The following is a 72,089-nucleotide window of genomic DNA, read 5'->3' as shown; positions in this document are numbered from 1 at the left end:
ATTGCTTTTCCACTTGTCAAGTGGTAAGCAAGCTGAGAGGCACATGTTATTTAATTGCGTAGCAATATTCTTGAGTTGTTCGAGAGTTTCTGAGCCACCTGAGATATCATCGACGTAACTGCCTTTGAGAATTGTATCGACTGCGTGTGGGTAATTAGGGCCTTCATCAGCTACTAATTGCTTCAGTACTCGACAAGCAAGATATGGAGCTGACCGTGTACCATACGTGACGGTAGTTAGTTGATAGGCTCGAATATTGAAGTCTTGGTCTACCCAGAGAATACGCTGAAGGTCCCAATCATCTTTCTCCACTTTAATTTGACGGAACATCTTGACTATGTCCGTAATGAAAATGTATTTGTGTTGTCTGATGTAGAGCAAGACGTCGAAAATGTCAGACTGGGTTTTGGGACCTGTATGCATAATGTCATTAAGTGAGACTTGAGATGACGTTTTGCTGGATCCATTGAAGACTACTCTGAGCTTTGTTGAGGTGCTCTGCTCCCGTAATACTCCATGATGCGGAAGATAATACGTATGAGGAGGCTCTGGAGCGTTCAACGGTACAGCAACCATATGTCCGAGGTCTTCATACTCTTGAAGAAACTTGATGTATCGTTCTTTAAGAGTTGCATCTGAGGAGAGTCGTTTGAGAAGACGTTGAAGGCATCGTTGCGCAGTTAACTTGGAATTACCCAGTCGTGATACGTCTGAATTTAGAGGTAGTCGCACAACGTAGCGACCAGAATTGTCTCGATAATGCGTAGCCGTGAAGTGTTCTTCGCATTCTGACTCTGCTAGATTTAGTTGTGGCTCTGATATAGTAGGGACTTCCTCTTGTACCCAAAATTTGGTGAGTGTATCTTGTAGATCCTCGTTACTCGTCAAATGAAAAGATCGCAGAGGCTTTGTTTTAGGCTCAGTAGATGTTTGACCCAGAACTGCCCATCCAAAAATAGTATGCATAGCCATGGGTTCCGAGGTACCTCTCATGACTAACCGAGATGATCTGAGTATGCTTCTGAGATTGTCTGCACCAATAAGGATGTCAACTGGACCTGGTGTTAGGAAGTCTGGATCAGCTAGTTCTAATTTGTTGATGTGATACCAGTCTTGGTTAGTAACCACTACCGATGGGATGTGAGTGGTAATTCGGGGTAATATATGAGCGTTCAGTTGTATCTGAGAGTTCGAATGTGTGGACTGTAGATTGAGTACAGCTAGGCCTTGAGTTGTGCCGGGTGAGGTGCTACCAACTCCCAGTACTGAAATTGCTGCTGGCCTTCTGAGAAGTCCAGACTTATTGACTAGCGTTGAAGAAACTAGTGTCAGTTCAGAGCCTGGGTCTAGGAGAACACGAGCTTGATGTTGAGTGTTGTCTGGTGATATGACAACTACTTTGCAAGTAGCTAGTAGCACTGCTGTTCGTGATTGAACTGTTGACACTGGACGAGAAGTCCTTTTTCTATTTGTTTGAGAAGTCGGTTGTTGAATTGTCTGAGATGTCTGTTCCTGATAAATTGTTTGAGAAGTCTCAGAGACAGTAGATGGAAAGGTGAATTCAGTCGGAGTGGACGCGTTACACTGTCTCTTGAGATGTCGACGAATGCTCCGAGAAGTCCTACCTAACCTTCATTGTGGTTGAGCTGAGCTGGTAGTAGCTGGAGTAGAATCTTGTGGAGATTCTGATATGACTTGCAGCCTTTGGGGATCTCACATTTGCGCAGATTATGCCTACCAAGGCAATTGTAGCACAGTCGCTCTCTGCGGACTATGTCCATCTTGTCATTGTAGCTGAGTTGGCTGAATGCTGGAAAGAAGGCTATGTAGTGAGATTTAGAGCAAGCACTACAATAATTGTTCAAGTTTGGCTTGAAGGTCTGAGAAGACGTGGATGAGTGAGAAGACTGTTGTGGAGCAGACTGAGCTAGATGAACGTAGGCTGGAGGAGTTCGCTGAGATGCCTGAGAGTAACTTCTTCTGACTGGCGTTGATGAGGCGGTCTTGACGGGAGGTGTTTTCTTCGGAGATAGCTGACTCTCCATGCTTTTCAGAGCTCTGGCAGAACCAGTCAGAACGGTCTTGAGTTGATCGTAACTTGGGGACTCAGTGCTGGAGCCCAAATGAATCTCCCAAGCCTCCCGAGTGCGGACATCAAGCAATTGTACGATGTCGTGCACGATGAGATCATCCCAGGTGCTAGTGGGGCAGCCAAGTGCTTTCAGAGCATTTAAACACTCTGAAACTGTGGTTAAGATGTGGTTCAACTCCTTGGCTGATCTCTGTTCCATTTTCCGCAGGGCCCGTAATTTGTTGAGATGAGCAGTCTTGAGAAGCCTCTTATTCTCGTACCGTGCTGTGAGCGTGTCCCATGCTGATGCGAACGAGTCTGCTGATATCTTAAGGTTGGCTATTAAACTAGCCGCGTCTCCTTCCAGACTGGCGCAGAGATAATGCATTTTCTCAACTGCAGAGATGGACGGATTCTCTCCGACAAGTGAGACGAAAAGATCTTGAAAATGCCGCCATTCAGAGAAGCTCCCAGAGAATTTTGGAATGAAGATGCCTGGTAGAGATGGTCGGTGATGAGAAGCTCCTTGAATGCTTAGGTCAGCAAGAGAGTTGCCAGCTGGCGGTTCCGTTGCCTCCAATTCAGCAATGCGAGTCGAGAGAGCAGCCTCGGAGAGTACATATGCCTTCATTGCTTTCTCATACCACTTGTTCTTGAAGTAGTCATGATCTGGAGAGACGTCGGATTTCGATGAGACTAGCTTCTCATGGTCTGCTTCGAGTTTCTCCCAGTTAGTCTTGAGCATTTTGAGTTTTGCCCTGGCAGCATGAATGTTAATCGCTGAGATGACGTTGGACTCGACTTCAGTTGCGAGCTCTGTGATGTAGATGAACCGACCCTCCTGGAGCTTCAATCTACCCGATGAGTTGGCCATGATGAGATGACGATGAAGGTTTCAATCAATCTAAACCTCCCGCAGCACTCCGTGCTCCGCAATGCGTTGAGCTTAGACTGATCGATCACTTGTGGATACGTTGGCCTCTTGACGATGTAGTTGAATTCAACTTCAATATAAAGAAATTCGGCTCGAAGGACCAAAAAATGTTCAACGAGTAGTCTGCCGGTAGAACTTTATACTGAAGCGAATTCTCACGTTGATATTCGGTGGCCTTAAAAAAGGCCGTTGGGGTCTTGAGAAAGACCGTTTGAGAAAGAGACGTTGGAGCTGGAGACGACGATGTAAGTTGACTATTGGTTCTTATAAGAACCGTTTGGTTTGCTAGAGAAATCTCGCTGAAGACCCTGAGGTCTCGTGAAGTTAACAAGTTCGTGTGAGACTAGCCCGGAGACGAGCTAGTCAGAACTTAAAGAGATAGTTCTGAAAAGAACTTTTGGTGTAGAGATGCAGCTGGAGAAATATTCAAGCCTTGCTCGCTTGAATATTTATTCTAAATCGCTGATAGCCTTGCTCGCTATCTGGAGAGTATTCTTCACAGTAGGACTGATCAGAATGGAATGACGGCCGCAGTTTTGAAATATCTTTATTAATGAATCCAAACAAATGGTTTACATATGTTTTATAATTTGTAACTTTATAAATTGTTCCTGTTCCTGTGGAACTCTACCAATTGTTTCTGTATTCTCTTTATATTTTCCTATTTTAGTTATTAAGATATGTAGTGTATTCGTGGTAAAAATTTGCAAAAAACCACTAGATCATTTTGAGACTTAAGCCTAACTTACAAACTAACTTAAACTAATTCGGTTAATATTTACAAAATATACAATATTTACATGTTTTGTTCGCTTATGCTAATTGTCCTTTAAAAGTGCACTATTTGGTAATTTATGCTTAATAGTAAAAGGTACATCAGTTACTTTATTATATAATAGATTTTTTAATAAGCTGAGATGGTTTGTTCGCTGATCATAGAATAATTTTGTTTGTTTATAAATATCGTTGTATATATCATCAATTTGCAGTTGCGAATGTAATTTTGTGTTAGAAGTTCGTGGTGCAGCATTGCTTATCATTCTGAGCGTTTTGTTTTCTATAGTTTTGATTCTATTTATATTTGTTTGGCATGTACTGCTCCAGACGGGCGCAGCATATAATAGAATCGGTTTTATCATGCTTTTATATAGAATTAATTTATTTTTGACACTAAGTTTACTATTTCTGCATAGGAGAGGGAGAAGGATACCTTTTATTTTATTAGCATTTTCACATGCATATTTAATATGCTGTGCAAATGTTAGTTTTTTGTCTAACATTGCCCCTAGGTACTTAACATAATTTTTTGGCTTAATCGTTACATTGTTTATCTTAATATTTAAGTTTACATCTTTAAGTTTTTTTCTTTTAAGATTATCCGCTTTTTTACTAAATATAATCAGTTCTGTTTTGCTGGCATTTATTTTTATTTTCCACTTATTGAAATAGTCAACTATTCTATCTAATTGTTTTTGTACTATATCAGTCGCGAGTCTTTTACTCCATGAGGCCGTGAGAAGAGCCGTATCATCAGCAAATAACCCTAATTGAACTCTTAGATCTTTAGGAATATTGTTGATATAGTATAAAAATAGTGTTGGTCCAAGTATGGATCCTTGTGGGACTCCAGCAACTATAAGATGTTTCTTTGACGTTATACCATTTATTACCACTTTAAAGTATCTATTTGTAAGGTAGTTGTATATAAGTTTTATAATGTATCTGGGGAAATCTAAATCGGACATAACCAAGATTAAGCCCAGGTGCCAGACGGTATCAAAAGCTTTTTCAATGTCCAAAAGTGTCATTGCAGTTGATTTGTTGATATTGAAGTTATTTGTGATATATGCTGTGATTCTAACCAGTTGATGTACTGTGCTCCTTCTTTCTCTAAAGCCAAATTGTTCATCAATTAGTAGATTTTTTGTTTTTTCAAAAGTTTTAATTCTATTTAAAATTATAATTTCAAAGATTTTACTTATGGTAGGAAGTAGACTTATCGGTCGATAACTTTGAGGGAAAAGCTTATCCTTACCTGGTTTCTGGAATGCCAGCACGTGAGCTGTCTTCCAAGAAGCAGGAAAGTAAGATTTTTTGAGGCAGCTATTGTAAATATAAGTTAATTGTACTATTGCTTTTTTAGGTAGGTTTTTAAGGGCTATGTTCTGTATGCCGTCTGGTCCTGGAGCTTTTCTCGGTTTTGTTTTTTGGATGGCTTTTGCAATTTCACGTGGGGATGTTAGTGTTATTTCGTTTACGTCCGTTGGAGTTTGAAACAATATTTCGTAGGCGTTAGATGCCTTTTCTTCGGTCTCTTCGTCGCCCATGTCCTCTGTAATGTGATGGACTGTTTCGAAATGGTCAGCAAGCGTGTTTGCTTTTTCGATATTAGAAAATACTAGTCCTTGTTTACTATGTAGTGTGGGTATACTGGTATTCGATTTTTTAGTGAAAGATTTCGCTGTTTGCCAAAGAGTATTATTTTTAACCGTTAATTTTTCTAACTTCTTGTCCCAGGTTTTATTATTATGTTCTTTAATTGCTTTTTTAATGTCTCTGGAGTAGTTGCTCATCAGCGTTTTAAATGATGCACGGCCTGTTCTTTGGTATGCTCGTCGGAAATTGTTTCTTTGTTTAATTAATTTCAGTATGTCATCAGGGAGTGGTTTGTATTTAGTGTCTGATTGTATTGTTGGTATTGCATAATTTATTGCTTTTTTGATCATGTTTGTGATATTGGAGGCTGCTTGGTCAATGTCAATTGTAGTTTTTAATTCTGAATTTATCGATAGTTCTGTGTTGATTAATTGTCTGAATTTAGTCCAGTCGGCTTTTTTGTAGTCAAGTCTCGGTATCCTGTCATTTGTTATTTTTTGCCTTTTTTCAAATTCTATTGTGATCGGTAGGTGATCAGAGTCAAGTTCGTTGAGTGCATTCACTGTGTTACTGTACTGAATATTTTTAAGAATAGCAAAGTCAACTGTACTTGGTAAGCCTCCATTTGTTGGGTACAGGGTGAAATTATCAGGAGCTATTATGGATAAGTTATTTTGATTTGCAAATTCATATACTACTTTCCCATTAAAATTATTGCTTTTGCAGTTCCATGTGGTGTGTTTAGCGTTAAAATCTCCGACGAGTATAACTGATCTGTTACTATTTATTAACTGCGCTAATTCTAGTTTGTCAATTTTATTTAATTTATTATTAATTGTTGGTCTAATGTATACAGTATATATGTTTATATTATTTATTTTAATGCCTAGTGTTTCTATGGAATTAAGTTTTACTTCATTGATTTCTTGGTAATTTATTGTGTTTTTGACAACAATTACCAAGCCACCTCCTACTGTCGTACCTAGTCTGTCCTGTCTTATAATTGTGTATCCCGGGACTGCGCTGAGTTTATTTTTTGATAATTTTGTTTCATTAACCAGCATAACATCCACATTATGTTTGACAATAAAATTTTTTAATTCTGACCATTTTTCAACAAGCCCATTCGCGTTCCAGTGTCCTAGCTTAAGATTATACTTATTATTATTCGCCATTTTGACCGAAACCAATTTAAGTTGTAAAATCTATTATTGCATCTAATTGAGCTTTCTTGTCATTAATGTGTTTCCGCAAGTTAGCATTTAATATTTTAATTTGGTTTAATAAGTTATTAAAATCACATATTTCATTAATTGATTTGATTTCTGTTACTAATGATGTTATAAGATTAATTTCATTATTATTACTATTCTTATTATTACTACTATTATGATTCAAGTTTTGACTACTAGTATTATTGTTATTATTATTATTTCTAAGGGTTCTATACTTATTTTTTGTTTGATTTTGTGGAGTTGCTTTACTGTAGTTGGATGATGGTGGTGTAGCTGTTAACATTCCTTGGGTTGTCGATGGCAGATCTGGATATTGGTCAGAAGTCCTTGCAGGAGGAGCCTGATATTGGTGTTTGGTTGTTGTTGAGTCTCTTCGCCTCAGGAGTTTGTCTAGATAATTCACGTAGCTTTCACAGCCTCTAAAGTTGGCAGGATGCAGTTCTTTGCAATTTACACACTGCGGTGGAGCGTCTTGTTCCTTGTTGCAGTCTTTGGTCGGATGGTCACCAGCACATTTAACACACCTTCATTTCCTATGGCAGTTCGATGAGCCATGCCCAAATTCTTGACAGTTGTAACACTGTGTGCCTTGTCTTGTACTGACGAAACGTTCTATTCTGACGATATAGGCTTCTATGTGTCTGATTTTATAGACTGCGTTTACATCAGTATTAGCAGCAACTGATAGGTAATAGAACGGGTACATAGTTTGAATGCCTTTTTTTGTCTTCATTTCAGATATTTTAATTGGTTCTACTCCTTGTAGTTTCAATTCCTCTATGATGTGTTCTGCGGCTATCCTAGGCAGTCCTTTGATTACGAATTTCTTTTCTTTGATTTCTGGCTGTGTATATGTGTGGTAAGGAATATTTTTTTTCTGCAGGTGCGCTTCTATGTTTTTGTGGTCAATAGTTGTGTATGGATAGATTGTAAATGTAGCTCTTGAATGCTTAACCATCGTGTTTGGTAAAATTGATCTTATTTCTTGTGTTAGTTTTATCATATTGTTGTGGTCTAGATCATTTGCTTTGATGACTATTGGTGCTGGTTTGCGTCTTGAATTAATTGTTTCACACTCTTCTTCCATATCACTATTTTCAGTGTCACTATTTGTTTTTGAATTTCTTTTTTTCTTTGGGTCCGTTAAAGGATCTTTCAAATTTCTTTTCCTTTTTGTTAACATAATAAACCCGTCCGGGTCTGGATCCCTAGTAGGGCCACTATCACTCATTTCTAGCTTGACTGCTAGAAATTTACTAAAATTCACTCAAATGTTAATAGCACAGAATGTAGATGTTTTCTCTTCACTGTCACTGTCAATTAAATCTGTCACTGTCAATTCAATGATTCGACTCAGTCTCAACTGTTCTATCTGTCTATGAATCTTATCTACCTTTTTCGAATGATGGCCGCTCTCAGATCACCTTCTTTTATACCCGAGAGTCCGGCTTCTAGAATGTTCTCGACGGAGTGGGAGACATCGGTATCTGCGCTCCAATGAGATGCCTGGCTTTCAAGGAGAAGGGGAAAAGTTAAGCGCTGGCCAATGAGATGTCTTAGCTGAGTGTGGAGGGGGTCGAGTTAACTCCTATTGGTCGTTCGCGTACTGAGAGCGAGCAGTCTCTCTCATGGTCCGTGCGAAGTTAATGAGCCATGGAATCTCTCCATGGTCCGCGTAACGTCGATGACTTAATTTCGAACAAACACTTTCAAAGCTTGCGATTTCGATGGTAATTTATTACCCACTATTTGGACGTCAACACCACCAATTGAAAAAATGTTTTGACGTTAACGAGAAAGCTCCATTTCTTCTGATCACTTCGAAATCAAATGAATAAAATTTATAGATTAAATTAAATAACGAGAAAACATTAGCATTAGCAAACATTTGTATATGATTTTGATAGAGTTGAGATAATAAATATAGTTTATGGGCATTTTTGAATTAATTTTGATGTAAAAAAAAAAGTTAAAATAAAATCTGATAGATAGCAGCATAATCAGTTTCTAAAATGTTCTTATCCTAAAATTCTAATTCGAAACTAGAGCTTATCAATATTTTTACCAATTGAAATCAAAATCTTTTAACAACTTATCAAAAATACTTTATGTATCTCAAAATTTAGAAAACAATTAAAACATACGGCAGGTCAAGAATGAAGAATATTAGTGTAATTACTGTTATAGACTGACGATCACTTTGCAAATTTTCTGAAAAAAATCATCGAGATTAAAAATTATAACCCATTTTTCATTTTTGAATTATTAAATGGCGACAAAAGTTGAAAAGACCATAAAATTGATTAGAATTTTGATTTTGACCTCAAATAACTTTTGAACCAGTGAAAATAGCGAAAAATCATAAGAGACCTTTTTTGTAGAGCGTTAAATTTGCTATAAGAATTATCATTGGTCGACACGATCTGTTCATTATTTCATGAAGAAAAAAAAATTTCAAATTATTAACAGAACTTTTCCCTTGTTATTTTCATTTAAAAGTTTGGCTATGGGGGGGGGCAGATCAATATTAAAATTAAGAGCTAAAATTTTGCATGCATTTTGTTTTGTAGATTTAAAACCAATTTAGGAGTATCGTGAAAAAAAATTTGAACATCACCTAAATCAGGACCACCCTAATATAGATCTATATTAGGGTATTTCGAGAAATAAAAAAAAATCAGGAGACACGATAGTGTCTCGCGCCAAGTACACGTTTAAATCAAACACATGTATCTGTGTGAAGTGTCATGGCGCGAGCCTACCGTGTCTCTGTATCGTAGACAGAACGGTATTTAGCTCCAATTTTTAAAAACTTTTTTAAAAAAAAAAATTTCTAAGAAATTCCCTTTTCAGTCGAAAGATGATTGATTGTTGGTCTTGAAATTATGAAACTTTACCCAATTTGTTGTAGTAACTAATTTAAATAATTAAATTAGACCAGCATATACTACAGCACCCCCATTTTTAATAATTTCACAAATTTTTTCTTAAGTCTATATTTTCTTTTTGAGCTTAAGTCTATATTTTTTTCTATAGTTTCATATGATATGAAATTTACCCTGATAGCCACCTTAACCGCAAGTTAACCTAAAGCTACGGTCGTATTCTGAAGCCAACTTAAAGGAAAATGTTGGAGAACAAACCGTCACGGTTAAGTTAACAGTAATTTTTCTGTAACTTGAAAATTCAATTTGACTACAAGTGTTCTTGTCAGATAATAATGCTAAGTTTATTGAAAGTTTAACGTTTATTTAAAATTAACGGTAAGTTTTTCTGTCAAATTACATTCAGATAACAGCAGTTGATATTTGCATCAACTTGCACGCAAGTATTATCCAGCCAAGGCTTGCCAGAAAGTTGTTTGATGTTGATGAAATTACCCTGATTAAAAACTCCGATTGAAACTGATTGAAAACGTTCTATCAGATTTAATCTGAAATTTCCGATTGAGTTTTGATCAGTTTCAATCGGATTCAATCGGAATCTTCCTAATGATTCTGATTGAAAGATGATCAGAAATTTCTGATTGACTTTCAATCAGTTTCAATCGGATTTAATCAGATATTTCCGGAAGGTTTCGATTGTAAATTAATCAAAAATTACCGATTCCCGGGAAAAAATAATTTTATATATTATTAAATGGTAAGAAATTAAAAAATCAAATATATTAAAATCTACGTTGAATCTATATTAACAATGAGATTTCATGTCATGAAGTAATATAGGATATACTATAATACCACGGGAAATGGCTCTTGTCACTCTGTCAAAGAACAGAGGAGTGCTCGTGTCAGAATTGCTTCCAAGTCTGGAATATAATACATCTGAACTACGCTTCTTAGCAGGGAAACTTCACAAGTGGTAGGCGCTATCTAGTGGCGAGCACCGAACTACTTCCACTGCTATTGCCTAGGACTGGTGAATTTCCTCTCTTCTACATATATCTTTTCTCCTGAGAAATTTTTCTCTTGGTTCGAGCAACTTTTTTTTCTGTTTGTTGGAGCATACGAAAATCCTTGCGTTAAACACCCCCATGAAAAAAATTTATTTAAAAAATATAAGCTAAAAAACAAAAAATATATTTTAGGATTTATAAAAAATCAATCAGAAAACTATTTTGTTAAGAGCTTGACATTGAAATGAAATTAACTAGACAAAAAGCGAAATTTTGAAATACTTTATTTATAATAATTTTTGAGAAATGAAATTACCTACAAAAAAGTTTCTATGAGATTTTCTGATAAAACTGATAGTTTCGCCGGAAAAGTAAAAAAATCTCAAAATTTTCTATAAATTTGACTTTGAGCTCAAATAACTTTTGAACAGTTAGGTTTATCAAAAAATGATGAGACTTTTGTTGTAGAGCATTCAATATCCTACAAAAATATATATCGTGCTTAATAATTCGTTTATTGGCTTGTAAGTTAGAAAATTCTAAAAAATAAAAAGTTTTTTTCCCGTGTTATTTAGATAGAAAATAGAAAAATTGATAACTTGATTAACTTTTTATAAAATTGATTAAATTGGAAAGACATGAAATTCTGTACTCGGATATTTTAAAAATTGCTGAATTAATGATAAATGAAATTCATCTCTGCCCAAATTTTAATAATTATTAATACTATCTGAATTGTTATTTTCCGATTGAATCCGATTGAAACTGATTGAAAATTGTCTGTCGAATTTAATCAGAAAATATTCAATAAATGAATTATTATTTTCTAATAAAGTCTATTTTTCACTTGTTTTATATAATTTTGTTAATAGTGAAAAAAAAACGGCTCATCGTACGAAAAAGATGCATATCACCTATCTTTTAGAATATTTCGTCCTCTACGCAATTGTTTATTATACTTCCTTGCTAAAAAAATCCGAGAGATAGCTGTATGTATAAGGCCCTATACTTAACCATATAGCACTTCTCATAGAACTCATTCATTCTCATAAAATCTCTATGGGAATGTATGAGAATCTATGAGATTTTCTAAACAGGATGATATTGCTAAAGTGCACTGTTTATAAGATACAATCAGTAGAACATTCTGCAGTGAAAAGGATTCATACTATATTAAGCTTACAATTTTTATTCTGTCTAATGTTAAACTACTCGTATCTCATAGATATTACGCACAACCCTATTAAAAATAAACGAGGGCCACCTCGTTTGTCATCTACCGTTAGCATTGATTCTAGCGACGCTAGCGAGACGCTAGCCAGTGCCTCGTTTCATTTTTACTAAGGACTTAAGCTATATGTCTAGCTCATCAGGAAGATAGTTTAAAATCAATTAGAACATTCTACACGGAGAAATAAAAACTTGATCAATCGGGATAAAATCTAGAAATAATTATTATTTTCCGATTGAATCTGATTGAATTTTTTTCAATCAGTTTTAATCGGATTCAATCAGATTCAATCGGAAAATAATCGAAAATTATAATTATTATTTTCTGATTGAAACTGATTGAATTTTTCTCAATTAGTTTTAATCGGTTTCAATCGGAAAGTAATTCTTAAAAAATTATTATTTTCCGATTGAATCTGATTGAAACTGATTGAGATATTTCAATCGGATTTAATCAAATTCAATCGGAAAATAATCGAAAATTAAAATTATTATTTTCCTATTGAATCTGATTGAAACTGATTGAATTTTTCTTAATCAGTTTCAATCAGATTTGATCAGAAAATAAAAAATGTTTTTTTTCGATTGAATCTGATTGAAATTCAATCGAAGGCCTCAAACGCTCCCGAACATTTCTGATTGAAAATTCGTTTCCGATTGATACTGATAGAATTCTGATTGAGTTTCAGTCAGATTCAATCGGATTCAATCGGAGTTTTTAATCAGGGTAGCTGAAATTCGCTGCCTGAATTAGCCAACAATTTGACAGCAAAAGTTGAAAATAACAATTTGCGGTCAATTTTTCTTCAATTTTAAGGCAACTTTTCACGACAAAAAAAAATGAGTGTGAATGTAGCAGACAGCAGAACAATTTAAAATTTAAATAAATAGAGTATAAATTGAAAAAATAATATTTTCAAAAAATGCACTTGCCGATTTAAAAAGTTTTTAAATGCGTATTTTTTTCAAATTTTATTTTACTAATTACTTATAGTATTTATTAATCAGTTTAAATTTTAATGATGTCTGTTCCATTGACACTCATAAAAAAAGTCAGTGTTATGTCCGAAATTGACATAAATGAGTGTTGTATAGGTATTTGGCCCAAGCCGAAGCTTATAGACCGGGAACCCCAGAGACCTTAATTTAAGGAGAATAGGTTTATTTTTAAATTAATAACACGATGTTAAAATGTTTGATCTTAATTATATTGCCAATTTAATTTACAAAATTTCGAGGTTTGAAGATTGTGTTTTTTTTTTCTTTCTATACAATGTTGGATTTAACCCCTAATCGTAACAACTACAATTCAGATATCTTTTAATATATTCCGAAGATCACGGTTAACGGATTAAAACTAGAGCATAAAAGGTAATCACGATTCTAAATTGCAGTTTCAAATTAAATTGTAACTTAATTAGCGCAAGATGATTTTTAAAATAATCTATTAATATGGCGAAACTATTTAAAACACCTTTGGAAAAACAATTTGAAGTAAATCGGAGACGAGGTATATTATCAATTGATTTGAGTTTATATAATTAAAAATCGTACCTGGATTTTCTTTTTATGTAGTACGCTGGTTTACTTATCTAGTTTTTGCTCACGTTTTTTTTTCTTTTTCTGCTCGACACTTATTCTTTTCTATTGCTGAACTTTACACTAGGCTGGTCAGGACACGAGAGAGCGAGTAAATGTGAAATCTGCCTAGATATAGCGGTTTTTTCGGGTGGACCCAATTCCGTAAGTTTGGGGGAATTTCCACGCCTACGCTCTGCCGTGTCCATCCAACTTTTTCCACCTCCTTCCGAAAACCCATTGTTTCGGGGCCGCACTATCCCTTCCACATTGTTTTTCCCGCTGACGTAGTTGCTTCGGACCCCCTCTACATGGGTCCTCCACAACCCGCCCTTTAGCCTTATTGGATAAATTATTTTTTTTTTTTTATATGGTTATATTATTGTTGAATTATACCATCTTGTAAATCTTATAACTATATTATTTATAAATGATAATTTTATAGACTATATTATTTATAAATGATAATTTTATAAACTACATTATGTTCATAAGCTATATCATTCTGTGGGTTTTATAAACTATATTATTTATAAATGATAATTTTATAAACTACATTATGTTTTCTAAACTATACTATTTTATCGTTTGTAATTTATCTCATTCTATAAACGGCATTTTGTCAAGAATAGTATTAATTATAAATTACACCATTTTAAGAATCGTGTAAATCGTATTGGTCGTGAGCTGCATCATTTTATAAACAATATAAGTTTTACCACTTACAATTTATATCACTCTTATAGAATATATAATTTGTGGATTAATTTCCTCTCCATTAATTAATTGAATAATATTATTACCTATGGTCATTTTATATTTTTATTATTTTTATGTTTTTACTCATTCTGGTTACTTAATAAATTTTGTTTGAATGTTTATTTTTTAGATTTTAAATTTTATTCTATTATCATTTTTGTCTACGTCGCTTTCTCTTTTAAATGGTTTTATTATCTTAATGGAAACCTTGTTGCTTGTTTGTTTAACTATTCACTTGTTCAAACACCATAATTTATTTTTAAATGTTTCTTCAATTTGGAAAACATTCAAAAATTCATTACAGATATGTATTATTTAGTTTAGGTCTTATTTAGAGTGTGCTGGCGATAAGAAAGTGCGTCAGCAGCCACTCTGCCCCTGGGTGAGGATTAAAATTCCTTTTCACCCAATATAATATTGAAATATAGATTAGGTGTTTGAACAAGTTTCCTAATGTCAGCCAAAATGTTAAGTAAAACATAAAATGTAAGATTTAAATAAAATAAAATGAGATGAAATAATATATAAACAAACGAAAATAGTCTGGACGTAACATCAGTAATGTTCATTCGTGAGTCCAAATTTAAGTTCCGTTTTGACCGTACTTTTTTCGAAATATAATCTACGGTCAAAGCAGACGTTGTACCATTGAATGCTGCATAAGCGTACGTCTGGTTTAACCGTAGTTTGAGGAGTTTTGTCCCGTTTTGACGAGTTTACGGTCAAACCAGGCGTTGAATAATAATAATCGTAATAATAATAATAATATTGATCATAATAATATGAATAGAGTTTTGGAAAAGAATAATAATAATTTTTAGTATGTAGGGGCGCGGGTTCGAATCCCTGATAAGCCGCCCCCTTTTTTTATTAAAAATAATAATAATAATAATAATAATAATAATAATAATAATAATAATAATAATAATAACAATAATAATAATAATAATAATAATAATAATAATAATAATAATAATAATAATAATAATAATAATAATAATAATAATAATAATAATAATAATAATAATTTCAAAATTAACTTTATTTTTTTTTAGTTTTATCTTCTGTTGATCATTTATTTTTCTTTTTTTTTATTTGCCACAAGATGATTTATGTAGTCAGCACAATCCGTGTCTAGTATGACGCTTTCATTGACTAGGATACTTGCCCAATCTAAAAAACGAATTAACTTCACTGTTATTTTTACCATAGGACAATTTCTTACCATTTATTAATTTATGAGTATCGATTTTAAAAATAAAATTTTACTTTAGGGTAAATTACAAAATAAAGTCTAATGGGATATGATTGCTGTGTAGAGTTCCAAATATTAATGTAAATCATAGGAATAATTTTTTACTTCAGCAGAGTTAAACTTATCGTTCTTTTAAACCCTGATTTTGTGCTATAAATTTTATAGACATTATTCAAATAAATAACCCATAAATATTTCTATAATTTACGTCTCTTATTTGAATTTTCATAGTACTAATACTTATATGAAAGCAATATTTACATAAATTAGGTATTTAACTTACCATACAGAGCTCGGTATAGTTCTACATTAATACCTGGGGACCCACCAGGAACTCCTTTAGCTAAATATTCCTTGAGTCTATCACCATAAATTTCTAATAATGTTTCTTTGACTAAAATTTTCCAATCATATTTTCCTCTAGAAACTTCACTTTTTCTTTCGATATAAAGATGAGTACTTCTTGGTAGATAAATCTCGTAATTTGGACTTATTTTTTTGTTGATCGCTGCTGATTTAGTGTACCCTCGCGGTTTTGATTCACCCTGGAAACACCCCGGAAACACGTTGGAATCACGGTGGATCCACGGCGGTTACACGGTGGGTTTTTTGTCATTTTATCACTGTGATTCCACGGTGATTACACGGTGTATTCACCGTGATTCCACGGTGGTTACACGGTGTACCCACCGTGATTCCACGTACACCGCGTAATCACCGTGAATACACCGTGGAATCAGGGTGGGTACACCGTGTTACCATCGTGGAAACACCATGTAATCATCGTGGAAACACCATGTAATCACCGTGTATACACGGTGATAAAATGGCACAAACCCACCCTGTAACCACCCTGGATCCACCGTGATTCCACCGTGTTTCCACTCCCAGGGTGATTCCAGGCTGATTCTAGGCTGATTTAAAACCGTCAGGGTAAACATTTGACAGCTTAAATTATATTAATATTATAGAGCAAAAAAAACTGTTATTTACTCTTTTATTAAGTGACTACTAAGCTTGTAAAAAAAATATATAAATCTTACTTGGTGGGTTTGTCGTTCGGGTAACAATTCTCTCTGTTGTATATCATAAGCTTCTTCAGCAATCTTTAAAACTTTTTGTAAAAAATGTAAATTTTCTTCTGTTACTAAATAATTTATAATTAAATTAGTTTGGATGAAATTAAAAATTTTATTAATATTAGAATTATGAATTTATATTTTACCGATAGAAAAATAAGCTTTTGTAAAAATAATAATCTAGATTATCTATATATGATAATATAGATTATTTCCGATTTAAAATATATAAAATAAAATAACATCGTTATTAATCAAGTAAAATAACCTACTCGAATCTGAATGTTTAGAATATCTTGGACAACCAGGCCGACTATTTTCATCTCCTCTTTTATTAGCCGAAAACTTATTAATAACACTTTTGAACTGTTTACTGGTTATTATTTTATTTGAACCAACTTTTTCTTTAATCCAGTCTTTAAAAGAAGTAGTAATATTAATTTAAGCAACTAAAAACTAAATTAAGGACAATAGAATATGCAAATTTTACCAAAAATTGCATTGTACAATTGAACGATTATCACCGGGCGTACATTAGTGTGAGATGCAGCAACTTTATTTTTAGCTGAGTAATTGGAAATATTATCGCTATATACTTCTTCTAATGCTTACTTTACGATAACTTCCCAGTTATAACTGCCATCTTCTTGCTCACTTACTTTTTCTATTTGATTTTTAACATTAATGGGAAAGTAAATTTTTGATCCTGATGCAATTTCCACCTATTAAATAAATTAATAAATTCTCATTTTTGTACTTAACGTTATAGTTATTAATCAAATTAAGAAACTAAAAAACAGGCTAGAGAATGTAAGAGTAATTATTGAAAAAGACCATCATTTTTAGCGCATTAATTATTTCGCATCCAGAAAAGTATATAAATAAATTATTTTTCAAATTTATACCAGCTTAATTTTAGTTTTATAATTATTAGATTATCAAAACAGATTTATTAAATTGTAGAAGTACCATTAATTCACTAGGTTGCTTATAAAATTCAGGTATCTGTAAATAAATGAAAACAAATTAATTTTTCAGTTAAATTATAGACCTAGAACTTTCAAATTAAAAAATAAAATTATTTTACATCAAGTACTTTAGAAGAATGTCGATCATATCTTTGATACGAATCATATGCCAGCCTTATGGACTTTTCCAACATCCGAAGAAAATTTATTTCGATGTCTCCCACTAAAAATATAGTTTATTAATATTACATCCCCAATGATTTCAGAAATTTTAATATAATTATTCATAACTTCTATCAAACTTCATTAAAATATTTTATACTGAAAATTAGTGATTGGCAATTTAATAAATCAAAAATAAAATTGAAGTTAAAAATAGAGAAATTAATTATTCATGTAATTTAGGATAATGGTTATAAAAAAGTTATGATTATTTAGATGATTTGATTTTAAGGAATAATTACAAATATTTTGTAGTTATCTAGCTAAATTATCAATTAGTTATAAATTATCTCATTATAACATTGCCATCTTTGTTTTGCAAAATATAAATTAATCAAATGAACCTTCATTTTTCAAGTATGTAGCTAATGATCCAATGTCAATTGTCCGATCTTCATCCGGTAAATTATTTAATTGATTGACAGACATGTCAATTCCAGCAGATCCTACTGTAGATTCTAAACATATTTCTTCTTCAGTAGATCCTGAGCATGCAAAAGTATTTGAAAACGTAGAAACTGCAGTAGTATTTTCAGTAGTTGCAGATGGGCCCCAAGGTCGAAACATTTTATCATTTATATTTAGGTTCGTTTGCGTATGGCAAGGAGGAAATTTCAATATCGGAGTATTATAAGTGTCTTTTTTCATACTTCCAAGTTCCAATAGTCTCGAAGGTAAAACTTGATCTGCATTATTGGAAACTTGGAGTTGAATATTTGGAGCAATCATAGTTGGATTACAAATATTTGACCAATTATTCAAGTAACTACTATTCCAAATGGTAACTAAGCCTGATTCACTACTTATAGCACCATCTTCAAAATGAGTCTTCACATTAGAGAAATCGTTTGAATAAGATGGATGATTAATTTTGTCATCAAAAAGATCTAATGATTTATCAATCGTTGCTTCTTGCTGATCAACAGCATAGTGGATTTCAAGATTATTTATACCTGAAGTATTTTGCTGATTGAGAAATTCTCGCTCAGATGGTTTAAAGTTTACATCTTCTTTTGTATTTGACGTGGTAATTTCATTTACTTTTTTAAATTTAGAAATTTTATTTTTACTATTTTTAGAAAGTGGTTGATCATCAATAGAAAATATAGCTTTTTGTTCAATTATCTTTTGTTCAATAGCATTATCATTTTTTTTTTAACTCTGTGGTTAATTGTTTTGATACAATCATTTTTTTTTTTTGGTCTAACTTAGTTTCGGAGTATAATTTTTTAGAATCATCACAAACGTTACCTTTATTATCTAACTGTATACTGTACAATTCTTTAATCGTTTCTGTTAAATAAAGTGATTTATTCATTTTTTTTATTTATTGATAAAAATAATGAAGAAAGTAAATGAATTATTATGAGTTCAGGTAGTTAATAATTACAGCGTTTATTATTTAATATTTTAATTCCTTAAGACAGACTTACCTCCAAATTCGACAATTTTCGCAAAGTATAAATTTTTTTTTTGCCATTTGTTCCTTTCCATTTTAATTTAACAGTTTCGTTTTTAATACGTTTTGTTTGTGAAATTTTACTTAGCTCAGTTATTGTTTTTTGACCATCAATAACCTACTAGATCAACACATATTTTTGGTTGTTTTTTTCCCTTTTTTCGGTGGCACAGTGATTATTTAAATCGTTTCTTATTTATTTAATAATATTATAAATACAGTAGAAAAAGATATATATACAATGTTTACCATGTACTTTGTCACTCAAGATGGCTGCTGATGACGCCACGCACTTGCATAGCGTTTCTCTAAGAGTATTTTAGCTTATTCACGGCTCAGCTGATAATAACGACATTAACTTACCTACTGATTCCAAGAGTGAGTGCATTGCTCACTTCACATGTGTACATATTTTCCTTATGTTTTCATACATTTACATTAACATATACATATGCACAATAGAGTACCAGCTGATGAAATTAATTTTTTATTTTTCAAAACATTACAATTATTAAATAATATTATAATATAAAAGATGAATCGAAACTCAAGAAAAAGTTATAACGATTTATCAAAAAAACGTAAACGCGAATATTTAAGAAATATCGTAAACGTGAAGAATGATGATAATGATGATGATATTATTGATAATGGTTTTAATAAACAATTAGATAATAGTATTGTCAATGTAAATAATCAAATTGGTGAAGTTGATAACGATAATCACACGTTTAATGAACAATTAATTGGACAAGATGCCCACGTAAATAATGAAGTCGATAGAGGTTTTGATTATGGTAACCAATTATATGAATAGTTGGATGATCAATCTGTCAATGTAAATAATGACTTGCGGGTCGATCATAATGCTGACCAATTAAATGAACAAAGAGATGATTATGGGGTAAGATATTAACTTCTAGTTTTTATTATAAACAAAATAACAAAATTTTATGAATGTTTTTTTCCTAGACTGAAAGTGAAGAAGAAATTGATCGGGATGAAAATGATGAAGAAATATTCAACAACAATGAAGATACAGATGACAGTGAAAATGAAGCATTACGTAAAAGTGATAGTGATACCGAAGATGATGATAATGATAATCTGAGGAACTTTGATTATGAGCAATTGTTATATCCAGGTGCTCCATTGACTGTGAATCAAAGTATGTGCTTGATATTGTCCTTACTTGTGAAGCACAATGTTACTCAAACCTGCTTGAACGATATTATAACTATGATTAACTTACACTGTATTCGAGATAATAATAGCTTCAAGAATAGCTTATACAAATTCCGAAAATTTTTTTCGCTTACAAAAAAAGAAAAAGTAAAAAAAAAAAACATTTTTACTGTACAAGTTGTCAAAAAAACCTAGTAAATGAAAATGATAATTGTGATAGCTGTGAATCAAGAAAAAAAGCTTACTTTATTGAACTTCCTATAAAATATTAATTAAAAGAACTATATAGCAGACCAGGATTTTATGAATGTCTACAACATTGCATTCAGGCTAATTTTAAAAATAACAGTATAAATATTACTGATGTTCATAAAGGTAGTATGTACCAAAATCTTATTGCTAATGTTTTTTTAGCAAATAGAAATAATATTTCCTTAACTTGGTACACTGATGGCATTCCAATGTTTAAATCATCGAAAGTAAGCATATGGCCAGTATATTTATCGATAAATGTATTACCTTTTGAAGAGCGGTGGAAGCGAGAAAATTTATTGTTCTTAGGATTATGGTTTGGAGATCAAAAACCTAATGCTAACAACTACTTTAATAAATTTTATGATCAGTTAAAAATGTTATTTCGTGGTATAAATATTACTTTACCAGACAACGAAATCATAAAAGTTAGAGCCTTGTTGATAATTGGAACTTGTGATCTTCCAGCAAAATGTCAATTTCTTAACTTTACGCATTATATAGGTGCTTATGGCTGCCGATCATGCTTATGACCTGGTGAAACTTATCGTCTAACAGAAGATGGTAACTCTCATACCCACGTCTATCGAAATACACAGAATACTAAGATGCGAACTTCAGCGAGATGTATTGAATTTGCAGAAACCGCTTTGAATGATGATTCCCCTCATATGGGGGTCAAAGGCCCCTGTGCATCACCTAAGTTGATGCCTGATTTTGTTGTTGGGTCTGCTATAGACCAAATGCACTGTGTATTTAGTGGCGTAGTAAAAAAGTTATTATCTTTATGGTTTGATTCGAGCCATAAGAATGAATTACATTCATTGGCTGATACCGCAGATGTCATTAATGACAGATTAATTAAAATTAAACCATCTAGCTTCGTTCATCGTATGCCTCGTTCAACTGAAGATCTCATACACTGGAAAGCATCTGAGCTTAAAAATTGGTTTTTTTATTATTCTTTACCAGTTATGAACGGCATAATGCAACGAGAGTATTTAGATAACTTTTCAATGTTGATTGCTGGAATAGCACTTTTAAATTCTGATTCAATAACGAACGCAGATGTTAATAGGGCGTCTAACTTTCTGCATATGTTTGTCCGAGAATTCGAAATTTTGTATGGTCTAAAAAATTGTTCCATTAACGGTCATCTTATTATACATCTATCTCAAAGTGTACTTGCTTTTGGACCATTACGGACAAATGATTGTTTTCGGCAAGAAGATTTAAATGGACAATATTTCAATGTAATCAAGGGAACTCGTCATATCGATTCACAGATAGTCAGGTCACATAATCAGCAGTTAAAACTACACAGATTTTTCGAGCAATTACCAGACGGAAGGATTAAATATTTTTGTTTTAAACGGAAACATAATAATAAAATTGGTGAACAACTAGAAGACGGTTGCTATACGATTGGTTCTTACAAAACTTACAACGAGCGCTATGAAATACCTGAAGGAGTTCAGCAAGCTCTAGCTAATTTGTTACCAATGCAAAATATCCAGGAATATTTCCGTTTATTGAAAGATTCTAAACTTTATGTCTCTGAACGATACACCCGTGCAACACAGATGTCATCATTATATACTCTGTACAGAGATCAAACTGGATATCATCTAGGATTAATTATATGTTTTGTAAAAATACATTACTACCAATGTTTATTACCAGATAATTTTTTGAATCATTGTGCACCGGTCCATCGAGCGATTATTCAAACTTTATTTAGTGAAAAAGTATTTAACGTAATAGGTGACAATGATGTAAGGTACGGGATTTCATACATATATAAATGTACAAGAATGGAAAATTTTATATCCGTTTCCATAGATCAATTAATTACTGTTTGTTTTGAAATAAAAATTAATGATCAGCTGTATATTGCGATGCCTGTTAATTCGAATAATACCGAATAAAAAAAGATTTATGATATTTCTAAAATTATATATATTATTAAAATTAGTAATTATCAACTGATGATTTTAAAATTATAATTATTATTAAATTATATATATATATATATATATATATATATATATATATATATATATATATATATATATATATATATATTAGGGTGCTTCGTTTCCGACGGAAGTATTTTTTTTGTTGTTCATCAAGCAAAATATTGTTTTTTATGCTAAAACAAAAATTCCTGCCAAGTTTGAGCTCTTAATTCCAATCCTAAGTACCTTCCATTTGATTTCCAAGATTTCCCATTTAAAATGCACGTAAATTAAATTACTTTTTTTTTTAACTTTCTAATACTCAGCTGCGTTTTATGATATCGACGCGGTTTTGGTCGCAAATTGTAGGGCATTTGGTGTTCTTCAAAAGTGCCCATAGTAACTTAGCTGTAATTCTAGCTGTTTTACTGATGTCAACTGAGGAAGTCATATTTCCTATGAAATTGACCTTTATTGGCTTGCAGAACGTAAACCAATGAATGCACACCAAAAATGTGAATGGGAATTTCATAGGAACTTTTATTCCCTTCAAAAAAAAGCCCAATGAGTCAAGCTGCTAAAGTCCATAGTTTCCGAGTTATAGTCATTTTAATAATCTAAAAAATAAAATAGCAATTGTCGTTTTTTTTTTCATAATATATTTTTTAAATTATTAAAATGACTATAACTCGGAAACTATGGACTTTAGCGACTTGACTCATAGGGCTTTTTTTGAAGAGAATAAAATAATCTATAAAATTCCCTTTTACATTTTTGGTGTGCATTCATTGGTTTACGGTCTGCAAGCCAATAAAGGTTAATTTCATAGGAAATATGACTTCCTCAGCAGACATCAGTGAAACAGCTGGAATTACAGCTATGTTACTATGGGCACTTTTGAAGAACACCAAATGCCCTACAATTTGCGACCAAAACCGCGTTGATATCATAAAACGCAGCTGAGTATTAGGAAGTTAAAAAAAAAAGTACTTTAATTTACGTGCATTTTAAATGGGAAATCTTGGAAATCAAATGGAAAGTACTTAGGATTAGAATTAAGAGCTCAAACTTGGCAGGAATTTTTGTTTTAGCATAAAAAACAATATTTTGCTTGATGAGCAACAAAAAAAATACTTTCGTCGGAAACGAAGAACCCATATATATATATATATATATATATATATATATATATATATATATATACATATATACATATGGGTGATTCTACCAAATAAAGTTATTTTTACGGGGCGACCTTCGACGATTTGATTCAAACTTTGTGGAGTCTTTCCATGTATTTAAAAAAAATTCTCTCAAAATTTGAGCCTTTAATATGCAGCAGTTTCAAAGTTATGATTTTTTGAATTTTTAAAAAATTTTTATTTTCAACTTTTTCATTACTTTTTTTGAAGGAAACAATTTTTAAAAAAAAATGAGCACATAATAATTCTTCGTAGGAAAAATTCTCAGCTTTCCAACGAAAATATTCATTTTTTATTTTAAGTTACAGAAGACCCTTTAAAAGTCGTTTAAAATAGGAAAAACTATTTTTATGACTGTGCGGCGCTTGATACATCTAATTTGATATTTTTTTCTGAAAGCTGAGACCTTTTCCGACAAAATATGTAATTTTCACGTTGTGCATATTTTTTATTTGAACAAAATTAAATGAAATATAAACTCCCAATGATTAAAAAACTTTAATTCTTAGGTTTTTTGAGGATCTTGATACATTTTTAATACAAATATATCCTTGGCTATTAACAATAGGGAAGAAAAGGTGTACTGCTTGTGTTTCTTTCACCGTATTTGACTCTAAGAATCGTACGTCTAAAACATTTATTTTCTATAAAAAGTCAGTATTCCTTGATTAAAAGAAACGATTCGAAACGATTTGTAATGTTAAATGCTCATAAAAAGGGTGATTAAAAAGTATTCAAAGTATTCAAAAGCATTAAAAAGTATTAAAAATTTTTTTTCCAATCGTTTTAAATCGTTTCTTTCAATAAGAGTTGGTTATAAAAGTAAAATCAACGCCGGTAAAATTTTGAATAGCCTGGATGCATAAATCTTGCGGTGTGAGGATATGTTTTCTAGTATGTATATGCAGTAAAGCTTTGACAACAAAAATTATAAAATTATTTTTCATGATACCAGCATCAAAGCTTCAAGTTTAGGAATTAGTGACTTGAACTTTGATTCTTGGGTTTAGTTCAAAAATGATTTCAGGCTATTGATGTTATCTCCCTCAATGACAGTTCTAACTTTGTCAACAAGTTTTATAAAAATTTGTGTAAATAATAAAGAGCATTTATCGTTTTTATTTAATTATAAATTGCAAATCATAAGCTACGCATAGACTTATGGTTGACCACACCATCGATCTTTAATTAACTTAATTCTAACTGGCTGCTGCCACTGAAACTAATTTTTAATGCAGGTAATCATGAAAAAAATAGTGTGTAACACGAGATGAAACACGACTTCAGATTGCAGTTATTGTCAGCTTTTGCCTACGGCTTGGGCAGCTCAGTTCACTCTTGTCTGATATCATTTTGTTTCATCTTTTGCCACACAATGAACCAATATAGTTTAATAAAACGATAAAATCAATGACTTGTATTTAAATGATTATTGATTTTGTTCAAACAAAAAATATGCACATTGTGAAAATTACATATTTTATCGGAAAAGGTCTCAGCTTTCAGAAAAAAATATCAAATTAGATGTATCAAGCGCCGCACAGTCATAAAAATAGTTTTTCCTATTTTAAACGACTTTTAAAGGGTCTTCTGTCTTTTAAAATAAAAAATGAATATTTTCGTTGGAAAGCTGAGAATTTTTCCTACTAAGAATTATTATGTGTTCATTTTTTTTTTGAAAATTGTTTCCTTCAAAAAAAGTAATTAAAAAGTTGAAAACAAAAATTTTTAAAAAATTCAAAAAATCATAACTTTGAAACTGCTGCATATCAAATGCTCAAATTTTCAGAGAATTTTTTTTTTAATATTTGGAAAGACTCCACATGGTTGGAATCAAATCGATGCGGGTCGCCCCGTAAAAATAACTTTATTTGGTGGAATGACCCATATATATATATATATATATATATATATATATATATATATATATATATGAACCTATCATTAATCTTACCTCTTTTAGTAGTAAAAAATTTTTTTGAACGCTTTAATTTGAAATATAAAATACTAATTTCAATAATATAATTATAATTATAACTATTACTTCGAAAATTTCACGAAAATTAATTTTAAAAACTGGCACGAAAATTTTAATTCAAGTTCCATTATTATTATTATTTTTATTATTATTATTATTATTATTATTATTATTATTATTATTATTATTATTATTATTATTATTATTATTATTATTATTATTATTATTATTATTATTATTATTATTATTATTATTATAAAAGAATTACAAAGATAAGATGGTTATAACAATCAATATTATAATAACAACAATTCGGATAACATTGACGGTCAAAACAGATCTAAGAAGGCCTATTTATCCGTACTTTCTATCCAGACCGTCTTTTACGGTCAAAACAGGCGTATTCTAAGGCGGTAAATCGAACTTCCAAGGGTTTGGAAACTTCTACGGTTAAAACGGATCTAACATTTCGACTCGGGTTATTACCATTTCAGAAGGTAAGCAAATTAATACATGAAATTGTCTATAATTTCACGTTTAAAAAATATTTAACAATATTAAGTGAAATTAACAATAAATAAAAATACAATTTGCCTAAAAACTAACAACTTTTTTCGAGTCAACTTTTGAAGTGAACTTGCATTATAATTCAGGCCGTAAATTTACTTCAAATACGATAGCAAGTTGCATACAAATTGTCGTAAAAAATTGAAAAGTCCAAAGTTGACGGAAATTTGACAAAAAATTTGAGGAACTTTTGTAAAGTAAACTTTTACTAGAGCAAACTGTGCTATTACCCTAATAGCATCGTTTACTTGAGCAAAATTAAAAAAATATTGAAGTAGCAGAGTTCAATGGAGAAAATTATAGACTGACTTTTATTAATTTTTTTTTTTTAAAAACAATTAGCCAGCAAAATACTTTAATAGACCAAAATTGACCAGTAAACAATCAACAAACGATTGCAAGTAGAATAAATCAGAGCAATTTATAATAAAGGGCTAAGTAAGTGGAGCTGACTTCAATTGGGTAGAGTTTTATTTTTGGTAGGGTAGCTTATGGCTGAGTCGTATACCTGCCTCAGCCATAAGCGATTTCTGGTAACCATGGCATTCCCTCAGTTGACAGGGTTGACAGAAAGTTGCCTTCAATTGTCTCAGAAAATTGGTGACAGGTTGCGGCAATAGATTAACGTCAACTTTTTAAGAACGTTGGTAACAAATCAATTTTTTTTTTCGAAGCACCCTAATTTACAATCAGCGCTATGTATTCATACCATACCTGGTTACAAGCGTACTTTTTACTTTTCTACTTTTAGTACTCTACCAACATACAACTCTCTTAAATAGATTTCTATGCGAAAATAACAATATTAAATATATTTATGTTGCAAAATAATTCTATGTAAAATTATCTCTATGTAAACTTATTTTACTAAATATAAATATATGCGAAAATAATTCATGTCTGAAATATCTCTATACTATATATCTCTATGAAAACTAAGTCTCTACAATATTTACTATAATATGATAAAATTAGGTGTTAACGTATTTATATTATGACATTTCTCTATAACTATACAGCTCTCCTTAATATTTATTTATTCTGCATATCTCTATGACACAACAATTCTATGATAAAATTTTTCTATTTAAAAATTTTTCTATGTTGATCAAAGTCAGTTTCAACATTTCTCTACCACAAAAAAAAAACCAAGTTTTATGAATGATTTTGTTTCTTACCACCAGCAATCACGTGGCGCTACCATTAAATTACAACAACAATACAGTAATAATGAAAATGATGTTAAAAACAACACTAACAAGACAATGGCGTCATTGAATTTGAACGGTGACTTTGTTAGTATTTCATTATAATTAAATAGAATAGAAATAAAAATATTTATTTAATGCATAAGTATGATATTGAAAATAGTAGGCATGAAAAAAATGCATTAATTTTGAAAAAGCATAGAATATTTATAGAAACAACTTTTAAAAATTTTACATTAAAATAATTGGATGGTTTTTTGGGGAAGAACCCCTTCTGATTTTTATAACTAGCTAACAATGCGTCATAAGGATAATTGATAGGCATATTTTTGTAGGAAATTTAATGCTCTACAAAAAACTTATCTGATTATTTTTTGATCTATTTGTTCAAAAGTTATTTGAGATTGAAGTTGGATTTATATTAAACTTTGAGATCTTTTTACTTTTTCGGCAAAACTATCAAACCTTTTACAAAATTATAGAACCTTTTTTATAGACAATTTTACTCCCTGAAAGTTATTTTAAATAAAGTTTTTTCTAAGTCTGCATTGTTTTCTAGTTATTTTCATTCTAATCTCTCTTCCTTGTAAATAATAACGTGGAATATAATTATATAAAAAAAAAATTATGCATTATATATTTTAGGGAAATTTGTCATAAATTGGGTAATAAAAGTTTACTGTGAATAAGTTTGAGTTTTCACGATCATTAATATTTTCTTTATTATATTCGCTTCTTAGAATAGCTGTAAGCGCTTCCATAAACTCAACGACTTCTTTTGTAATTGTAATGACATCAGCATAAAATATTGAATCACAGCAGTTAAAAAATTAAAGTCAAAAATTTTTTTTTCAAATACTACACTCTATTAATACATATAATATTGCATTGACTTTTTTTTGGCAGTAACTTGGTTATTAGATTTGACGGGTTATCAGACACTGTCATTTTATTCTTATCTCTCACATCTAACAGAGATTTATCTTGGTTTAAATTTTTATCATTTGCATCCGTTAATTCATTCACTGCAGCATTGAACGATACAGCCCAGCTATTCTTATTGTTTGTAGGTTGCTCTAAATTAGTTATATTTGATAGATTTATTAAGCTGACAAATAGGTCGATTCTCAACATTAAAGGGGAATTCATAATTAGTTTGCTAGTTACAAATATATGATTGTTGGGAAGTACTAACTTGCACTGGAAAATTATTGCTATGGTGTCAGATAATGATATAGAGGTTGAGGATTTGACAGTCATTTGATAGTCTATAGATGAATACTGACTTTAATGTAGAAAAAATTTGCTAAAAATTTTCTGTTGACCAAGTATTTGTTTTTTGCAATATTTTTTTTGTTTAATAACTTTATTCCATCCTGTAACTTTAAAACTTTTTTTAATTCATTTTTTAACTTCCTGCTAAGAAAATTGAAACTTCAAAAATTCGGGAAATTATTGGTTTCGGTCCGATTTTCGAAAACCGAATTTCTATCAGATCTTGAGGTTTTAAGGTTTTAGGAAGCTATTTTGACTAATTTCTCGATGATGTCCGAGTGTATGTATGTGTGTATGTATCCTACATATATACAGATCCCAGAAAAAATAGACTGGAAAAATTAGATCCGGAAAAAATAGATTCGGAAAAAATAGACCCAGAAAAAATAGATCCAGAAAAAATAGACCCGGAATAAATAGACTCAGAGAAAATGAATCATCAAAAATAGATAAAAAAAAACGGATCAAGCATGTAATGTTTTTCATTAGGCAACTAATTTTATTCTATTTTGTATGCTTTGCCCCTGTACCCTACTGGGACTTTGCCCTTGGATCCGTTAGAGGTGTCCTTTCTTCACGAAAGAAATTAACAAGTGAATTGATGGCTACGTAACGTTTGACCCGAAGATAAATTACCCGCGATAATATACTCGCAAGCCAAATTATCTATAATTATTACACTATCAGATAATATACTAACAACATTTATTGTTATTAAATACAAATTTTGTTCGGTTGTAATTAAAAAAGTGTACCCACACATAAAAAGGTGTGAAAAATAGCGTCTTTTTTTTACGAATTTTGTGTGTGCTATTATAAAAATATACCCACACATAAAAATATGTCAAAAGTGGCACTAGGTCCCTGAGCCCTACAGAGGCTTCACTCCTGGACCCCCTTATTGAGATAATCTTGTTTTACAAATAAAAAAAAAACAAAGAAATTTTTTTCTTCTTTCCTATTTTTTTTTTTTTAAATTGATTTTTGGGATAAATTGTACGGGATGAATTACCTGGTTTGTGGGTATTTCGGCATCGGGTATTTTTTCGCGAGTGATTTGTCTTCGGATCAAAGATCGTGTTACCGAGTTTCGAATTGATAGACTTTAAAAGACATGATACCATCAAATTGTAAGGCCGAGTATAAAGTTTCTCATGGAATCGGTAGTAAGCTGATAAGTTGATTTGCCGGGTCAATTTTTTCAGTCTATTTTTTCCGGTCTATTTTTCCGGAGTTATTTTTTCTGGGGCTACTTCTTCCGATTACCGTATATGTACGTACGTACGCATGTAAATATATGTAATTTTTGAAAGGATCAACTGATTTTGATCGTCAAGGTGTCAATCGACGCTACTTGTTGATATCTAAAAGCTGTGAAAAATTGAGCTTGATTGGTAAGTTGCGTACAAAGATCTTCTAAAAATAAAATTTTTTCAAAAATGTTTTTTTTTTATAACTCTTAATGTGTCCGGTGAATTGATCCCAAAATCTAATCAACACTAAAACTTTATAAGCCGCGTCAAACGCCACCTTAATCATCAAATCGGTTTATAGGTTCAAGAGAAACCGTGAACGAATCAATCAAAAAAAAAAAAATTTTTTTTTTTGGTTTTTTTGAAATTTCTTAAAAACGACTAGATAAATCAATTTCAAAATCTGAATAGCTCTAGAGCTCAATAGAACACGTCGTTGCCACTTCAACTATTTTAATCGGTAAATACGTTCGAGAGATATGGTTGGAGAAAAAATGATAAAAAACGTTTTTTTTTTTTTTTTTTCGAAAACAACGGCATACAAAAGTATTTTCGAGCTCGAAGAGCAATGATTAGGATAAAGCTCGGAGAGCTATATCCCAATTATTCTTTAATTATGAAAAAATGATCAATCATAAATAATAAGAACGTGTTTCTGTTGTTTATACATTATAAACGTAATATTTTAGAGATACAAGTATATAATTGGTCTTGACAATTAATAACCGTTTCACTGATTACTAAACAATTTTGGAGTTAGTCACTTAAAAAATCAAATTGTTTAACGTATAATTTAATGATACTAAATTTGTCAGAATAAAATATTTTAAGAGTTAATTCATAACGTTCGCTTCTATTTCACACGTCCCACGGCGGAGTGTGGTTGGTGCTCAATAGCCGTTATGGCCCTCCGCTGGTAGAAAACTGAAAATAAAAATAATACCAATCCAAAAGTCCCACTTGGAGATATCCCAAATCTCCCTGGACACTCAGCTATTCTCAGGCTGGGTTAAAAATCCTTGTTGGGCGCCAGTTCGTGTGCCCCACGAACGAAATTTAAATTCAAAATAAAATAAAACAGAAGAATGAAAATTTAAATAAAATTATAAATAGAGGAAAGCAGTTTCAGATTTTAGGAAGAGGAAAGCAAGAAAAAGATAGCACTAATGTAAATAAATAAAACTTAAAGAAATACTGGGTTGATGATCATTTGCTTTCAATTATATTTTAAATTATAAATTGAATACTCCATTGTATCGCATAGCAAAATTAACAATATCAATCATAACAATAATAAATCACTTACTAAATGATACTTGTATGCGTATACAAATTATAAAATAAGAATAATGAATAAACAATAAATATCTTAAGCGCAAAAAAAAAAATAATTCACTCCATGTAAATAATGATATCACTCGCACGTGATATTTGAAAATAATAATAATATAATCGCAAAATAATTTTTAAATAGTTTAAATAAATAGTTCTCGTAAAAATAAACCACTGGTTAATACCGAGCAATATCCGCAAATTATTACAAACAAATAATAATTATTTCAATAATAATAATGAAATTCATCACAGTTGCAAAATTTTTAATGTAAATCTAATGCTTTATTCATTGATTTTTTAATGGATAATGCAAATTTTTTTGAATTATTCATTAAATATAATATTTAATTGAATCATACTCCAATTAACAATTAAGAAATTATAGCATACAAATGCATTTACCATTAAAAATAATTTTGATTCAATTAATATTCAATTATCTATTAAAAATAATTGTAATTCAAATAATATTCAATTATCTATTAAAAATAATTGTGATTCAATTTTGATTGAGTAAATCATTGAAAATCTTAATTCAATGAAAATTGAATTATTTGAAATAATACGTATTAAAAAAATATTTTATCTAACTGTAATTGAATTATTTCTATTACAGATATTTATCGTTTCACCAAAATTTTTAGATGTCGATTTAAAATAAGAAAAATATGGTGCAGATAAAAATCGGCTATAAATTGAATCGAGGAATTTTCGTCATAATAATATGAATTCTTGAGTATATATATTTTTTCCCGATAAAATAATTATCTTAATTTTAAAAATGTCATCGTATTTTGTTCCAAGTTTCGGTACTAACGGTATTGTACCTACAAATTTTAATTTTGTGACGCAAACTAATCCAAATGAATTATTAAAAACGATGGCTAATTTTATGGTCAATTATATTTATTAAAGCTTTTATTTATAATTAGCATAATGAATTTCTTATCATGTTTGTGATCATTAAAATTTTTTGCAATGTAAATTTTATTAAAGAAAAAAATATAAATTACAGATTGTATTAAAGTTTTTTTGATGCATTTGCTTTTGTTAGCACTCGGTTTTCGAAATTCTCATCGGTATATCTATTAAATTTAGGCAAGTTCATCATAGTTGCGTAATTAAATAACCTTTCAACAGAGGCAGAGGATGGTAAGGGTGTATTGTATTTAAAAAACACTTTCTTCACTAGTCGATAGTCATCCATTCATAGTTTTTATTCGCAGATTTTAAATAACTTGTTACTTAAACTTCAAAAGCTGCTTGAGTAACAGAAGTTTCAAATTTTGAAATTATATTTGACGTATGATTTTCATAATTATACTCTTTTTTATTGGAATTTTGTGAACTCATTGGCGATTCGTCAGTTATCTCTTCAGAGACTGCTTTTACAAACCAATCATAAATATTATTTTGAATCGCTTCTGTAAAACATCCCAACCAACGGCCTTTAAAATAAGGACGAGATACTGATGCTATCGCTGCGCCTATACCACGCTGATCAAAATTGAAAAAATTTGCAAATCATGTTTCAACACTTTTAATCGTAGCTCGTAATAACGGCTTACAAACAGTAATACGACTGCTCTGTAGCAGTTCGCAAAGATTGGATTTTAAAGACACCAAGTCTGGGGAAAAAATGTCGTAATGGCAGTTGTCAGCTTGTAATCGATCGATTGCAAGTGCTAGATCTGATGTACAAGTAATATACTCATGGAGGTATACAAAATCCGACTTGGAGAATTTATACTTTAAATAGAGGATGTCTTTCTGTAATAACTTTTCTTTAACAGCCAAGATTTGTTTGATACAATCATAATATGAGTTCCACCGCGTTATTACCGGTTTTTTAAAAGAAATACCTTAATGTGATTTAAAATATTCATTTTTTTTCGGTGATCGTAATAATTTCCACAAAGAAGAACACTTCTTAATGGTATTTGTGTGTTTTTGTTTTAAAATTGGAGATTCATCGATAGCTTTACTGATATCTGATGTTGCTATTAAGTTTAGCGTATGACTTGCGCATCAAAGATGCTGCGGTAAAGTTATTTCGTATTCCAAATCAAATCCTTGATCAACCTCGATATGATTCTCGTTAGAAGAGTTGAAAAAGTTTTCATCATTATCTCAATGATCATCATCATTATCATCACAATTTAATTCAGACGGTTCTAAAAATAATATTGAAATAATAGTAAGTAATAACAGAAACTTTATTAAAATTATATTCGGTAATTAAGTACCAACTAATAAAATAGCAAAGTATTGAATATAATAAAATTTTGAGTTTTGAGCAGAACAGAATTTCAAAAATAGCCTAAATCAACAATAACGGTTATAGTTGGCTTACTTGTTTTAGTCATTTTTAAGAAATCCTGTTTAAAGTCTACATGATGTTGTATTGTAATGAATTTATTTCTAACCATAAAAAATAATAAATTGTAATTGCTTATATATTTGTTATAACACATATTTAGGATTCAATTTTCTGTATAACTATAAAGAAAAGATATTTACCAAAAAGATCTTTATCTTCAACGTTGACACCAAATTCTCTGAAAGCTTTAATAACATTTGATCCGTTATCTGTGACGGTTGCTCTTATGTTGTTAGATGTAAGACCAAATGAACTATGGATTTCAGATAATTTTTTAGCAAAATGGCATCAAATGAATGAGTGCCAGGAAAACGTTTGCAAGTAATCGCAGCAAATTTTTTTTCCAAACTTTTCGGGTCTATCTAAAAATAAAAATTTCAAAATTATATACTTTTTACTTATTTGCTTCAAAACAATTCTTATCAAAGTAACACATGGAAGAGTAGAAGTCAAAAGGTAGCAGACTTAAAATATTAAAGAGCTAAAATTTAACCCAGATAGGAAAGTACGACAGGCCCAGGCTTGGCTCAGGCTTGGTTCAACTATGTTGAACTCTGGACCAAGCTTGTAAGCCAGCCTTGTTCCAGCCTTGGTAGAAGTCGGGAATGATAACTGGGTGCCAAGCCTGGTTGCCAGCCCTGACCCATGCTTGCTTGCCAGACCTGGCCCATGCTTGGTTGCCAGACTTGGCCCATGCATCGAAAAAACACATAAATTCAATTAAAAAAAAAAATTTATTATTATTAAAGTACTAGAGTTTGTGATCATTAACGTTTAAACTATTTAAGTGAAGTAAATAACGTGAAAAAAACTCGGTGAAAATTCTGCTGGGCTCTGGGCGCGAACTGCCGTCCTTCTGATTGCTGGGTTTGAACGCTGGCTACTGGATGAACCTACTAACGTTCAATTGAAACTTTTATATATTCTACTTGTTCATTTTACTACAACCACTCGGTTTTATGAAATATAAAGAGCAATTTAATTTATATTTTCGATTAAGAAAGAAAAAAATAATTTCGTATTATTTATATTATAGTTACATAATTTTTTAAAATAAAATTTATTAAATATAATTGATTATTTATCAAGAACCCAGCTTAATTATCTTACTCTACCACCATAATTCCCAAGTTAGGGTGACTCTCGGCTTGGCCAAGGCTAGGTTATCTAGTGTTGGCCGATGTTAGGGTAACCATCCAACGGCCGAGGCTAGGTTATTCAATCTTGGCCCATGTTAGGGTGACTCTAGGGTTGGCCAAAGCTAGGGTATTCAGTCTTGGCCCAAGCCTGGGTAATCATTGGAATGGCCAATACTAATTAACCAGTTATGGCCCAGGCATGGGACAGTATAGGTTTGCCAAGACGGGCTTCCCAATAATGTCCCAGGCATGGCCCCGTCGTTCAACTCGGGGGCTTCCTGTATGGGTAGAAGTTATTCATAGCTGGGTCCTAGCTAGGGTCTACCGTGGAAACCCAGAGCTCGGTGAACTAGTTCTGGTTCAAGCTTGGGCCAATATTGAAGAGCTAGAGCAGGGTTACCCATGACTGGGTCTCGTTTGGGGCCAACAGCGGAAAGCCAGCGCTAGGTTGCCCACGACTGGGCCTTAGCTAGGGCCGACACTAGGAAGCCAGAGCTGGGCTTACTAGTTCTGGTTTAATCTTGGGCCAAGGATAGAAAGCCAGCCCTAGGTTGCCCACGACTGGACCTAAGCTAGGGCCGACATTGGGAAGCCAGAGCTAGGTTGCCCAGTCCTGGGCCTTAGCTAGGGCCGACACTGGGGAGCCAGAGCTGGGTTACCCAGTCCTGGTCCGTGCTTAGCCCCGTTGTCAGAGCTTGTAAGTTCCTACATGGGAAAAAGTAAAAAAAAAAATTTTTAAGAAATCGTGATCGTTACAAATTTAAAATAAAAATAATTATAACCGTACAGTAAACTATTGATTGTATATTTATAAACTTAGACCAAAAAATGATTTTTTTATTAAATTTTAAAATAATCTGCATGATATGAAACTTACCCAGCTAGAAGTAACACCTAAAAATCTTTTACTTCCGCTTGTCCCTACATCGGCAGTAGTAAAAACAAAGCCATTATTTGATATTACTAATTGTAATTGATCTCTAATCTCATTAAAGCTTTTGGTTACATAAGTTTTTATTCGTTTTCCTAAAGAATATCGCGATAAATGTTCAAATTGTGTCTCTCCTTTCTTGATTTGTAAATCTATACAAAAAAAATAATAAATTACGATTTAAAATTTTTTATCCTGGCTCGAATAATCATTAAAAATTTTAATTTATTTTTTAGAAAGTGCTTTTCGTAAGTACTATCGAAAATTTGACGGAATGACGATCGTTTCACAATATTTATAGGTAGCATACTATCTAAAATGAAATGAGTTAAATCTTCGTCGAATTTTTCTTGATTAAAGCAACAAGACCACCGCTTTCTATCAACTGATGATGTTGGATCAATTTTTTTGGTGTTTAAGTATTCTTTATACTCTTTATATTGAGACTCATGAACAGTCTGAAATATAAGCAGACAATAAAATAGTAATTACACAAAAAATAAAGATATTAACAAAATATGTTGTTGAATTTTTAAGTTGAATAAATCAATTCAAAAATATATTTAAAAAAAAATCTCTTACTTTTAAATGGGAGGAGAAGTTAGAAGTAGTACGCAAAGAACCTTAATAAAACTTTTCCCCCGGACAAAACTGACATTTAGCTAAAATATTTTTATCCGTTGATCTACTGAGGTCTACTGCAAAAAATTTTCCGTCAAGAATAGCTATTTTTGCAATTGTGCTCTTTATTATTTCAACTGGACTTTCTTGAAGATTATTAGTATCAAGTGCATTTGTAGGAATCCCATCATCAATACTGTGATTATTATTGTTATCACTTATTGTAGAATTGTGAGGATGGGCATTACTAGGACTTGAAAGTTGTTCTGAATCAATGTCAGAAGATATTTCACGATTTATATCATATACAGATAAATCACTGAGACGACTCAATTCTCTTTCAATATTCAAATTACTATCAACTGAAGGCACTAATAATCGTTGTCGTTTTCGACTGGGTGAATTATTAATAGACTCCATTGAAAAACTCACCTGCAATAATAAAATTGTTATTTTTTAAGTATTATAATAATTAAATGTCAGGTTTAAAAATTTCAATATATATTATGAATCGAAAAGTTTCAATATCTATGGTTAACTTAAAAAAAAATATGTGAATTTTTGCGTTTGAAATAATTTATAATGAATAATAATCAGATAATAATTACATGAATACTTTGAGTATAATTCTAGTCAACTTACTTCAAATCTTTTGACATTTACCACTCTTTCTATATGCAGTTATTTCTTTTTCAAGATAGTAAAATCGAAAAACAATAAATAAAAACACCAATCGCTTACATAAATTCTTTTGAAATAAGCACTACAGTATTTGTAAATACAAATAAAGTGGTAACAGCGATGACAGCGCTGCAGGTGTAAATAAATAATACTATAAGACGTTAACTTCAAAAAATTTTAATTTGAATATTTTGTAATAATTATATTGTTTTATAAATAAAATTACAAAGTATTAATGTAAACATTATTATGCGTAATATCAATAACTAAATTTATTATAGTTAGCATTCTACCTAATTAAAAGAAATAAAATTGGGAAACTTATGAAGTTTACATGGAAATTATAAATTTCGATAGTAAATTCCATGTAAATTATTCAAAGTGAACTAATAAAGATGTTTTATACCAAAAATTAAAATTTTATTCAATTTTAGGTATAAATTATTAAAGCATTTAGAGAAAACAATATATTTTCACAGGTAAAGGGAGACCGGGGCCGGGCCCCCCCCCTAAGTGGATTATTACTTTTTGTAGCTTTCAAACATCAGATCGCTTTACTTTTGTTTTATTATGAACACATTTATGGACGTTATGCCAAAGCACTGAATTTTTTTTTTTTAACTTCCCGCTTAGAAAATCGATGATTTTCAAAAATTTCGGAAAGTTATTGTTTTCACCCCGTTCTTTAAAAATCGAATTTTCATCAGATTTCGACGTTTAGAGTGTGTGTGTGTGTGAATGGTCTATAACTTTGTAACTAATGAATCGATTTCGATGGTTCAGGCGGTAATCGAAAGAACTTGTTGGCCATCAACTTCCCTAAAAATTTCAGATCATTTGATCAAGTTGACTCGAAAATATTGGCGAATTACGAAAAAAAAAATTTTTTTTTTTTTAGTTTTTTATTGATTTCTCAGAAACGAATTGAACAATAGACGCAAAAATCTAATCAGCTCTAGAACTCAATAAAACGCATCAAATTCCGCCTCAGCCAATTCAATCAGTTAATTTGCTCGAGAGATAACGTTAGAGAAAGAAATGGTAAAAAACGGTTTTTTTCAAATATCTTCAAGATGGCTGAATCGATCGCTTTCAAATTCTAACCAACTCTAGAATTCGATCAAACGCGCCTATTGCTATTTTGAACGTCAAAATCGGTTTATTAATTCAAAATTTATCGGCGTTGAAAAGTTAAAACAAATAACATCCTATGTTATTTTTTCCAGATAAATTAAAATATACTGTACTAAAATGTGTCTGAAATCATACAAACTTTTCCTCTTTATGGTCTCTTTCAATCATCATATAATGCCATTGAACTTGTTCTTTTGTTTAAGCCATATTATCAACGAAATAATCGAAAAAACCTAGTTTTTAGTGATTTTCTCGGATATTTTATATATTATTGCTCTGACCTAAGCCACATCTCATTTAAATCTTAATTTTGATCCCTGACATTGAGTGTTGCCTCACTATACTTATTTTATTGAATATAATTCAGAATTAAATTGTAAAAAACGTTTCTTCATTAATGATTTTCGATTCTCAAACTTCCAAACTTCAGCATAAAATGTAACTTGTCAGAGTTTAAAAAGATCAAAGAAAAACAATCGCAAGCAATTAAATTTTCGAGCTCGAAGCGCTCGAAAATATATCTACACTAATGTTTTTGAGCTTCTTGAGCTCGAACAGCGGGAAGTTTTGGGGCTGGCCCGCAGGACCAACCGACGCCCAGATTTTTTTTTGGGCGAAAAGGATAAAGGGAAAACCCCCCTTGAAAAAATGATGAAAATTTTTTTTTCCTTTTTTAAATTGTTTTCATCGTTCTTGACAGCTATTTTTAGTTTTATATTATTAAAAAAAATTTTTTTAAAGCGTAATAAATCATTCCCCCACGATAAAATTAATTACTAATTCTTATTTAAGAAAAAAAAAAAAACAATTCAATATTTCTTATTTTTCATTACTTTTAACCCAAAAAACGTGTTTTTTTTTAATTTTTTAGATTACAGATAATTTAGCTTTATTTAAAAAACTTTATCAATTAAAAAACAAATTATGATTTTCGAATATTTTTAGTGGATAAGTATATTAAATTTTTTGTAATTTGATGATAAAAAACATGAAAAAATCGTTTTTTCAGAATTTTCGTCTGGTACATTTTGTCCTAGATGTTATGGGTAGTGCTAAAAATCCGCAAATATATCAGATTTATAGTAATTAGACATAAAAAAAAAAACAAAAGTTATTTTTGATCAAAATTTCAGGGAAGCCTCTATGCCTTAGGAGGCCTCTTTGCTCCGGTCTCCCCTATATGAAAAAAACTACTTAAAGTTAAACTAACTTCGGAAAAAATAAATATATAAATTCATCTGGCCCGCATTTATTCTGGAATTAGGTTACAGTGCAATATTCTGAGATTTAACATAAAATTCTCAATGGCCAATTTTTAGTTCAGAAATAAATTAATTATATTTAATTCAATATTGTTGCATTAAACAATAAGATTTCAATTCATAATCGATTGAAATTATAAAATAAATTAAAATGGATAATGCAATAGAATTGAATTAAGCATTAAGATTCTAATTGATAATTATAAGCAACTCAATTATGAATTAAAAACTAATGGATAATGCAAAAGTAACAAAATAAACCATTAGAGTATATTGAATCATGCAAGAATATTGCATTATCAAATGTAATCCATTATTTGCAACTCTGAAATTAATAATGATTACCAAAAATAATACTTCAAATAAAATTTGACACTCAGTAATAACTGTATCATAAACCAGCAAGTTGCGCAAAAATCTCTGCCTCAACAACTTCGCATGATATTAATTAATCATTAATTACTGGTAAACATAACATATAAAAAAATCACTGATTACTAATAAAGACCTAATAATTATTGCGTGTAAATAATAATAAAAAATAATCAAATATTTATCACAATTAATATTTTGTAATGAATAATCAAATAATACTCAATGATTTCACTTATAGATTCACTCTCCACTGGGATCGATAATCCTGCATTCTATCATATGCTTAGGAAATATTTTAATACTCAAGAATTACTATTTCTCTTACACTTATGAGATAGACAAATGATCAATAACTCGGGAACCAAATTACACGCCAATGTATTAGCCAAAAAGTATTCACAGTTTACATAATTATTCAACTCCCTTGGTTGCACGTTGATACGGTAAATGTATTTTCCTTTATGCTTTTTACCAAAATACTCAAATAATGCTAATGGGTTTATATTATCTACTCAAAATACCAAATGGCGTCAAATTTATAATTATGTTAATGTAACAGAAGCATATACGCTAATCTTACAGCGACTATCTCACGTCTGACCATGGCAACACGTGAATCTCACGCTGGCACCTAGGCCGGTGCCATTTTGTCATACATCTCGCTTCAACCATTGGAGATATATAACTGTCGCATGTTATTGTTTACAATACCACCAACATGGTACATAACTTGGCCGTGTAATTTATCCAGTTCCCGACGCTAAATGACCAGTTGTCTCTTTCATAATTAATTATTTATATGATTTAAAAATAAATCAGTCAATGATTTATTCACCAAACTAGAAGATTTATTTATAATAAATAAATTTACTGATGCCAACTGCTGCGTTGACACGAATGCGTCAACCATTCAAATTAATCATAAACATATGAATCAAATGCGCAATTATTTTTCTCAGCGCTACAAAAATCCAAATATATGCTTAAATTACTCAGTAAATTTTCCTGAGTTCAATGCAACTTATACCTAAGAAATCAATTATATAATATAGACCCAGTAATTGAAATAAAATCTTATAGGTAAACAAACAATAATTATAATAACAATATCGGATGAGACGTGTGAACAGCGTGTGCTGCCCTCTGTTGCTCACCGACCTGATGTGAGACTGCCGCGATATTCCAATATCGTGACAAATTAAATGATAATTCGTTACTCCAAATAATTTGTGAAGCCTAATATTGCAACTTGAAACTAATATGTATGCAAATTTAAAAATTATACATAATATATCACGTATAGAAATAATATCACTTACTATCGATAACCAGTATTTCCATTTTCGACTTAGATGATTTTTTTGTGATTATTTCACCATAATATTTCTCCCTCTGCGTTTTCTTATCGGTATTTCTTAGAAATTTTTAACAACGGTAAAACATCTGTTTGAACTCAGTCAACCCACCATATTAAAGTGTATTTACTCTATCGTATTTTACCCATAGATTAATAATTGTTATTATTATCGATCAATCGATATCTAACTCACAAGATTAATAAAAATGTCGTTGAATTTTATGCTTTAAAATTAACAATCATTTGTGACTAATAAATATTTTTAACTTCCAGCTAAGAAAATCGATGATTTTTGAAAATTTCGGGAAGTTATTGTTTTCACCCTGATTTTCGAAAATCGTGTCGACGTTTTGAGATCCTAGGAAGCTATCCTGACTATTTTCAGGATGATGTCCGAGTGTCTATATGTACGCACGCACGCGTGTGTGTGTGTGTGTGTGTGTGTGTGTGTGTGTGTGTGTGTGTGTGTGTGTGTGTGTGTGTGTGTGTGTGTGTGTGACTGGTCTATAACTTTTCAACTAATAAATCGATTCAAATTGTTCTTGTAGCAATAGAAAGAGCTTGTTGGCCATCAACTTTTCTGAGAATTTCATATTATTTTATCAAGCTGACTCGAAAATATTTATGATTTACAAAAAAAAATTTATTTTTTTTAGTTTTTTATTGATTTCTCTAAAACTAGTCAAACGATCGACTCCAAAATTTAAAAAGCTCTAGAACTTAATGGACACATCTAATATATAACGGACTTAAAGTAAATTTTTTGAACTAATAAATAAATCTGATTTCACGGTAAGTTTAATTAAAATTAACATTTTACTCTTCTATTTCCATTAAATGTTATAAATAATTGTTATTATTAAATATCTCGTTAATTAGCGACATATAACCTATAAATTTCGGTTGTATTATTTTCATTGATTTGATTCATTCAAAAAATATAAAAACTTTTTTAGTTAGTTTTCTTTTATATTATTCCATTTTAATTTCCGTATTAAATAGTCTTCAATACTTAGTTTCATAAAAAAATAATCATTGGTATTTTTACAAAGTAAAATCAATTTTTATTGAATGACATTTATTTAACTGATCTTAATTTTGATTATTTATTCAATATGATATTTTCGTAAGAAAATATCTAGTACTAATTATGTTTTATTTTCATTAATGTTTATAAACATAATGAAAGTTCTACTAGTTAAAATTATAATTCAATTAATAATATTTATTTGTTTCAGATTGATTGTGATAATGACATCAAGAAGAAAACACAGTTTTATTATTTTTTATGGATGCATTTCACTGAAGAAACTGAGAGTAAGAAAGCAAAATGTAAATATTGTTCGTCGTATATTAGCTTTGCTGGTGGTTCAAATGGCAATCTTACCCGACATATGAAAATAAAGCATATTACGATTCCTTTAATTCTGGAACGGTAAGATTTCATAGATTTATCTGATTCAGATCCTCATCAAACAAGTCAAACTGCATCAAGGAATGGTAATTCTCAATCCTTAGCAATGTCATCGTCGTCATCGATATCAGCAGTATCATCGCTTTAAAATTCAATAACACAATATATTCATAAGCCACCACCCATTTGAAAAGTTCAAGAAATCGACCGACAAGTTGTCAAGATTATTGCTAAGGGACATCATGCTTTGAGAATAGTTGAAGAACCTGAAATGCGTAAACTAATTCAACTAGTTTCAAATTGTCCTGGGTATCAACTTCCCTCTAGAAAAAAACAGTATCAAGTAATTTAATGTCTAATATCCATTAAGAATTACAAAGCGAGGCTCGAATAAAGATTAAAGCTGCAGTTGCACTATTTCTGACTACTGATGGTTGGACTTCTAGTAATAATGAAAGCTATATCGCTGTAACAGCCCATTTTATAGATGATAAAACCAAGCTTTGTTCTATATTACTCACTTGTGAAGCATTTAATGATAGGCGTACAAGCGAGAACTTATGTGACTTTTTGAGGAATGATAGAGTGGGATATTTTACATAAAGTTACTGCTGTTGTTAGTGATAATGCATTGAACATTATAAATGCTGTTAAACTTGGAAAGTGGCGATCAATTAGTTGCTTTACTTACACTTTAAATCTTGTCATCCAAACTGCTACTAAAGAAATATCTGTCGTTTTAGTGCAAGTTAAAAGTATTGTTGAATACATTAATCGAAGTACCCTAAGACAAAACAAATTACGTCCCAATTTAAATATAAAGCAAAAAGACTGGGAGGTCATAGAAAAAGTTTTACCTCTGCTTAAGCCATTTTATGAAGTAACAATTGAAATCAGTGCCGAAAAAAATGTAACCTTTTCTAAAGTTATAGTATTTAACAATTTAATTCAAGATTTTTTGAGAAAATATTTTTCCCAGAATCAAAAAATTATTTCAGTGCAGTCAGCCTTGAAAAAAGGTTTGGAAACTCGATTTAAAGATTTGGAAAATAATATTTTATATGCTGAAAGTACAATTTTGGATCCTAGATTCAAAGCAAGATCATTGAAAAGTCAAGACTATCGTGAGCGCGCAATCGAAGGTCTTCAAAATAAAGCCGGTAAAACACCATTGCAGTCGTTGCAATATAATAATCGAGAAAATTCTTCTAACACAACAACTGCTCTTGTGCCGGTATCATCAGTAGATGAGAATGGAAATAAAAAAGATTGTGTGAGCAAATGGGATGAATATGGTAGTGAAATAAGTAGGATAACAAGACCCGAAAACCAAACTGTGGCTAGTATTCGTGAAATTTATAAGTATTTAAATGAGGAGTACTTAGATCGTAAGATGGATCCTCTGCAGTGGTGGCACGAAAGACGTCATAAATATCCTCACTTATATGCATATATTTTTAAAACATTTTTTATCGTCGCAACATCTTTGCCTTGTGAACGAGTTTTCTCAGGGGCAGGACAAATTATTACTCAATGACGCAAATTATTGAAACCGAATAAAGTTTCGATGTTAAATTGAGAGAATGCACAAAGGGATTCTGGTGTAGGTGTGGTTAATTCAATAACACAAAACATTCAATAAACATTAACACAAAAATTATAGCTTATCAATTAGATGTTTTATTAACAATATGTATACTGAAAACCTGTGAGGAAAATACTTAATAGCGAATGCTACTCAATAAACGTGATAGCGAATGCAAACAATCAGCGGATCAAAAAACGCGTTGTAATTAATTTATAACTAATTAGACGCGAGAAACAATTTTTGTATATACTCAATAATCAGTAGCCTTGATATACTAGCTGATTATTGAGGATACTTTAGCGTAAGTTGAGCGGAATTATCACACAAGAATAATTTAGACTGAGCGAAGCTGTTAGACGAATAGCTGTATTTGTACTGAACTATTCACGATGTCGGTTAATGGCTTGAGCATGGGTCATCTTCTTCGTTGCTGCTCAATGGTGACGTGGCAGCCTTGCTCTATAAGACGAATTTTCCCATTGGCTTAAAAGCGCGCCAACAGAAAGTAGTTGATAGCGAAGTCTCTCATTGGCCGGCTTGTAGCGGGTTCTCATGGCATCTTGATACGGCCATGAGTTTGAAATTGCATGCACCGGGCCTAGATAGCGAGTGACCCAGCACTATTCTGACTTGCAGTCAGTAGCGAGTTCGGCAGTTCCCGGACGTAGCGAAAGTACACGAAGCTTTTCAAAAATGATCAAGCTCGTGACTGAACATTCGACATTTTTATTTTTACATAGTAATATATAAAAAATAGTCTTTAAAGTTCCTAACGAGTGATGGCTGTCGTGATATTTTTAATCTGATACTATGAACAAGTCGGATTTTTATCTAATTATTAATATAAATTATTCAATTTTCATTTTTACTTAAGTAAAGGAACTTATGTGCCATAAAAAAATGTCAACTTTAATTGTAATAATTTCCATTTTTTAAGTATTGTAATATAATTACGCATTATACTAGGAACGAAACTAGCTGTTAACTAATGATCAATATATATTGTTTTATTTTTTCATTTTTATTCAAGTAACAGATTTTATGTGCCATAAAGAAAATGTTAACTTTTATTGTAAAAATTCATATTTTTCTAGTATTGTAATATGATTACGTATTATACTAGGAACAAGACTAGTTGTTGACTAATTATTAATATCAATTCTTTTATTTTTTCATTATTATTTAAATAAAAAATTTTTTTGTTCCATAAATAAACAGAACTTGCAATAGTCATAAATATATTTTTTTCTTTATTTAGTGTTTTTATTAAATTATTTCAAAAAAAGAACTAATGAACTAATAAAGTGAACTAGTTCGTCATTGGATTATAAACTAAATTGAGCGCTCTCAGTAATGGCCGATTAGGACCAAGACTAAGCCTCACTCAAACTGAACTGTACTTGCAAAGGTTTTCACTGTGGTTTCTCTTGCTCCTATACTTCCACAGCCAAGGTGGGGGGAGGTAGGGTATCACCGTCATGGTACAAGAACAATATAAGCACGAGTCGGGCCACAGCCACACAATGAAGGCAGAAAAAAGGAAGCAGTTGCGATACAAAGGCAAAAAGTGTAAAAGGCCATAAAAGCGGTTATACACTGGAACAATTAAAGAAAAAAAGAAGTAAAACAAACATGGATTATGGAGGTCATAATAAAAATGTTAATAACGAAGTTAATGTCAATGCTAATTATAATTACAACGAGGAAGAAGATGATATTAACATAAATTTAATATCCGATAAAACATTGTATGCTGAAGCGTCTATAAATGTGATCCAAAGCATGCTCTTAATTTTTAAACTACTTATTCATCACAACCTCAGTATGACCTGCATCGAAGACATAATCCGAGTGATAAATTCACATTGTCTACAGCAAGCTTTAATAAATAACAGCTTATTCAAATTTAAGAAGTTTTTCAATCTCGAAAATGATATCGTTAATAAACATTTCATTTCTACAACGTGTGACCGAGAGTTAGAATCTGTGAATTATAACTGCCTGTTGTGTCAAGGAACAAAAAATTTGTAACGGCTAATTCCTAGCTTGAATATACTCACCGGTTTCCAGGGTATTCAAACGGAACTTTAAAAAATCGAGACTTTATTTAGTTAATAAATAACAAGCCTTTATTTAGGTAATGAATACATACGAGCCACTTTACTGCCTAGTTACAATTTATCTTTAATTACACGGCGCGATATAAATCTATCCCTAAAATAGTTTGCAATCTATTTTATCGGTTGCTAGTTCCCCAAGTTGCCAATAGAGTAACTAGTCGTTACTCCTTTGGCCCTAGCTCGACCCCTTCCCAGGGAATGAGCAGATAATTTCTTACTCACTCCCACCTAATCGACTATCGTCACCTCCCACTCTTGGCAGAAGGGCCTCAGAGTGACTCACTAGCAATAATAATATTTACAATAGTAATAACCTTAGTAATAATAATAGTAATAATCTCAATAGAAATAGTCATAGTTATAAGAATAGTTGTAGTAATAATAATCACATTAGTAACAGCAATAATAATAATAGTAGTGATGGCCCGCTTCCACCTAACCTTCTTCACGAATTCATATTTCATACCGTTGTCTGTTATTGAACAGTTGAAAGAAATATTCCAACGAGATGAATTTTTAACATTGTTACAGCCTCGCTTTCTCAGAGCTGTGAATAATATGTCTATTTCGGACATTTACGATAGATCTACCTATAAACATTGGTTTAATAATTGATATTTACAAGACATAAGAAATATTTCTTTTAATTGGTATACTGATGGGATTCCGGTATTCGAATCATCAAAAATAATTACTACAGTTTTCTTTTTAACTATTAATGAGCTGCCTTTTTCGATCAGATAATTATGAGAAAGTATATTGCTGTTTGGATTATGGTTTGTCAAAGAGTTAAATCGAATCCCAATTTGTTTATGAGCAAATTCGAGCATCAATTCTCGGCACTTGCTGAAGGGATCAGTGTCAAATTACCGGGTTGCATTAAACTTCTTGAAGTTAGATGTATTCTAATAGCAGGAATAGCCAATACCCTTGCGAAATCTAATTTTTTGAATTTGAAAAAAATTCAATGGTAGATTCGGATGTATGGCGTGCGGCAGGGAATGACGTAATATTGCTACTGGAAACAGATCATCTCACGTTTACCATTATGAAGAGCAAATGGTCTTCAGAACATCCATAAACTGCGTCAATTGGTCTCAAACGGCAACCGAAGGAGATCCTATTTTTGGTATTAAAAGTCTTACAGCACTTGCTAAGTATATGCCAGACTTCATTGGAGGAATAGCTATCGACAGAATGCACTGTATCAATGGAGGCGCGATTAAAAAAATTTCAACTTTGCTTTTTGATATTCAGTATCGTAACGAAGTTTTCTCGTTCTTCCATTTACTATAAACAGTCAATGCATGGTTGGCTTCAACTAAACCAACAGTTGATTCATCGCATGACTTGTTCTATCAAAGAAGTAATCCATTGGAAAGCATTTGAGCTTAGAGTGTGAGCATTTTATTTTTCACTTCCTGCATTAGAAGGGATTCTACGGCCAGATTTCTTTTCAGTTCGGATAAGATTACATCAGCTTTAATCGATGTTGTTGAGGAGTTTTTAAATAAATTCGCTCAAGACTTTCAAGAACTCTATGAATTAAGGCACTTCTTAATAAATCTCCACTAAGTACGTCATTTACCCAGTTGTGTTCGAAGATTGGTACCATTATCGTCTACTTCATGTTATAAATATGAGAACATAAATAGTCTTATTTTAAAATTGATTCATGAAGCAAATCACATTGACACACAGGTGGCAATGTCTCACTAGAGAAATATGAGAAAAATTAGATACACCGAAGCCTTACCAGATGGAAACATTTTGGACTTCTTTCTAAATAAAGAAAAAACAACCTACAATTATTGCAAAAATTGATGAAAAATCGTTTGGTGTAGGAACGTATCAATACATGGATGAAATACAACCAAACCTTTAATAGATGTTAGATAATACAAATATTGACAATAACAGGAACGTCTACAAATGTTACAGAACTTTAAAAGATAAAAAGTTATTTGCATCAAAGATGTACCCTAAATAACTGCTCACCCAATCAAATGGAATTAGTTACTCAGCTGGTAATAATTCATACTTAGGTTTAGTTGAGTACTTTAGCGAAGTACTTTCCTGCAATTAAAGGCAAAAATGTGTTGGTGCCGTGGTACACACTTTGCAATTACAAGACAAGTAATTGCAGATGACTTCTCTACGGCAGCTGGGGATAGATCAGCATTCAATACTCTGAGATATTTTCATAAACGTTATGCTACAGCGAATTTTTTTTTAGTTCCATTTGAAAATATTAATTGTATATGTTTTGTATTGGATTTCGATGATAAAATGTGTTTTGGAATGGCGTTCAACAGTCATCAGTTAAGGTGAGTTTTTTTATATTTATAATAGAATTAATATGTTGATGAAAATGATCAGCACACAACATAATCTTGCGAACGAGAAAGAAAACAGTTTAAAATCAAGAGAAGGCTTTTTAAATAAAAAAAAAAAAAAAAAAAGATAGTTGTTGATTTCTTCGGTATAAAAGCTTAGAATTTTCACATTTTTCTGAAAACCTCTACGCAGTCTGTAAGACCCAAAGGAGCCCCAAAAAGTAGCTGTCAGTAGAGTTTTCTCTTGCGAGTCCCCACAATATTTTTTTAAAAATACTGAGAATTTTTATTTTTGTCTCCCAAGTTTCTAGGTATTCAGTAAGATCCAAAGGAGCCCGAGAAATTAGCTGTAGGTAGAGTTTTCTTTTGCAAGGCCCCAAGGTATTTTTATAAAGATGCTGAGAAGCTTATTTGTGATCTTCTGGCTAATCCTTGGTGGTTTTGAATCATGGTTGAAACAGCATGAAAACATCGTGGTACAACGGTGTACTCACGATGGTTCCACGGTGTACATACCATGGTCCCATGATGTATCCACAAATTTTATTACGATAAAAACAAAAAAAAAACAATTCAGCAGACTTGTAGGCTCAATCCGGAGACCTTTGAATTTGAAGTCTGATCTGGTACCCACTTAGCCAAATCTCAAACTTGAAAGATGGAATTGATTAAATTTATTTATATAAAATTGAACTTGAGAAAATTAAAGGCAGCAAAGAAGTGATTGTTTTCTTGTTTGTGTTATATTTAATTATATTATTGATTATATGGTAACGAGTACCAATAGTACTATATCCACTAATAAAAAGACTATAAATACTTCTTTTGGTTAATGATATAAATAAGAAAATGGAATTTTTCTAGATTAAATAAAAATTTTGTAAGTAAATATCTCGGATTTTTATAACTAAATTCATTACTGGAACTTCGAAATTCCCTTAACTGTCCCGGTAATGATCTTGTTAGCCTATTTCTAAAAATTGAAAAAAATTTTGTATACTTTATAACAATTATGTATGCGGTACATTTAACAATTTCATCAACTCTATAAGCTTTATGAATCATTATAAAATCAGTTTTTTCGAATAATGTCACGTAACATGGGTGTGTCTTAATTATTTTAAAAACTTTATGATTCACACACCTGCACAGCATGATATTCACTTAGAAATTGCTATTAGATAGAATTTGGTGGAATTTAATTATTAAAAATTTTATAGAAATTCACAAAATTAAATAAAAAATTAAATAATTATATCTACGTTTTCTGACTGAATAGATAAATATGTAGGATTATATACAAAATAATGTAATTTTGCATATTCATATGAAATTGAACTATAAAGATTTATATTATTATAGATAAATATCAGCGGGTCCATCGTGCAATCATGTCGGATACATGGAGGTACCACGGAGGTTATAGCGTGGAACTACGGTGGTATAATGGCGCAAAGCCACCATATAAACATGGTGGATACACCGTGGAATCACAGTGGAGACACCGTGGACCACAACGGGTACACCGTGTAATTACGGTGGATACACCATGTATACACTGTAATAAAATGGCACAAACCCACCGTGTAACTACCGTTGATCCACGGTGTTTACACTTTCACGGTGTTTCCACCGTGATTCAAATCCGCCAGTATACTAGATAAGTTTTATCTAGGGTATACTAGTTTTTATCTAGGGTATACTAGATAAGTTTTTTTTTCACAGCCAATGTTTTCGATACAGCTAAATTTTTTTTCTACGTTTTAAAAGGTTGAACTTACGATTTAAGATTACGCGAGTCTTATTTACGTTTCCGTATGTCAACCACGTCATTATTATGTTTTTACGGCCATTTACGTCTTCAAAGGTCTAATTTACGTTTACTGCGTTCGATCTGCGATTTAGATTTCAATTCGGATCGTTATTTTGATTTTTATAACAAGTCAACTTTCAGAACAAATATAAATCAAGTTTATATATACGAAAGTTTATAAGAAGTTGATAATATACGAAAATATGACAATTATTAATCGAGAAGTTAAATTTAAATACCACTAATTGCCGTTTTTTATCAATTTTCAAAATTTTATATTATTAAAATTACTGTAACTCAATAACTATTAGTTAGTGAATAACACAGGTCGAAAGACCATTTTTGGAGAGGATGAAATTTTCTTCAAATATATGTTCATTTTGTTTCCTTATACTTAGCGGTTCGTCGGAACGAATGAAAAAATTACGATTTTAGTCGAAAAATTTCGTTCGATTGCTTCTACTGGTGAACCATCGTGAGCTACTTTAAAAAACCCTAAAACGATTTTAAAGAGAATGAAATTCTTTACGAGATCCAATAATTCGATTTTCAATATCGTGAAAAGTGGCTCAGCATTTAAAATTTGAAAAATAATCGGTCTGTCAGTTTTAACGGGTGACCTTGACTAGCTCGTGTCCACTAGCCAAGAGTCCTCGTTACTAAATAAATTATTTTGTAATATTGTTTAATTTAATTATATAATTTATTAATTAATAATTTAGCTTATTACGTATAGATTATACAAAATTGTGGTTGCTGGCTAGCACTCTGTTGCACGGGATTCAACTGCAATAAACCGGACACGTGGCTGGAAAAAAAACTTAACTCTACAGGGTTGAAGAAATAAAAGTGGGAAAATGAATTACTTTATAATTTTAATTTTTATTTAAACAAAATCCGCAAATATGTACAATTTCCCTGAATAATTTGTTAATTAAAGTATTTTAACTGACATAAAATGCCGGGTAAAAGTAGAGATCCCCGATAATTAAATGGAGATAATGATATTGAAAACAAACGCTCTTGAAGAGAGAAGGAAACCAACGATATAGTTGATCGAAGATGTAACTAACTCACCGTCAATGGACGACGTTGCATTTCGGGTTGAACTGGATCGCAGCAACTTTCCGTGAAAATTTCACCGTCACACCAATCACTCAGTAATAATTTATCACTTAACGGGACTTACTTTGTCTTTTAAAATTTCTATTAGTTGTAATAAAGTTAGAATAAAGTTTTGTTAAGTAGAGCAAAATTTTTTTTATACAATTAAATTTATTCAAAGAAGCAATGAGTTGTGCGAGGCACTTAGATTTTCGTCTAGGACTCAAGTATCTTTTAAAAAAATCTTCGGGGCGGTCAAGCCCTCAGCTGACCCCACTTTTAATTGCGCAGGGGACTCACTTACGGTTCCTTGCTGCACGAGACTTACCCCCATCCGGTCATTGGCCTGGAGACAGAGCTAGGCTGTAAAATAATAAGAAATGTGACGAAGATGGAGAGCCTCAACTCTCACGTCTTGAAAATCAGAACTGCACTGTCACACCGTTGACCCTGCGGGCCAGCCTCAAAACTTCCCGCTATTAACGAGCTCGTTGAGCTCGACAAATTGTTGTGAATACATTTTCGAGCTCGAAAATACTTTTGTATGCCTTTGTTTCAAAATATAACGTTTTTTACTATTTTTTACACAACGACATCTCTTGAACGAATTCACCTATTGAGATGGTTGAGGTGGCAATCGACGCGTTTTATTGGGTTCTGGAGCTGACAAAATTTTAAAATTGATTTATCAAGACATTTTTACGAATTTTCAAAAAAACTAAGAAAAAAAAAAATTTTTTAATTCTTTCGTTAACGGTTTCTCTTGAACGAATGAACCGATTTTGATGGTTGAGGTCGCATTCGACGTGGCTAACAAAGTTTTTTAGCTGATTAGATTTTGAAATCAATCCATCGAGCAAATTAAAAGTTAATCGAAAAAAACATTTTTGAAAAAATTTTATTTTTGAAATATCTCCGAACGTACATTACCGATTAAGCTAAAATTTTCAGTGCTTATAGTATTCAACAAGCCGCGTCGAATGTCACCTCGTTCAAAAAATACATAACATTTACATACGTACATACCTACATGCATACACTCGGACATCATCTTGAATTTAGTCAGAATAGCTTCCTAGAACCTCAAAACATCTACATCTGTTGGAATATCGATTTTCGCAAATTGGGGTGGAAACAATAACTTTCCTAAATTTTTGAAAATCATCGATTTTCTTAGCGGGAAGTTAAAAATTTACCTGCATTGGAAGTGGAAGTAAATTAAAATCAAACAGTAAGTACTTAGCAATGGAATTAAGAGCTTATCTTTGGTGTGAATTTTTTCTTCTTCGTAGATTGAGACTTTGCTTGAGCACTTGAAAAAAAAACTTTCGTGGAAATGAATCACCCTAATATATATATATATATATATATATATATATATATATATATATATATATATATATTATAACCGGGCAGCGTTGGTTTACGACGTGAGAGTGCGGCTCTCTCGCTGTCTCAGTCTTGATTTGGTCTTTCTCTATCTTTCTCATCGCAGCCTGATTGCCGAGTTTGGCTGAGCTAGGCGTGAGACCACAAGGGATGATTCCACGCAGCAGGTGACCGTAAATCGGTCATGTGCGCATAATTAGGTAGGGGTCATCGGAGGTTGGGACCTAAGACGACTAGATAAAAGAGACGATTCAAGTGCAGGCGGGGAATTCAATTCAAGCGACACTCAAGTTCAAGTGTTCGGCTAGATAGATCGACACTCAAGTCGAAGCGCTGACACCCACAGCCTCGTTACTAGTTACTCGGTTTTCTCGTTGTAATAAAATTTCAACTAAAAATTCTAAAATACATTTGTTTTTTTGCTATAAACTGGTTTATAAAACCAAATTTGTGTTAAGTTCAGTATCTAAGTGATTAGTGAGAGTGACCAGCATCAAGTCCCGGTCACCCAGCAGCCCAAGAACTACCAGGATCAACGGCGGCAAAATCAAGGATGAACCGACGCCCGATTCCACCTGTATATCGTCTATACTAAATCAGATAAGATTTATAATAAACTCTCTCATATATATTTTATACTCTCTCTCTCTCTCTCTTCAACGTAATATTTTACTCTAAATAATTATTTAATTTATTACCCCGTGTCCATTAAATAATTTCGTATAAATAAATTTATTTTGTTGTCGCTGGACATTTATTATTTTATAAGTAAAGGGGAAATTTTGTACATATTTGGGACTTGGTTAAATAAAATTTCATTGTATATAATAATTAAATTAAGCCTCAAAGAAATTACTTTTCATCACCAGTGTCTTTAAAATAAGTTAATTTCAGCCGCGTGTCCGGTCAAAACGAGTCGACCTACTCTCTGAGATCTATTTCCCGCATTTCAGAACCAGCGATATAATAATTATAATTTATATTTATTATTAATAATTAATTATTTAATCGAGAAATTTTGTAACTGTGGTTCGTGGCTACTGGACACGAAGTAGCCAAGGTCACCGTTATAATATATATATATATATATATATATATATATATATATATATATATATATATATATATATACAAATGTATATATATATATATATACGTATTTCAAATATAATTTATTTCAAATAAGAAATAGTTACCGGATGAGCAAATTTTAGTGACATCTAGAATCGAAAATTTCGACTTCGACCGACTAATTGATCCAACCCATGGATCGTGATGAGAGATCGGGGATAGACTTCGGACGGAACGAATTTCGATTCCGAGTTTTGAACAATCTGATTATTGATCAACGATTAATTAAAGTGACCGACACCAAAATTCCGAGTGAGCGATAGCCCGACGACTGGGAACAAGCCGAAGCCTCGGTGCGAAACCTGAATACAGTGTGCAACCGATTTGTAAGTGAACTAGTGAACCGTGGTCATGTAATAATTATTAATTAATTCTCCGTGACAACTGTATGATAGTGAAATTACGCGTTACTGAAATAAAATATTATTTTATATTTTATTTTATTCCAATCGAGCAATTCCGAGAATTACGGATTATCTCCTTCTCATTCGTTGCGGCAGCCGAGTCTTGCCATGTAAAATACTCTGACGTCACCGGTCGAGTATTTCGTTAAGAACTACGTCGAGTGGGTTGATGAAATAAACGACGAGTTTTTTTTTTCTTTCGACAACTGACTGTTATTTTTTTTTTTTTAGCAAAACTGACTGTTTCCGATCAACTACGTTTTGTTGTACTTTCGTTTCTATCGAGTCAAGCCGACAACGGCATTTATTATGTTTGTGTAACCGACAATTTGTGTGAAACCGATCAGTTATTTTGTCTATTGAATATACGACTAATTTGTTTAATTCTGATCACTTATTTTATCGTAATCTTAACTGCCTGACCTTTCTCCGATCCGCCACCCTGAGCCGACATTTTTTTGTTTTGATAATTATTTAGTTGGTGATTACAAAATCACCTGGCGCCCAACTTTAAAATTTTGAACAAGGTTGTCAAATAGTAAGTGTACTCGGACTTCACTTCGGTAGATCCCCGGTGGTGAAAAACCCGTTACAATATATATTAAAGTACTTTTTTTGAACATTTCTTTCAACTTCTCGCTAAAAAAATTGCAAATTTTCGAAAATTCCGGAAGTTATTGGTTTCAGTCCGATTTTCGAAAATCGAATTTCTAAGAGATCTTAACGTTTTTAGGTTCTAGGAAGCTATCTTGACTAATTTCACGATGGTGTCCGAGTGTGTGTATGTATGTATGTACGTGCGTATGTAAATATCGATAACTTTTGAACGGATGAACCGGTTTTTATCGCCAAGGTGTCAGTCGACGCGGTTTGCCGATATCTAAAAGCTGAAAAAAATTGAGCTTGATCAGTAGGGCTCGTTCAGAGATATTCGATTCATAAATTTTTTTTAAAAATGTTTAACTTGGATAACTTGTAATGTGCTCGACGTATTGATTCCAAAATCAACTGAGCTCTAAAGCTTCATAAGCAACGTCGAATGCCACCTCAACCATCAAAATCGGTTCATTTGTTCGAGAGAAACCGTTGTCGAAAGAATTAAAAGAAAATTTTTTTTAGTATTCTCGCAAATTTTCAAAAACGACTACATAAATTAATTTTAAGATCTGATTAGCTGTAGAACTCAATAAAACGCGTCGATTGCTACCTTAATCGTCTCAATCGATTAATTCGTTCGAGAGATATTGTTGGAAAAAAAATGATAAAAAATCTTTTTTTCGAAAGCAAAGGCATACAAATGTATTTTCGAGCTCGAAGAGCTCGAGATTTCATCTACAATAATTTTTTGAGCTTAAGGAGCTTGAAAGCAGCAGAAAATTTTAGGGTTGGCCCGCAGGGTCAACTGACAGACCGATTTTTTTTCTTAGCTTCTATGAAAATTTTATTGTAGATGACAAAAAAAAAAATTTTCTGAAAATATAAGTCCTTAATTTAAAGTTCAAGAGGTCGCGATCAATTTTTAAAGTTTTCTTATTAAAGAGCATGGAAGCGATATCACAATTTCTAAAAAAAAATTACGACTCATGCAGTTTTTGAGCAATCAATTCGTTTTTTGTCTCGTTTGACGGGCTTGGTCCTCTTCAAAATTGCTCTGAGTGACATACATGCATCATCATGATAGTAATTGAATTATCGTCATAAAAACTGAGACTTTCGGCGAGAGAAACTATCGGCTTTTTGATCGACGCGTAAAACCAAAGAACTACGCAAAAGTCAATAAAGCTCGATTAATATAATATTAACAAAAAAATCGATATATCAGTCCTGTGGGCCTACCCGAAAAGTTCCCGCTATTTTCAAGCTTCTTGAGCTTAAATAATGGTTGTAAATACATTTTCGAGCTTGAAAATACTTTTATATGCCTTTGGTTTAAAAAAAGAACGATTTTTTCTTCATTGATATCTCTCGAAGGAATTAATCAATTAAGACGATTGAGGTGGCGATTGACGCGTTTTATTGATTTCTAAACCTGATCAGATTTTGAAATTGATTTATCTAATCGTTTTTGAGAAATTTAAAAAATACTAAAAAAAAAATTTTTTTGTTTCATTAATGGTTCCACTTGAAGGAATTAATCGATTTCGATGGTTGAGGTAGCATTCATTGTGGCTTATGAAGTTTTAGGGTTGGTCAGATTTCGGAATCAATCCATCGAGCACATCAAAAGTAATCTAAAAAAAAATTTTATTTTTGGAATATCTCTGAACGCATCATACCGATCGAGATGAATTTTTGAGAGATTTTAGAAATTAACAAACCGCGTCGAATAACACCTCGACGATCAAAATCAGTTCGTCCGTTCAGAAGTTGCAGATGTTTACATACGTACATACACACACTTAACATTATCTTGAACTTTGTCAAAATATCTTCCTAGAACCTCAAAATGTCAAGATCTGATAAAAATTCGATTTTCGAAAATCGGACCAAAACCAATAACTTCCTGAATTTTTGAAAATTTTCAATTTTTTTAATAAAAAGTTGAAATTTTTTTTTCGAAATTCACAAATATCTTCGAGTCTACTTCATCAAATGATATAAAATTTTCAGGAAAGTTAATGGCCAACAAGCTCTTTCGATTGCTGCCTCAACCATCTTAATCGGTTGATTAGTTAAAAAGTTATAGACCGTTCACACACACACACACACACACACACACACACACACACACACACACACACACACACACACACACACACACACTCGGACAGCATTCTGAAAATAATCAGAATACCTTCCTAGAACTTCAAAACTTCGACATCTGACGGAAACACGATTTTTGAAAATCGGGGTAAAAATAATAACTTACCGAATTTTTTGAAAATCAATAAAACCGTCGATTTTCTTAGCGATAAGTTGAAAGAATAAATAAATGTAACGATAATTTAGATTTAAATTAACTTCTTTTGTTAGTATCACTGTATAGTTTATGTTTACTGGCTGAAAAATAATATTGAAATTTTACCCGTTATGGGTCTCGAACCTGCGATTGTCGTGTTATGAAGCATGTCCACTGTCCACTAGGCTGACCCGTCTCGTTCAGTTTACGACGATTCTTAACATCTTTCGAAACTCAGGGTTGTAAAAAATAAAATATTATTTGAATTTAATTTGAATTTGATTATTAGATTTTTTTTTTAATAATGAATAAAAATAATTCTAGTTATAAATTACAAGTAAATTTAACAATTAAATCGATCTTAATTAGTAATTAAAAAAAAATGCAATTGTATTGATTATCATTATCAATTTTGCAAGAATTCAATTCCTCAATTAATAAAATAAAATTAATTAAATCTCTTTTAATTATTTAAAAAAAAGATGAATTTTAATTATTAATTGAATTATAAATTACAAGTTAAATTTATTTCAATCATTAATACAAAAAACATAATAATTTCAACTATAAACGTCAAAATAAAAATAAACTTTCGATTATTCAATTTCTTTCACCGAAAATATTTGATTATTCATGATTAAAAACTTTGGGTGAATTCAATAAAAATCGATCGGATTTTAATTGTTTTTTCCTGCATGATCAGACATAACTTTGCATGAATCATACTTCATCGTGCATGATTCATGCTTGACCATGCTTTGGCTTGCCTGAATTATGCCTGATCATGCAAGCTGATTTTTTCCCGGCTTATTAAAAAAATCCAAATGGAAATCCAGTCTAGATTACCACGCAAGTTCCCAAATGGCATCTATAGGTGGATTTTCACATTGTTTCCTATGTAGAAATCCAGAATAAATCCTGGAGTAGACTTTGACATGGGCTCCTATGGGAATCCATACTTTGCTAAATTCATATAGGAATCGTATGGAAACTCATGTGAAGTTTGCCTCTATTTTCCATGGAAATGTGCTCCATGTCAAAATAGGAATCTAAGTACTCACAATGTCCTATGTGGATTTGCCGTATAGGAATTTGAATATTCATAGTTTCCAATATAAATTCTTCTATAAAACTATACACTCCTATATTAATTCCTATGGATTCTTACATAAATCTATACTTTTTTATATGGATTCCTAAGGGGCCCTATCCAAATCTACGTAGATTTTTCGATTAAGGTAGTGATGCATGACGAAGCATGACTTTACAGAGTTATACACGGTCATGTGTGCTCATGTTAAGTTATTCTTAATTTTGTTTGATCATTCTCGCCGTATTATACATTCTCATCCATGATCATACATGATTAAATCCAATTTTACATGGTTGTTACGTCCTAGCCTGCTCGTCAGATGTCTCCGACTATTTTTAAATACTAATTATTGAGAGACCGATCTGAGACGTAACTAATTAACTAAGATGTATATTGATAATTTTGTTTTTTGGCGATATCTTTGATTCTAATGGACTAAAATATAAAATATTATAGTGTTTTGGAAAGTTTAAAAAGCGCTCTAGAAGATGGTAAGGTTCGTTCTTTGATCCGCTCCAAACAGTATAGTTATTTTGCTACTTGAATGCATCAAAGCAGCGTATGCTAAAAAGTAGGTACAGGATGGGTTTTTTGATAAATCAGAGATCTATTACTCATTGAAATCTTTATTTTCCAGCACAAAAATACAAATAAACAGTTGCTTCGACGTTAGAGACAAAATGTCTCTAAAAATATTTGATATATATATGACTTATGCATGTATATAAATACATAAATTTTCATAGGTTTATAAATATTTTGCGCTGCAATTGTAATCATAAATTATGACTTACTATAAATAAAAAGAAAAAAAACTCATATGATCCAAGAAAAATTCTTGAACCCTTGACTGACTACACTTAACTGGCACACTGGGTGAAAAGTACCCACAACGTTCTGCGCTCACTGCGTTGTAACAACTGAATCTCACCAACGGCTACTGAACACGCTTCTTTAAGGTCTCAACAAAACATCGCTAGAAGAGAGAGCCCTTTGTCAAGTATACACAAAGAATTATAACGAAATAAAATTTTGGGGTGGGTACTTTGTACCCAGTGTGCTTGTCAAGGGTTAAACATAATTACACTAAATATTTATTAGTGCGGGATCGGGATGGTGGCAGAAATAATAAATCACTTATTTGGTGCATTGCCCATGTTTAATAAAAATAATATCACAGATAATAGTATCGAGTACATAGTCGAGCACGAGATTATTTCAAAGAACACATTTGTATGTATAAATTTATTGTAACAGAGATCTTGTTGATTAATTGAGCATGAATTGATTTTACAAAGCGCATTTTACATGAAATTGATTTCAGTAGAGTTTTATTATAAATTTACACGGCACCATACACGTGAATTAATAGACATATACTGAGTGCAGAGACGAAATAAAATTATTAACATTTGAGAATTTACAGATATAACAATTATTTTATAATGTAAATTATAAATCATAATAAATTTTATTATGATACATATTGTATGTACCTTTAAACCGAGTGAAAATTTATAGAGACGAGTTGAGTGCCGAGTCTTGTCGTAAACTGAATGATTTGCAGTCACAAATAAAATTTGCTCTTGATTTTTGAGAATATGGACATAACTGAGTGGATTAAATGATGACATCAACCACACAAGTTAGTACAGAGTACAAAATAAATAGTCGAGTGATGAGTAATAAGAAAATATTATAATTGGAAAGTAAATTGTGATTTGAATATTAATTATTTGTGACTACCACGTCATGTGATAGCGGGTATGTATATAGATATACCGGCAGGTGAGATTAGCAAGCGGTCAACACAAAATGATCACAGAGTTAATATAAAGGAAACAAAAGAAAGAGATGACAAAATATGAATGACAAGAAATACCTGATAATTCAGCGAGTATGAATTACGTTGATTTTAATTGTGACGTTGAGTAATTAGCGAGATGGAGCTTGATTAATAATACGATTGCGTTGTTATTAAATAACACGTGGTGTTCTATAACATGTGTAGTAGAGAAGTGATAGTTGCCCCGTAGCTGGCTATCGAGTTGAAATTCCGAGTAGCAGAGGGCGCGTCGATAGCAGCACCTCTGGTAGAGTAGAGCGTGGAGTTATCAACTGTCCTGGCGCGAACATTTGATAATTACGCAACAGGCTTACTCTAGTTTTTCGCGATCAAGAGAAGTCAGTCTGAAATATAGAATCATCGAGAGCAGTCGAGCTCAATATTAAATACTCAACTTCTTTCTCACACTTCTGAAGTAATTATTAGGAGTACATTAACAAATTTATAAATTGATTCAATTGTATATTTTCACATCACTCAACGTTATTCTTTTACAATTGAATAAATCGGATTGAGATATATAAAATAATATATAATCAAACAACCAGTTTATTTCAACTACCAAATGGTGGCTGTTCAACCCATACTTAATAATTATATATAATTATATGTAAGTTTTTATTACGTCCAATTTAAATCAATCGCTCAACTACGCACGCGCCAGAACACCAACCAGGACGTAACAACTTATTACATAATTAAAATTAGTGGCAGCGACAGATTCGAACAGCCCCTGAATAGACTGGTAAATTCTCAAAAATCGGAATTTTTTTTTTCCTAAATAAAAAAAAGTAAAATTGTGCAACTAAATTTAAAAGTTAAGTGAGAATTGAAGTGAGTGAAATAATTAATAATTAAAATCTAAATAAATGAAATTAAAAATTTAAAAATAATTAAAATAAAATAACAAAAAAATTTTACGTCGAATATTTAAATTGAAAATTCAGAAAAAATTTTTTTTCTTCTTCAAGATCTGATATTAAATTTTTTTTCTGATTTTAAATAAAATAATAAATAAAAAAAAAGTATATAAATTTATAAAAATCAAATATATCAAGAAAAAAAAAATAAAATTTTTTGAATTAAAAATAAAAGTCATAATAAAATTGAAGTGATTGAAGTTAAAAAAGAATTAAAATTTAAAATACAATAAAACTACCAATATCATTTGTAACGATCGTTATATATGGATCGCGATTTAAGCATTTAATAAAATTTTTTTAGTATTTACATTCTTTTCCCATTTTGTAAGCAACGAGTACTTGATCACTCCTAAAACTTTGCGTTGAGATCTTCTTACCTTTCGCAGGTACTTATGTAAGTGCATGCACGATGAGTAAGAATAGACAAAGATCGGTAGATAGGATAATATACCTGTCTTTCTCTATCAAAGGGACAGAGCCTATTCTCAAATCCAACTACGTCACTTAGCCGTATACTCATCTTGCATCCACACTTATCTGTGTACATCTATTTACAATACAGTTACAAGAGAGTGTGTATGTGTGTGTGTATGGGCGTAGTACCCAAAAACAAGTTTAGCTGCGACTCAGCGGGACACCTGCACGTGTGCACCGGACTTCTAATTAAAATTCAAACATATACAAAGATTCTATGACCATCTCATGTCCATATTCCGAGTCACTTATGATATTTCGAAAGTCATACCCGGATCTATGTACTTCCAATAGAGCATTTTCTCATCCGTTGTTGTTTACACAAAAATAATATTATTCAATTTCCATATATGGACTTTTCTAATTTTTAGAAAGGTACCTAAACCGGATCCATGTACTTACTCATCATGTTGTTGTCCAAAATGATGAGATAGACCGGTTGGTTGCATCAGAAAACATATGACTTTCCCATCAAAATTAGAGTAACTAAACTGCCGAAAATCTAACGAAGGCAGTCAATCGCTAATCAGAACTAACCTCTGTCGGATCTCGAGTCACTCGCTAAGTAATCTCTGCTGGTTCTCGCTCTGAAGTTCTACAAGTTCAAAATTTTAGATTAGTTCTATCGGCCCAAGTCCGGCTAGTACCACGAATCAAAGATAAAATCTTAATCGTTGTCCACGTGACGGTCAACCACCTAGGCAATCGGGCTCCTTGGCCAAATACCTAGATTTTAACCTCGCAAAAATCGCGGCCGATTCGAATCACCAGGATCATCGGTCTCGTGACGGTCTATTGCCTAGGAATCCAGATTCCTAAATCAAATTCCTAAATAAAAATCAAATATTCACATTCATACTCGACAGATAGGGGAGTGTATCCACTTGGCACCCCAGTAGCTCCAAGTCTGAACAGTGCGTCGGATTCCGCTGAATAAAATCCCTAAGCCACGGGCAAGGTCCCAGCGAATTTAACAAAAACAATTCCGCGATCATAAATTCAAAGTAGTGAATTGTGAGAGTGTGATCAGCGAGATTGTAAACCGCCTCAAGCTGAGTGGTAAGTCTGATTGTATTTGTTTGAGTTCAGTACACAGATGTAAAACAACATTATAATTTATAAAAGAATATACAGATTCTTTTCATTTTTCAAATCATCTTTCTCTTATTTATGCCTCTTACTCTAACATTCCTAAGTCAACGGGTACAAAAAGAGACAGACGTAAAAGAACAGGGACTTCTCGAGGGCCCATATTCACCTACCTACTTTCCTTTCGCTTTAAAATCCCTGACGTACCCTAAAGCCACGCAGGTCAACGATCGGGATTGTCTATCGTACTTCCACTCGGTACGAAATAGATTTATTTAGTAATCAAAACTTGCCAAATATCAAACATTCTTACACTAGCCACGTGACGGTCTTATTAGGCTCCTCGGTTGAGTAATAGAATAAATATTGTCGGTAGTTTTACTACATAATTAATTAATATTAACCCTTTGCCCGTCGCCTTCACTCTCTCTGATCGTGACACATTCACGACGCCCGGCGGACGCAGTTCAACAACAACTACAGCAGAGAAATCTACAGTCATCACACATTCCTGTTCAACGTGTTGCCATCAACCTTCCGACGGCAACGAAGATCTCCGTACCAACTACAACTTCCGATTCATCTGAAATTCAAACCTGTAAACAACTAAGTAGTAAGTCAGTTATATTTTCCTAATTTTTTTTTCTGTCTTTCAAAATATTTATATAAATAAAAATGTGTCTTGAACAAGTGGAAGGTTCCCTTATGTAAACCCAAAATGAAGTTACAGTGTTCAAAAATTCAAATTCAACTATTACTAGCAGAAAAACTTGAAATAAAAAATAAATTTGAAGAAAATTGTCAAGCAACCATTGCTCAACAATCAAAAATACATTTCGAAAGAAATCCATCCGTAGGTGCCTTACACTAATTACCTCCCAATCTTAATTCAACGAATAATTTAACTGCAAATAACAAATTTGATTACAAAGAAATTTTCAAAACTATACCAGACTTCGATGGTACAAGTTACCAAGTAGAATCAATCATCCAAGCTTGCAGAGACGTGAAAGAATATCTAAGAGAAATAAACAAAGACGCACTCGTTAGAATATTAAAATCCAAATGTAAAGGAGAACCTTTAATTAGAGTAAGCGGATCAAACGTAAAACCAATAAACGAATTTATCGCATTTTTAAATTTGAATTTTAGATTAAGCAAACACGTTTCAGTTTGGTTAAAAGTATTTAACGACTTAAAACAAAAATCGAACGAAGAAGTAATGGACTTTGACCATAAAGTAAATAAACATTTGCAGGATACTTGCTCAGAAATCGCAAATACAGGAAGTGATAGTAAAGATGAAAAAATAGTTTTAGCTAAAGAAACCGCGGTACAAGAGTTTATTTTGGGTTTAGAACCAAGACTCGCTTTATTTTTACACAATAACGAATTTGCGGATCTTGCTACAGCCGCTGCTGCAGCAATCATAGCGGAACAAAAATTACAGCAGATGAAAAATATAAATAAACTTTTCAAACCATTCGATAATAATTTAAATAAAAATTGTTTCGCAATCCAAGACCCATACTCACATAACACAATTAACCAAAATAATCATCAAATTCGAAATTTGAATTTAAACAAAGACTAAGAATACCGACAGAAACTTACTCTGTGGGTGCCATGTCAATTAATTATAAATCTATGTCAATTATGTTTAGATCTAAAGTTATAATGTCTAGCTATGGGAAAATTTTAGTAGACACCGGATGTAATTTAAATTCAATAAAATATGGGGAAGTAAAATATAAAAAATTAATCGATGAATCACATTGTTCAAATTAAACGGTGTCTCCGAAGCTATCACTTTGGGTAGAATAAAAATACAAATTTTTGATAAGGACACTTATTTTCACATGATACCGGACGAATTTCCTTTAGACTATACGGGCATTTTTGGCATGGAATTTTTGCGAGTGAACGGCGGAATAATAAATTTAGTAGGCAATACGGTAACATTTAAACATTTCAATAATCTACAAACATCATTAACAGAAGGAAAATATTTTGTTTTAAAAGCTCGTACAAAAACGGCTATGTTTGTTCGAGTAGATAGTAAACTTGAAGAGGGTTATATACCTCTTATTGAATTTGAAAACGGTATTTGCGCGAGCGAAGCTTTAGTAAGTAACAATAACAGAATCGCTTATTTGTACGCAATAAATACTCTTGTCAATCATGTAAAAGTAAAAGTACTCGTAATTCCTCTATACCCTTTCGGGACAAGCGAAAACGAGGATACTGGCTTGACGCATGACGATACAGACTAACACGATAACAGTACCCGGGCCCGGGAAAATCATGTTAACCAAGTGTTAGAACTCTTGCGTTTAGAACATCTGAATGAGGAATAGCGTAAAGCAATAGCTCTACATTCCAGAAGAACCACTGCGTGCTACAGAGACTGCGACTCATACTATGCCTACTACCGATGATGTTCCTGTAAATACTCGACAATACAGACACCCTCCTACACAAAAAGACGAAATCGAAAAACAAATTACAGAGCTGATGTTAATGGATATAATTGAACTGTTGACCTCACCATATCTCCCCTTTATGGATCGTATCCAAAAAGGCTGATTCTAAAGGCAATAAAAGATGGCGTTTAGTTATAGATTATCGTAAATTAAATAATAAAACTGTTAAAGATACATATCCACTACCGTCGATAAATGATATTCTTCTTCAATTAGGTGGTGCGATTCATTTTTCAGTATTTGATTTAAATTCGGGTTTTCATCAATTAAAAGTTGATCTTAAAAATATAAACAAAACAGCATTTACAACTCCTCATGGTCATTATCAATTTAACAGAATGCCATTTGAACTTAAAAATGCTCCAGCAACGCTCCAAAGGTTAATAGATTTAGTTTTACGCGGATTATAAGGAGCGGATCTTTTTGTTTACTTAGAGGATATATTCATTTATGCACGTTCTCTAGAAGAACATAACACTAAATTCGAGAAATTAGCCGAACGTTTGCGAAGTGCGAATTTAACTCAACAAGCCGAAAAATGTGAATTCCTAAAAAAAGAAGTAATTTATTTAGGCCATCTTATATCTGCCGACGGTGTCAAGCCTGATCTCGATAAAATTAGAACGATCAAATGTTCCAAAATACTTGAAAATACAACACAAGTGAGAGAATTTCTTGGACTTGCTGGTTACTGTCGGCAATTTATCAAAGACTTCGCAAAAATATCTAAGTGCCTATCTGATCTTAAAAGCAAAGACGCAAGATTTTCATGGACGCCTGAACGTCAGGTAGCTTTCGAAACCTTGCGCGATAAACTATGTATAGCTCCGATATTGCAATATCCAGATTTTTCGAAACCATTTATCCTGACGACCGATGCATCGGGCTATGCAGTTGGAGCAATCCTCTGTTACGTCCTGGATGACGAACACAAGTTATTCAGTCTCTTAATTTTGAGTCAAAGCACTTAAGCCATTTATTCGGGTAGCAGGGACCTCGCTATTTAGTGTCGAGTGTGTCAATATACGAAAATAGGACGTACGAGGTGAATGGATGTGTCTTATTACTAGGTAAATGAACAATTAATTCAACTTACAGTTGGTTTATCCAATATAATAAATCGTCAGGATACAAGATTTGGCTGAGTTGGAGACCAGATTGTTGTTGGTTGAGATTCGATTCAAAATACATTGTTGTTGGTTGAAATTCGTTCCAAATAAATTGTTGTCAGGTGGCTTGATAGTTGGTTATGGTTCTTGAATGTTGAGAATTGTTGATGTAAAAATGAACAAAGGGGTTTACTTATACTCGGCAGTTGACAGTCTGTCTGAATATACACTTTTAAGATGACGAAATTTATTTAAGTATGAAAAATAATATTTAAAACAGCAATAATATTCAACAGAAATAATTTAATTAATTAAATTATTTGTAATCCTGAATAAAAGAATTGAAAATCGAAATTATTTTTATTCAGTATAATTGACCTTAAATTGTATAAATTCTGAATTCAAATATTAACGACTCGAACAAAGAAATTAAATTCGAATATTTAAAAATAATAAGATTATACGTAATCAAAAGCTTGATAATACATGGGCATTGAGGACTGATTAGCGGCGATTCATATAGGCGCAAATCATAGGCGAGGGGTAGCACGCGTGACCTAAATTTAATTTTGTTACCGAAAACTAATGTTATTGAGCAGACTCGAATACTTACGGGATGTGGTGTAAGAAAAGGCGTACGTGACGATCTCGGATCGAAACTTCTAGAACAATGACAAAGATTAAAAAAAAAAAGACGATGGTAAGAACTACGGGTGGAAGAAAGAGATTCGACCCCATGTTATTAGATAGGAGTTATATTAGTCTGTTAATAACGAGTAATCAGTTGGATTTATCGTATAGGTGGTTATTGATTATTGATCCTTTTGTCATTATCTTTCGATTGGTTATAGTCATTTCCTTCTATAGTCAGCGGTTCAAAAGTTACACCTATTTTCAATTGCAATATTTAATAAATGAAAATTATTATTAGGTTCATAGATAGACGTGCATTAGAGGATTATTGTAATAATTTCAGTTTTTCATTATTTTAATTATTCGTTGAGTTATTTAAAGTTGAATTTAGCGATATAGTCGTATGTGTTAGAGAGAGAAGATGATCGTAGTGAGTCATGCGTCACGCCTTAGAACGAAGCGTCTAGATCTAGCTCATTGTTATTAAGTGAGCCTTATGTTAAGTGGTTAATTACCGATTACTAATTTGTATTAGGGTATAGATGATTATTGATTATTAACTCTTTCGTTATTAGCGTTCAATTAATTATAGTCATTCCTTTCTATGGTCATTGGTTAAAATGTTATACTTATTTATGATTATTGCAGGATAATTATTGAATAATCTGGAATTATTATCGATTCAATTAGATAAGCTGTTTTACCGGATTATTGCGATATGTTTAGTTGGTCGATATTTTAATTAGTTATCGAGTTATTCAAGCTAAAATTTATCGATATAATTGTATGTGTTAGAGAGAGAAGTGGCGAAATACATCAGGTGAAACGTCCCAAGAAGTAACGGTAGCAACAGGATGAGTCATGAGCCACGCCTTGAGAGAAAGTTCTAGTTCTGAGTTAATGATATTAGATGAGCCTTATTTTGGATGGTTAATTACAGATTATTAATTAGGTTAAAGGTGTAGATGTTTACTGATTATTAATCTTCTCGTTATTGTCTTTCGATTGATCATAGTCGTTTCGTTCTGCTGTTATTGGTTAAATGCTAACCTATTTTTAATTATTACGGGATAATTATTAGATGATCTGAAAGGATTATTAATTCAGTTAGATAAGGTATTTTATCTGATTATAATGATACTTTTAGTTTTTCAATATTTTAATTATTTATCGAGTTAATTAAAGTAGAAATTATCGGTATACTCGTATGGGTTAGAGAGAAAAATGACGAGGTATGTCACGCGGTACGTCATAAGAAGAACCTTGGGAGCGCGAGAAGGCAGGCCATATTGATTCTATTAATGGAAGAAAGAGATGCAACCCCATGCTATTAGATGGACTTATTTTAAAGGGTTATTGTTTAATAATTAATAATCTATTTTTTCTTTTCTATCGATGGGTTAGGATTATTTGTCCCTATCGTTAGTGTTTTCGAAGTTATGCCTGTTTTTGGTTTTAAATAAATAATAATTTACAATTATTATTAACCTCGTCGATAAAGGGAAACTAGTGAATTGTCATGGGAACCTTGGTTAATTATTATTTTATTTATAAGTTAAGGTATCAAAGATAGAAATTACGCGCTTACGTATGTGTTAGTAAGACAAGGGTGAAGCGAAAGAGTTAGGTTCCTTGATCGACCTCTGGTGGTTAGTTAGTTAGTATATAGGTTTTTATCTAAACGTGAATTCTATTTTTCCTTATCTACAGACTGATTATAATTTACTTCTATTGTTATAGTTAGGTGGCTATGACTTCAATTATTCTCTGTTAGATGTTGAGGAATTATTATTATAGTTATTTCTTCTATCATGGTATGTTATGGTTGTCCGATGTTGTGTAGTTAATTGGTTAGTTGTTATCTTGTTTTCGTATTGGTATGTTGAGATATTGCGATTTAATTGGTTACTATTTATTAAATAAAAAGGTTCTTGGGTTATTGTGCAATTTCTACTATTGCGTATTAAGCGTTATTTATGATTTTATTTACTGTCAATGGTGTTCATTATAGAGTTTATTACTTTGTTTTTGTTAATAATTATCAGTTTGTTTTATAGTTATTTGGAATTTAAATAAAATTCAATGTTTTGTTATATCCTGAGATATTTATTTTTATTTTCGGCCCAGGCTTTTTAGGCCTATAGACCGGGATCTCGTTGGGTGTTGGAAGGATTACGTATTTGTAAATGATGAAAATACTAAAAATTTAATATACTTGTTTGTTCTCCGTATTTTAAATGAACACGGATCCAATTTATTGAATTTAATTAACAAACTTAGATTTTCTTGTGAGACACTATTACAAAACGTTAAAATACAAAAGGTTTTCCTTAATATTTACTTACAAGAATATTTATTTAAATAACAATTCAGATTTTTCTTTGTTAGAAATTGTTACAAAACGTTAAAATACAAGAAAGATTTTCTTCGAATTACAAGATTCAATTCTGATAAGATTTATTTAAAACATGATAAGTTGAAAATAATTCGTTACGATTCCCGAATTATTTTCTTTGACACAATAACTTGGATACCAATTCATTAATCAATTTGATTTACAATTTATTAGTTGAATTTACGGTACCTGATTTCCAGTAATATATTTCCCAGTGAGATATTACTAAATTTCGTCGTTCGTTGATTTTCACTGAATTTGGACTAACCCTGAACTGAAGTTAAACTGAATTTACTGTTGTATTTTAAACTTAATTTATTACTATTATTTAATAATTTTAAATGAAACGTAATAATACTCGAGAAGAAGAAAAGAAAATAAGAAAACCGTGGTTAGGCTGGCTAACGCTGGGTAGAAAAAAAAACGTGGTTAGACTGGCTAACGCTCGGTAATAAGAAAAGGGACACGTGATGACCCTTATAAGGAGTGCAGGAAAACTAAACTATAAAAATTTTTATTTCTTGTACGGCAGTTAGTGTTTAGCCGAAGTCCCTTTTCGTGTTTCCCCTCCCACGTCCGATTTGGGACCTTGCGGCGGGGGGTCTATTCCAATCAGGAACTGTTTTTCGAGTCTTTGCCTTTTCCAACGTTATCATTGGGAAAAAAAAAAAGGTTTGGGACTACGCCCTCCTATTTCAACCCATGTGTATGCGCACCTACACATGCATTGACACTTACCATACTGTACGAAAATTTTATTATAATATTCATAATAGTTTAAGTATTCTAATAATTTTACCATAACTTTATAATAGTTTTCTTTTTTTAGAATTATTAATATATATTTCATGAATTTCTTGATAATTGTATAATGGAATTTTAAATGTTTATTTATAACAATTCTATTATAAAATTATAGTAATATATTATAACTTATCTCTACTTTAATTAATTATTTCAAAATAATTTTATTCTAAATTTATAATAATAATTCATAATAATTATTAATTTTTTTTAAATCAGATCTATTGATTAATTAATTTCCTTATTGACGTCATAGGGTATACAGACAATATTAGTTTTCATAAGTTCCTTAGTTTAAGTCTTAAACATTATTTAGTTATTTATTATCTTGGTAATTTACTATCTAAATGTGTTTTTAAATTTTTTTAAAAGGTTATTCATTCAATATGTATTTTGGTGTAAATAAAGGTACTATTTCTTTTTTTTTGCTTAGATTAACATTCCAACGCTATCACAAATGCTGATTGTGAAGGTTTAGAGATTTTATATTTTTAGATTTTAGATAACTGAAATATTTTTCTATTATTTGAAAACATAAATTTTGTTTGTTATTAATGTAGAGAATAAACTCTATTACCCATTTACTTCTATAATATTTGAAGTGTTTGCCGAACGCATTAGAAACCCATTAGTCTGGGAAAATCCCAAATATTTTTTTCCCAGGTACTTGAGCAAATGAGGTAAAATTTTACGACGCTATCTATGGAATGTTAAGTTTCTTAAAAAATAAAAGAATAAATAATATTTATATATAATAAAAAAAAATTGTTAATATTAATTTCTGCAGGACGTAACAATTTATTTGGATTAGTTGATACTAGAAAGAATGCAGAGGGTCTAGGTGAATTAAATGTAAAGTCAACGACGCATGAAGGTTATCGGGGTGGTGACATTTGGCCTTCTAAAAAAAAACGGAAGAGCCTTGTGTGGCATTATTGAAATTCGGTACTGTTTAGGTTCAAGCATTAGGGAGCTTATCACGATTTAATTGACTACTCAATATATTAGTTAGTTTATTATTTCTTCATAAGTAATAAAAAGGAAATTTATGGACTTCCTTGCTTACATCAACAAGTTCTCGCCACTCAGCTCATCTTGACATGTTTAGTTTTTTTTTGTTTATTTATTATTTGTTGTTTTTTTTTTAATTTCGTATTTTTATTTATCTAATTATACGTCGTTTTCGTATTTTTGCATATTACGCTGTAACATCTCTCACAAGGCAAAATTGGCGAAGACACAATTGTTGCAGCAGCTTCTCGTGTGCTTAATAAACACGAAAAAAATTATTCAACCACCGAAAAAGAAATGGTCGCAGCTTTATTTAGTATGAAAATATTTAGACCGTATCTCTATGACAGAGAGTTTACTCTTGTCACCGATCACAGACCGCTGGTGTGGGTAAATAATATGAATGACCCAACATTAAAGAGTTCGGATATACCGTGTTATATAAGGCGGAAAAAATAAATACAAACGCGGACGCTTTATCGCGTAACCCAATAATTGAAAACCGCGAAGTTTACCCAATTAAAATTAAATGGCTACCTGGAAAACTCGGAATCGCTAGGTTGAGGACTTCAGATCCTTCTGACGATAGTAAAGTCTTTAAAAAGAAATCTAAATTTAAAACTAATTTAGAGTCAATTAGCTCGAATAATGATAAAAATAAATTATCTACAAATTTTAACAAAAATAATAATTTAAGTTCAGAGGAAATTACTCCAAGTAATAAAATAATTCGTGATAAAACTAAAATTGCGACTGACTCAGTCAACGGAGTTAGAAAAATAAAATCGAAAATTCAAAATCTTGAGCAAAATACTTAAGCGGTCGGTTTAGACGATTCGGTCGAACAACGTCAAATTCTTGAGCCAAAACCTCAAGC

General features: G+C 31.6%; 2 protein-coding genes and 1 pseudogene across 2 annotated transcripts in view; all 3 read right to left on the bottom strand.

Moving 5' to 3' along the window:
- The window catches only part of LOC103579072 (uncharacterized), a 5,477-nt gene extending 2,532 nt beyond the window's left edge, over positions 1 to 2,945 (bottom strand). The window contains exons 1-2 of the mRNA XM_053739519.1: positions 1,631 to 2,945; positions 1 to 1,436 (exon numbers count right to left, since the gene is read on the bottom strand). The exon at positions 1 to 1,436 is cut by the window's left edge and continues 2,532 nt beyond it. Of these exons, the coding sequence (XP_053595494.1) occupies positions 1 to 1,436; positions 1,631 to 2,945 (2,751 nt within the window). The remainder of the gene's footprint in view (positions 1,437 to 1,630) is intronic.
- Positions 2,946 to 7,142: 4,197 nt separating this feature from the next.
- On the bottom strand, positions 7,143 to 7,847 carry LOC103576134 (uncharacterized). Its single transcript, XM_008556189.1, has one exon. The coding sequence runs from the start codon at positions 7,845 to 7,847 to the stop codon at positions 7,143 to 7,145; it is 705 nt and encodes a 234-aa protein (XP_008554411.1).
- A 25,462-nt stretch (positions 7,848 to 33,309) lies between these two features.
- LOC128667779 (uncharacterized) lies at positions 33,310 to 36,397 on the bottom strand (annotated as a pseudogene).
- Positions 36,398 to 72,089: the final 35,692 nt, after the last annotated feature.

Source organism: Microplitis demolitor, chromosome 5 (genome assembly GCF_026212275.2).
Source record: "Microplitis demolitor isolate Queensland-Clemson2020A chromosome 5, iyMicDemo2.1a, whole genome shotgun sequence".
Lineage (NCBI taxonomy): Eukaryota > Metazoa > Arthropoda > Insecta > Hymenoptera > Braconidae > Microplitis > Microplitis demolitor.
Note: the sequence above shows the minus strand (reverse complement) of the source record. Positions and strands in the feature narration are given on the sequence as shown.

Excerpts from the sequence above, each read along its gene's own strand:
- LOC103576134 (XM_008556189.1), bottom strand. The coding sequence starts at position 7,847 with ATGAGTGATAGTGGCCCTACTAGGGATCCAGACCCGGACGGGTTTATT.